The 67011-nt window shown below is 38.9% G+C and overlaps 2 protein-coding genes across 11 annotated transcripts; both read right to left on the reverse strand.

Moving 5' to 3' along the window:
• Positions 1–10952: 10952 nt before the first annotated feature.
• On the reverse strand, positions 10953–21040 carry LOC105060537 (uncharacterized). 9 transcript variants are annotated; one of them, XM_019845801.3, is made up of 6 exons: positions 20686–21040; positions 16683–20033; positions 16290–16428; positions 16134–16203; positions 14378–14458; positions 13614–14172 (listed from the first exon to the last, which is right to left on the reverse strand). In XM_019845801.3, the coding sequence occupies exons 1-2, from the start codon at positions 20840–20842 to the stop codon at positions 16783–16785; spliced, it is 3408 nt and encodes a 1135-aa protein (XP_019701360.1). In that variant the 5' UTR covers positions 20843–21040; the 3' UTR covers positions 13614–14172; positions 14378–14458; positions 16134–16203; positions 16290–16428; positions 16683–16782. The 9 variants fall into 9 exon arrangements, with proteins under 9 accessions (XP_073103268.1, XP_019701360.1, XP_019701359.1 ...); XM_019845800.3 differs by having other exon boundaries at positions 13614–14264; XM_073247167.1 differs by lacking the exons at positions 13614–14172; positions 14378–14458 and adding an exon at positions 10953–12628.
• A 2146-nt stretch (positions 21041–23186) lies between these two features.
• LOC105060538 (E3 ubiquitin-protein ligase UPL1) lies at positions 23187–48854 on the reverse strand. 2 transcript variants are annotated; one of them, XM_010944299.4, is made up of 16 exons: positions 48600–48854; positions 43210–43305; positions 42905–43111; positions 34648–42663; positions 34270–34572; positions 31197–31395; positions 30798–31087; positions 30441–30712; positions 27189–28293; positions 26942–27088; positions 26788–26868; positions 26361–26586; positions 26137–26276; positions 24380–24486; positions 24105–24268; positions 23187–23560 (listed from the first exon to the last, which is right to left on the reverse strand). In XM_010944299.4, the coding sequence occupies exons 1-15, from the start codon at positions 48630–48632 to the stop codon at positions 24166–24168; spliced, it is 11325 nt and encodes a 3774-aa protein (XP_010942601.1). In that variant the 5' UTR covers positions 48633–48854; the 3' UTR covers positions 23187–23560; positions 24105–24165. The 2 variants fall into 2 exon arrangements, with proteins under 2 accessions (XP_010942601.1, XP_010942602.1); XM_010944300.4 differs by having other exon boundaries at positions 23335–23560; positions 34648–42660; positions 48600–48768.
• Between the last annotated feature and the right edge of the window lie 18157 nt (positions 48855–67011).

Raw genomic sequence — 67011 nt, forward strand, 5'->3', positions numbered from 1 at the left:
CCTGTTTATCCTGTTCTTATTGATATGACCTAGCCTACAGTGCCAAAGGTAGACTTCTGACACATTATCTATTCTAGAGCGTTTACCAAATTTTTGAACCACATTAACAGGCTGTGATAGTAAGTAAATTCCATTATTTAATTGTCCAACAAATATTGTAACACCATTCAAAATGATATTGCAAATATTTTCTTTTATTAAAAAATCATAACCGTACATGGCCAAAAGGCCTACAGAAATAATATTTAATAAAAAACTTGGACAATAGTGACATTCACTCAGAATTACATTACGAGAATTGATTACAAGACTCATGATTCCTAAAGCTAGAACTGGAACTTTGCTTCCATCTCCAACATTCAGGAACCTCTCGCCTTCATCAAATCTTCTACTGACCTGCAGACCCTGCATCGAATTACAAATATGATAAGGGCTTCCGGTATCCAATACCCAGGCAGTAGTATCACAAATCGAAAAGTTGCAAGGAGTTATCATATAATTACCTTGCTTCTTCTTTGGCCTGTTCGGGTCCAGGGAGGCAATGTATTGAGGACAGTTCCTCTTCCAATGCCCGTGCTTCTTGCAAAAGAAGCACTCCGCCTGGCTCTGGTCATGCTTGCGCTTCTTGGTCTGACCCCGTGCTACTATCCCAGCATGAGATTGCACCTTCTTATTTTTTTTCTTCTTGTTCTTCTTCCCCTTCCCAAAGGGTTGACGACGAGAAGAAGACCCTCCCACTACATTCACCGACTCCTTAAGGAGTTGGTGATCCTTCTCAAAGTTCTGCAGCAACCCCAACAATCCGTGGTAGTTTACTGCAGGCTTTGTCATTCGAAAATGAGTAAGGAATGGGAGAAAGGACTTGGACAAGGAATTAAGGATTGCATCCTTACCGAGCTGCTCGTGCAGAGGAAAGCCCAATTTGCTTAGGCGCTCAATCATCTCGATCATATACAGTACATGATCAGTGACTGAGGCCCCATCCCTCATCCGAGCATTGAAAATAGCACAACTAGTTTTGTGCCTTTCAACGTCGTCAGGCGTGCCAAAGGAGTCGTTCAACATTTGAAGCATCTCCTGTGGCTGGGCGTTCTCAAACCTTCGGCTGAACTCGTCATTCATTGCTGCCAGCATAATACATCGAACGGTGGTGCGGTCATTGAGCCACTTCAAGTAAGTGTCTCGGATCGCTTTACTAGCGTTCGGAGCTGGCTCCTCAGGTGCTGGATCCGTTACTACATAAAGGATCCGTTCATGCTCAAGGACGATTTTCAATTTTCGATACCAGCTATCGAAATTGGGCCCCATGAGCTTGTCATTATCTAATAATGACCGGAGCGACAGGGTAGTGGCCATAGCTGCTTAAAGGAAAACGAGACCTCTATTAGTACATAAATTAATACTAAAGACTTGGACTTTAGTCTAAAGTTTTTTCCAATATTTTTACGAACTGGTAGCCTCATCCTCCAATTCGAGAAATTACTTTAATTCCTTAATGGGTACTAGAATCCACACAGACTACACACGAGCCCAACTTTGGTTGGTCAACCCATGTGCATCTATGGGTAGGTTCTTAACCAGTTGTTTCTCTAAACAACTTCTAGTAATTTATTTTGCCCCAGAACCTAATCAGTAGGCTTTGGCCTCCACTGAAAAGATCTGGTTAGGTCCAACCATTAACATGACTTAATTTAGTGAATCGGACCAATAAATGATCAGGCCCGACTTTGGCCGGCCAACCTAACCACCATCAGAAAGACTCAATTAAATTATCATATTATGAATAATAATTCCATTAGCCAATGAGCACCAGGCCTTTGGGCCTCCAATGATCATTGAACTAATTGACTCATTATCATTCACTTAATGGGAGGCTATGACTTAGTTATCATTATAACTTAATCATTTTAGGGACCTAATAATTTTTGAGGATTTTATTAAAGAATAGTAGAGAAGAAATCATCCAGCCAATTTCAATCCTCCCACTGACTTCACCAAGTCAGATTAAAAAGGATTTAATTAAAGCTGGCATTAGGAGCACCTAAATCAGTCATACTGATTTACCTAATGACATGGGTGAGCTCTAATCACCAAGTGATCTAATCAAAATCTAACTTACCAGATTGGCCAGGTAAGTGAGATCAGTGGTGGGGATTTGCCATTAACTCGTCAATGATCGAATCAATGCGAGTAGCTCCCGCTTAAGAACCACTGGTCAAAACTGCCGAACTTACCTTAGACACCAACCGGTTCATTAGTTTTAATTTTGATCAACTTAGTAAATAGAGCTCCACCGCGTAGCCATGAATTAAGTCCATCTTGGTCTAGTTAAAGACATGGACCCATTCAACTACAACTATTGAAGTTGAGTCTAGAGTATCCTTGACCTAATCTAATTCAACTTTTGATTAGATTTGACCAATTACTCCAATTAGTCCATTTTTTTAAACTAACCTTAGGTCTAACCCAAGTATGGACCTAATTCATCTAACCCATTGACCCAAAAGTTTATGCAATTGTCTTAGGTCTTAATTCACAATTCTAGACCTACTAGACAACACTTAATTCTTTTAATTAAGTACTTGGGCTGATGGGTCAGGGTTTGGCATTTCGAAAACAATTTTCAAATTTGAAAGATTTTATTTTTCTGTTCACCAAATGTGTTAACTCATTTCACAAACGGGTCAGCACATTTTATAAACAGCAATTCTATTGCTCATTTCATAACAGAAAATAACTCAAAATAAATCATAAATTTTCTTTTAGATCCAATCTAACATATTCATGATAAATTTCTTAATTAAGTCCTTTCACTGCTTCATCGGCATGGGATATAATTGCATCGGCATCCCTACCGCCATAGGAGACCCCATCGAATGGGAAGAGAGGGCCTTTAAACCCTACTTTTCTCCTATGACCGGACGGCCATGGCAACCAATCCAATTAGATTACTTGCTACTTGGATCAAGTATATCTAAATATATAAATTTTAAAATTCAAATTTTGAATTTCAAATTTCAAATTTCAAATTTTAAATTTCAAATTTGAGATTTCAATCAAATTTCAAAATTTGAATTTTCAATCTTTGAATTTTAAATTTTGAATTTTGAATTTCAAATTTTGAATTTCGAATTTCAAATTTCAAATTTCAAATTTGAGATTTCAACCAAATTTCAAATTTCAAATTTTGAATTTTGAATTTCAAATTTCAAATTTCGAATTTCAAATTTCAAATTTCAAATTTGAGATTTCAACCAAATTTCAAATTTCAAATTTTGAATTTCAAATTTGAAACTTCTAACAAATTTCAAATTTCAAATTTTAAATCTTTTTGAATTTCGAATTTTGAATTTCAAATTTAAACTTATAGATTACACCTGAATCTACACATGCATATGTATATCATATTCTAGAACCTGCTCTGATACCAATTGAAGCAAAAATTTAGTGCAGGGGCAAAATGGTAATTTTAAAATTTTTTCAAAATTACTATTTTACAGCAGAATTATTAATTAATCTCATTAATTAATACTAATTAACCCTACACTAAGATCTAAATATGATACAACAGCATGCATTTAAATTTGAAATTCAAATTTGAATCAGTAAACGTTTTACAGTACTGTGTTCAGAACACATCACCTTTTGCGGGTAGTCGATCACCGCAATCTGATCACCGTCGGAGGGCTCTGATCATCACATCGCAGCCACCCAACTGTCTGGCCTCTGCGGATCGTCCACACGAAGCTCCCGTCTGATCAGCTCCTCACGAATGCTAGTTCGTGATTTCACCCTTTTGATGGCAGATGTTGATCGAACTCCTTCGATCGATGTGTGCCGACTTCTCAGATGCTCCGGATCATCTGCACAGTTACTTGAGAGGCTGATGGATCTCTCTCTGAAATTTGGTGGACTCACGACACTCGTGGCACACCAATCTCACTTCCCGAACCCTAGGTAGAAACCCTAGGGTACACACCAAAAACCCTGCGCCCAATTTTCTCTCTTTTCTCTCTTTTTCTCTCGGAAGGTTTTGGACCTTCACCTTGCGCAGAAGCCTTCCTCACGCCCCAAAGTTTCTCTCCTAATTTTTTTACGCACGTCCCACCTTTCTCCTCTTTTTAAAACAACGTCGAACGTGTCTTATCCGCGTGAGAGGATAAAGACAAGAGGTTACACATTTGAATTCAAATCAAATTTGAATTCAAACGAAAACCAACTTATCCCTATCCTTTTGGGCGTGAGAAGAGAAGGGGCGTGGCTCTTTGTGCGTGGAAAAGTTTCACGAGAAACCTTTTCTCGTGTAAGTAATGTGGCGCACAAAATGGATAAGGATGAAAGGGCAAGTGATAAGTTATCCATTCAAATTCAAACATGCTTTGAATTTGAATGGCTAACTAATTAATTTATCCATCCATATGGCGCACAAATGAGGACGTGGGGAAGGGTTTTACGTGAGAAAAATTTCACGAGAAGTTTCTTCTCGTGAATTCAAATGGGTGCAAGGAAGTTGGGTGACGCAGGGAATTTAAAACAAGGTGGTTTGATTCAAATTGAGCCAACCTAGTTTAAAATAGGTTGAGCACAATTAGACCAAATTAAACCCAACATAATTAGGCTTAATTAAGCTTAATAAAATCTTAATCAAATCAAAAATTAACTAAACCTAACCCCTGATCAAATCAGGGACTAAACCACCTTAGCGATTAGGTCAACATTTAACCTAATCGGGTCAATCCAAACTGAATCCAATTCAATTGGACTTGATCCAAAAATAATTACTCAATCAAATTGAGTTAATTAGTGATTAAATCACTAATTAAACCTCTTATAAATATTGAGTCCAAATCCGATGGGCAATCAGGCATCAGAGACCATCGATATGAAACCCTGATCAAAGAGTTCAAATTTCAAATTCAAAATTCGAAATTCAAAATTTTGACCCCGGTACCCAAAATGTGTGGAACTCATGATTAGAGAATCCTAATTCTTAATCATAGAGTTTCAGATAGATAAGACTCATAATCAGCTATCAGATCAGAAAGGAACCTCTAATGTGTGTGACCCCGCAGGTTCGAACCTAAGCCGGTAGCACAGGAACCAATTTCTGTACTAATCGAAGTGACCATCTAGCAATGGTACCCGACGATCGGATAGGTCGAATAATCGCAATCGTAACATTCAGAACCTACGTGAATATGGTTACCGTATAATTCATCCCTTTTGACCCCTGTGTTTAGGATGACTCAGGGTTAAACTGTCAACCCTGATGATATCATCCGAATCGTGCTCAACTCAATTAGTCCTGTGACTCCTCACTAGGACTACCCTGGCCAAGGTTTTGCTAAATTGAAACACGACTGTACACAGCTCCTAAACTGGAGTGGTCAATCCCATCTTGACACACACACCGACAAGTCAAGTACTTGACTACACCCAGCAACCTTCCGTCACTGAATTAGAAATTCAGGTAGTCCAGTGCCTAAGTGCAGTGAGTTGCTTGCAAGTCACCGTGACGGTCTCAGGTCGGAGGGACATTTATACCCATATCCCATCGGAGCAAATCTTGACAGCAGAAATAGCTCCAGAGTTGATCACGTTCAGTGCAGATGTACCATTACATCTCACCTGTATGCCATACCAGTGTCTCCATACTCTTTGGTTATGAGGACAACCAACCCATATGGCACACAACGACCTATGCTCGATAAATATTGTCGTCCTTGGTAACAACGTATCATTTGGTCGCGAACATGTTTTAAGGACTAAACGACAAATCCTCCTTTGTCGAGTCTAAATAGTCCTAAGGACTTCACCACAACACAGGAGTTCATTAGAAGATGAAACATTTGTGATGAAAAAATACCAAAATAATTTTTATTTATTTATAATTCATGTACTAATACAAAAGGAGCACAACCGTCAACAGGCTGACGATTGGCTTTGGGACACTATTCCCAACAATCACATACAAGCTTCTCTTTATTATATGATTCAAAAATAGTTGGAAACATACGAGCTAAGAGAGTAAATGGAAGATGACCAAGCCTGCGGTGCTGGAGTAACAGGTCTTCCTTTTGTGAGGATGAAACTGTCAAACTGATTTCTGAGTAGCCTCCGGACACTCCTCCCTCCAAATAGTAGAGTCCATTACACATTATACCAGTCCCAAGTTTTCTTCCTGTCCTTGGCTCCTGAAAGACACAATGTATTTTGAAAAAAGTTACGGCACAATCAAGATCATTCGTAATAGCACTAATGGATAAAAGATTGATAGAAAATCTAGGGACATGTAGAACAGATGATAAGGGTAATTCGGAAGTGCATTTGATAGATCCTTTCTCAGAAATAGAGATAAAGGAGCCATCAGCAAGACAAACTTTATCACGACCAGAATAAGGAATATAAGACACAAAATCTCTAAAGGATCCAGTCATATGATTGGATGCTCCAGAGTCAACTACCCATGGAAAAAAATTACTACAGTTAAGAGCATGAATTTGATCATCGATACCTATTTGGGCAAAATTACCCTGATAGAGAGAACTGGTTGGTTGGTTTGAAGAATCTTCTGTGGAAGTGCTGCTTTCAAAAATATTTACATCAGATCTGAATTCTTCCAAAAGTTGCATTTCTTCGACTGATAAATCTTCCATAGAAGAAAAATGAGCCTGATTATACTGACCTCGGCCTCTACCAGAACGACCACCTCCACTACCACGGCCTCTAGTTGGACGACCATGCAGCTCATAGCAGTAAGCTTTGATGTGGCCCGGCTTATGACAGTGGTCACAAATCTTAACCCCGCGAGGTCGAGGCTGAGTTTCTTGAGTAGAATTGATAGGAGAAGAGCTTCCAAGAGTAGTTGGCTGTACCACAAGTGCAGATCGTATAGCTGTGTTCGTAGAAGAAGATATAGCGGCTAATCGAATTTCTTCACTAAGAACCAAGGAAATAGCTTCATCAAGAGTTGGCCATTCCTGTGTACTAAGAATAGAAGAGCGTCGATACTCAAACTTTGGGTTTAGTCCATCCAAAAAATCCACAAGGCGCTGACGCTCTATCCATTTGCAGAACACATCAACATCATCAGGATGAGTAGGGGTAAAGGGACTATAAAAATCAAAATCGTTCCACAACCTTTTTAATTCTCCAACATACTCTGTTACAGATCGGGAACCCTGAGTAAGTCCCTGAAGCTCTCGTTGGATCTTATGGGCATGCATATTATTACCTTTATAGGAATAAGTTGTGGCTACAGCCTGCCATAACTCATAAGCATTCATCAGTGCCTCAACCGTATGAGCAACACTTGGTACCATAGAGGCAAGGAGCCATGCTACCACTCGAGAATTATTAGAATTTCACTGTCTAACAGCTATCACATCTTCTTCTGGCTTTTTTGCAGTACCACTTATAAACCCCTCAAGATTGTGAGACTCTAAAATTAGATGAACATGTGGCGTCCAACTTAAGTAGGTACCCGGCCCATCCAATTTGACCGGGTTAGTTTCTAGGGTGATCTTTGAAAACTCACTACTCGCGATACGAGATTCCATCATCCTAACCATTAACTTTTTTAAATCCTCCATGGTTAAAGGATTTTTATCACCCATTGTCAAAACAAAACACTTAAATGATCAAGTAAATAGGAACAATCTTGAGGAAGAAAAAGGTATTTGAATGTTTCTCACCAACGATCTGAGATAAACTCAGATGACGAATAAAAAATATCGAATATCTGCTTGCATGAAAGGCACCTCGATAATATTCAGAAACTCCAAAAAAGATGCTCTATTGTTGCTCCAGAACAAGACCCAACACCTAATAAGAAATGAGAAGGGCGTCAGCGGCTTCCGTTCTCAATCCCGTGGTTCACGGATGGATACGGTAGTGGCGTCGACGGTAGTAGCAACATCGGTGGCATCGACGGCAACGGCGATAGCAGCGACGGCAGCGGCAGCGACGAAAACAGCGATAGCGATGGAAGGGTGTGGGAGATGCCGGATCCGGGGAAGATTTGAAAAGATCTGAAGAGGTGAGGACGATCGGCAGTTGAAGAAGTTTAGGGATTGAGATGAGGTAGAATAGAGCGTATTCATGAAACAGAGTGCTCTGATACCATATTGAAAAACAGAACAAATAGAAGAGAAGGTGAAGACGAGGATTCAGAGGAAGAAGGAATACTTCTCTAGGACCAAAAGGGCCCTTTTTATTAATTTTCATGGGCTCAATTTAGGAATTATACAAATATATTTTCCTCTAATTAGACGATTGCATTCCTAATCAGAGGGATTCAATTTAGGAATTATACAAATATATTTTCCTCTAATTAGACGATTGCATTCCTAATCAGAGGGATTCAATTTAGGAATTATACAAACATATTTCTCTTTAATTAGACGATTGCATTCCTAATCAGAGGGATCTACAGCTCATTTCAATAAAAAAAATAATAAAAATAAATGAAATAGCTTATCTATAGAATAGTTTCCACGCAAGCCGAGAGGTTGTTCAAATGCTAGAAGATGCCTGTATTAGCCATAAAAAATCCCTTCGCATGGCAAGAGGAAATCCTGTGAATGGTAGGGTACATGAAATGAGGTAGAATTTTGAGTTGCCCCAGCAGCTGCAGAAGGGTCCAAGGAACTTTATATCTGACCAATTGGCATCCCAAAGAAAATTTCAACGGAGACTCAACAATAAGGAAACTGGTGGTGGGGGATTGGACTAAAAATACTATGAGATTTGTATGTTGGAGAAATATAACCAGCAAAGTTGAGGTTTTTTTTTCTCTTTATGAGATTCAAACGGACTTACTCCAAAACCACTCCAAGGCATGAATATAATCCTATCTCAGTCTATAATTTTATAACTTTGCTAGTTATATATGCCCAACTCATAAATTTCATAAATTTTTCAACACGGTCATCCAAACAAGTCCTAAATTGACAAAATAAAACAATAAATTGAATTAAAAAAAGAAACAACTCTATTGTATTGCTTGAAAATAAAATACATAATACATGGGATATTTATAGATTGCACAGCTAGGTATACATGAAAAGACCCAAAAAAAGAAAAGATACAAAAAATACAATGAATATATAGGAGAACAAATGAGAGAATATTTTTAAAATCATGAGATATTCTAAAATATTCTTTACTAATATATGAGAATATTTTTAAAATCATAAGATAATGTAGAATATTCTTAATATCTTTGCTCAAACTTAAGATGATAGCATAAAAATCAACTTGAATTTGGATATTAAGTCGAGAAATTGATCGATAGAATGAGACTTATTAAAGATATCCATAGGATGATCCACATAAGAAATACACTATAATAGTACAACCCCATCTCAAATATGCTAATGAACAAAATGACAATTGTTCTCACTGTGTTTGATACGCTCATCAAAGATATTATTATAAATAATTTATATAGTACTTTAATTATCATAATATAAAGTAATAGCACTTGAATATACAACTCTCATATCCCGAAGAAACTAATAAAGTCAAAGAAGCTCAACAGTAATATCAACCAAAGTTCATAGCACTCTACTCATGTACTAGAGCAAGCTGCCACTATTTGCTTTTTGGTGCATTCAAAAACGAAAGTTACATATTCAAATATTATTATTTTACATTGTCACATTCAGAGTACCATTAAAATTGCTCACAATAATATCTTTCATAAGTGCACCAAACATATCGAGAATGTTTATCATTTTGTTTGTCAGCATATTCAATATGGGATTGTACAACTACAATCTCTTTTTTCTATTGATTAACTTACCGATATTTCTACCAAGTCTCATTCTATTGATTGATTTCTTGACTTGATATCCAAACTCAAGTTAGTTTTTACACCATTATCATGAGATTGAGAAGGATATTAAAAACGATCTAGAATATTTCATGATTCTAAAAATATTCACTCATATATTAGTTAAAAATATTTTAAAATATCTCATGATTCTATAAATTCTCTCATATATTCTCCCATATATTCATTGTATATTCTCTATATCTTCTATATCTTTTCCTTCACCAGTGATAATTGTCATAATTTACAACCCTTTAGAAAATTGTGCATAGCTTGAGCTCAATGATTATAATTTGTGCCATATAATATAGTCTGAATGGATCGAGCAACATCATTTTGGGGTTGAGATTAAACCGAGACAAAAGTGAATATTTTTGAGATATTATGAATGAATAAAAATAGCAAAACTCAAGTATAGAAGCAAAATTGAAAAAAATCGAGGCCAGAAACGGAAAGAGCACACTTGAAAACCATAGCAACCAATTAAAAACCGATCTAGAAAATAATAAACCGATTGATCAAATGAAACGGACCTATTCAATCAACACAACGAACCAGCAATAGTGCTGAACTAAACTAGATGACGTGACAATGATGAAGCAGGATGGGATGATGTGGCCAACATGTGGCAGATAATGTGGCAAGTGATGTGGCAAGATAGGCAATGTGGCTGATATGTGCCTAATGATGCATCTGACATGTGGCAAATGATTGGCAAAATGGGTCAAAACTGGTCCGACGTGTGAGGGCGCGTGCAGTGGAGTTGGGTAGTCCAATTGGAGCAACTAGATGGATGATCAAGAAAATGACCGATGGTAGTTACAACAGTGAAAGCTTGCCAAAAAGTTGCCACTGGAGCACTTCAGAAGGAGGAGGTTTCCGACGAGGCACGTGAAGGATAATGCGGCAACGGACAATGACCGGAATACTTGCACAATGCTCATTAGCGAACGTAGAGGCTAAACTATAGTTAGATTGTGTCAGCATATTGGCGACAAAAAATCACTATATAGCGTATCGACGACGGTAAAGCAGTAACTCTGATACCATGACAAAATGAAGCAATAAACTACATTGCAGAAAGAAAAACTTTATTATATTACTTGAAAACAAAGTGCATATATATAGGGTATGTATACATTACACAACTAAGTATATATGAAAAGACTAATAAAGAAAAGATATCAAAGATACAAAGAATATACATAGAATATATTGGGTATAAAATGACCCCAGCCGAAGTTCGTAAGAGGCCGACTCTCTCAGGACTCTTCCGGCTTCCGATCTCGTACGGCGTCTTTCTGAACTTCTCCGGATGCCCGAGCTTCTACGGTACTCTCCGGACTTCTCCAATAATGAGCTTCTTCATTCGTCTGTCGGACTGCTCCAAATGCTCTTTGGGCTTCACTATCAGCCGATTTTCTACAGTGATCGACTATTCTCTGAATCTCTTCCAGACTTCCTCCTGTCACGATCGACTTTACTCTGAGCTTTTTCCGGACTTCGTCAAATGTCCGGACTTCTCCAGCAGCAGGACTTCTATAGTAACTAGACTCCATCCTAGTTCCTACAATGGTTGACCGCCTGCCGGATTTCTACTCCAAGCTCCTACAGCAAGCGGATTTCATCCGAGCTTCTACAGCAAGCGGATTTCATCCGAGTTTCTACGGTAAGTGGACTCCATCTGAACTTCTACAGTAAGTGGACTTCGTCCGAGCTTCCACGGCAATCGGTCTCCATCCGAGCTTCTAAAGTAAGCAGTCTTCTTCTGGACTCCTACAAGAATCGGACTCCGTCCGAACTTCTACAACAGACGGGCTCCAGCAGCCGGATTTCTACAGTGACCGACTATCTTCCGTGTCTTCCATGCCTCTCCAGCCATCAACCTTCAACAGCGCTAACCGAACTTCAATAGTGCTAACCGGACTTCAACAGTGCCAACCGGACTCCCCCAGCAGACGAACTTCCACAATGCTTTTCGGACTCTTCTATCGGTCAACCTTCTATAGTGCCTTCTGAATTCCGCTATCGGTCGACCTTCTGTCGGATTCCTCATGCGACCAGACCTCTCCAGCGGACAGTCTTCAGACAAGCTTCTACATCAAACGAATTTCAGACGGACTTCTCTAGCAATCAGACTCCAGATGAATTTCTCCAACAAAAAGTTTCCATCCAGACTTCTACAGCAGATGACTTCCGTCTGCAGCATCAACGCCTGAGGCATCCAATGATAGTTAACCCGTCAGCAACCTCGAAACATCCGAGCTTCTCTTAGATTGCTGAGACAGAGAACTATTCCGCTCTACCAGACGTCCCAGCCAAGCTTCATCCATCCGACCCGAACTCCCCTGTAAGTCGCGACAACGGACACCACTCCACTCTCTGTAACAAACTCCACGTGATCCCGAACGGCCCACTATCAGATAGTTACGGACGTCGCTGTCAATCGGTTATGCTCTCCCGCCTATAAAAAAGACCTCCCAGATACGTTCTCCTCTAAGCTCTAAATACTATCTCAAAATTCTGCTAAAATCTCATTCGAGTACTCCATTTCTGTTGAGGCAGAGTACTGACTTGAGCATCGGAGAATCTTGCCGGCGCACTCCCAACTCCGGTTTAGACTTTCTTTATAGGTTCCGACGGCAGCCATGATCCTCTCGACTCCAGCTTCTCCAGCATTGGCGAAATTCTGCACCAACAGATTTATCCCCAACTTCGGTTTAGACTTTCTTTGCAGGTTCCGACGGTGACCGTGATCCTCTCGACTCCAGCTTCTCCGGTATCGGTAGAATTCTGCACCAACAAAATATATGAAAAAATATTTTTAAAATTATAACATATTTTAGAATATTCTTAACAGATGCAATTTTGATACTACAAAAACCTTAGAACTACCAAAGCAACACAGCCTCTCGTATCTTCCCTTATAACAATATAAATGTCTCACAAGAGTTAGCAAAAAGCCAAACAAGTCTTCAAAGACCGGCAAATTGGTAAGTAGTGGGGAATGATGTCAAATAGCACAATGCAATAAAGAGAAGTAGGATAAAATATGAGTCAGCAAGAAGGAAAAAAACATAATTCAAAGTTTGACATGGAAATAGACAAGAATATTAAGTTTATCCGAGTAGCCATATGGTGGTCCTCCTACTTTTACGTTCCTACTAGTAATGAAGTCATCTTACCTACCATAAAAGATAAGAATATTAAGTTGTCCTTATGGGAAAAAAATAATGATTTCTACAATGTGAAAAAAGGCCATTTCTTATGTGGTGAATTATAAAAGATCAAATCATAGATCAATCATATTTACATGGACCTATGTTCCACAAAATGTGCACCCAGGAAGTGTTCGAGTTGTGACGTCATTATTTTAAGCCTTTTTACAGAGTATGTTTTGAGCTATATTCCACTCATTTGATTGGTCACAAGGAGCAGAACCTGTCCCATTATCCCATATCATCTTTTTGTAGCCCTATCTCCCCTTTGATGCATCTTTTAGGGAAAATAAGAGATCCCATCAATCAAAAATGTATAAAGAAGCATTTTATCAGCTTGAAAGCTCTATCCCACTGATCCCCGATAGCGCCTCACTTTTATTACCATTTCAAAAATCAAATTTACAAATATCTAAAGCTGATTACCCCCCTGAACTCTCTTCTGCAGTAGATACATCCCTCCTGATTCTACCTAACAAAAAATATTAATATATTTATCAATCTGCAGTTTTTTTTAAAAAAAATTCTAATTCTAAATAAATCATCAGTCAATGAATTGGTAGCAATGCATAAGTATCCATTTTCATGTGAATTAGGTACTTGAAATTTCAATACAACATGATCTCAGGGAAACAGCAAACAAACCACCACCAATCTCAACAACTTTATGAACGCCAAATCTCAAACTTATATCATACATTAGTAGTACTGATGAGACCTAATTTCAGAAGAAACTTTAAGGTTGTATGATCTTGCCTTTTCAATTATTCAAGAAATGGAACTTCGGCAAGAAAGCATATTGACAACAGGTCCCTGACTAGCTCCATGTCCAGATTCCCTAACAAAAAAAATATCCTTAGAGGTTGCCAGTGCATGGAAGACTTCAGGGTCCCTTCAACAAACCACTGTGGCTTCTCCACCACCAAATCGATGTCCCAAACTCGTTTAGCACTCTTCATCTAATGAGATACAAGGAAGTCCCACTGAAGTCAGACTCCATGATTATGCATGCTCTATGGTCTTATCTTAAATTATCGATACAATGACCCTCTTGCAGCAGCCCTCAAGATTCACTAGCGGATGTCTGATGTGAAATGCATGGCACCAGCAAACCACCACCTGGTATGACGATGCATGAAATCAAAGAACTTGAAAGAAATATAGCAGATCTCAATGTCAAATAATCTGTTCATACAATTGTTATATGCAACCTGCTTTAACAGAAAAGTCAGACATGAAGCTGATATCACTGATACATCCAAATCAAACTCATAAAGCAAACTTCGTATATGGTCTGTGAGAATCGGGTGACATGTGTTCATACCACAAATTTCACAAGCTACCAATATCTGCAGGAAGCAGGCACTAGAGGAACAATTGCAATTGATAACCACCTGCTTGCCACCTGTTTAACAATCAGAATAATGGAGCATGTATTGCTTTAGAAAATTGATAGAGGATTCCTACATTTCAAAAATATGTGTTCTTGGTCAATCCACATAAGGTAGCACACAGAGAAAACATGATCTCACCATTTATAAGATGGTTTGGAGAATGGTTCTTTTGGAAACATTACTGAAATTATTGTAGCTCAAGTTTGGAAATGTATCAGTGCAGTTCTGAGAATACAAAAGGCAATGCTGGCTAGACAGGATGGCCATTGTGGTGGACACTTCTCAGATTGATATTACTCCTGCTGATTTTGTGCTTCGATTCATTTTTATTTTTCAGTATGATGATTATTTGATAAAAGGAATAGTAACAATGTAAAGAAGAAAACTAAGACAGCATATGTCCTAAGAAGATGCAACCGCATTTAATAATCTGGCAGAGTTTGAGTATATTGGAAAAGACTTAACCCACTTGCTCAAAAATAAACTACTATATTAGAGTCTAACATGCATTGACTGCCTTCAACTAGCGCAGGAAATGAAACTCAAGGTCATGGAATTTAATTCCAGCGTGCCGGTTTTCATTCCGAGATTAAAAAAAAAAAAACTCAGGAACGTAGAGTTTCTTATTCTCCATTGGTGATCAATTTTGAGATTAACTTACTTATCTCATAAATATTTCATTAAGATAATTTCTGGAAGCATTCTGAGCAACAACATATTTTGCCACAGATTTCTGCAACTTCTGCACAAAGAGCCAAAACTTGTGGAAGTGAATAAAAAGCCCAGAGGTGGCTTTACCGTATCAATATCATCCACCATCTTATCCTCTTTGCAGCCTTGCCTACCTTTTCACTTACTCCAGTCTCGAGTGAATGGTTGGACATCCCTTATAAGGGCTAAGAATCAACTTCATTTCCTAAAATTACAATTTTCCCACATGAACTACCAAGTACATCAGGCTGCTTATTCCTGAAAGGGTTATTGCTCATTTTGCTTTGTAGTGACATAATTGCCATGAGAGAAACCAGATAGCCATGAAAGGCCAGAAGAAAAATACTTCAGTCATCTACGACAGCACGAAAGTACTCACATGTTTAGTTTTTCTAACTTCTTGTGGTTATGTTCGCTCTAATTACTCCAGAGATGTGTATACAGTTTTATATCCTCTCATCAAATGCAGTTTTCCACTAAGTAAAAACTTCAGATATAAGTAGGCTTCGTAACTGAATTTACAAGTTAAAAAGAAAAAAGTTTGAAAAGAGTACAAACACAAGGAAAGAATACTTAAACTTGTATAAAGGAACAGTAAACCTTGTAAAGAATGGAACAGAAAACAAGCATCACTAAATATACCAAGAATAGAGTCTTGTAATACTGCTATAAGTATGTTAGATCATTATTATTACCCCTATGAGAATAAGAGATGTGGTGACATATTCCAACAGCTGCTAGATCAGCTGGAGGACACCTTTCTCTCCTTAGGAGACGTTCCAGATCCAATCCTGCAGGGTGGCAAATCACCACCACTATTTCTCAAAAATGCGAGTTGTGGGGGCATATCTCATGTCATCAATAAGTCAAGAGTCAAAAGCATCATGTAGCGGGTCCTCATTGGTGAAGGAACAAAAAATAATCAATTCACAATTTTGCACTAACCATAGCAATATCGAGAAATGGAGGACTTACCAACTTACAGGGCATGCATGATGCACAGGCAATCGTTATGCTCAGACGAAAATTATGTCTTCTCTGTGAGCTGTGATCGGCAAACCTAAATAAGCTTAGCAAAATTATACTAGCAAATAAAAGAAAAGGTAGAAAGGCTAAAGATAAATGAATTACCAATAAAAAAGGTATATGCAAGAAGGACCAGCTTATTCTGCATTTTGTAGATGTTGCTTCTTAAGCACCCAGCTAATCATCAGCAGTGACAACAAGCATTAGTTCAGATCAGATCTTTGTGTCTTCTCTTTACTTTAGGCTGGAAGAGAAAAAGAGCTTTGGTTCACATGCTTCAACATAAAAGAGAAAATAAAGCACTAAATGCATCTAATACTGGAAATAGTGTTTGCTAAAGTTTCTTCAATTTTCCTATCAATAAAGATGAAAAAAGATGCATTCCATATAAAAGATAGAAAAAAACAGGAAGTAGGCTGACTAAAAGAAGAAGAATAAGAATGATATAATGATATGGGAAAAACAAAAACCAAGCCATCAGGATTAAAGATCACAAACCTTGAGTTTAACATCCTGACTATCCCTGGCCTTTATAGAATTGCAACATGTAAGAACCAGACAACCTCAACGATGCAATAAATGTCACACACACCTCACCTTATTTCTTGGTATTAATTCTTTTCCTGCAATGCCTTAAATTATTTAATCTTCTCATTGCATTTGCCAACCCCTGATGCAAATTACTGATATTGTTTTGTGAAGATATTAAGCCTCGGTCTAGCATATCCTTCAAAAGTGTTTCTCCCTCAGTAAGTTTATTTTCCTTATAAACAGAATCGATGAGCACAGTGTAAGTTGTGATATTAGGCCAAAGGCCCTTATCCTTCATCTCCATGTACAATTTCCAGGCATCAGCAAGACGATCATTGGCACATAATCCCGTAATAAGAACATTGTAGGTAACAACGTCTAGCTTCAAACCATATTGTTCCATCACATCCTTTAAAAACAAAGCATCAGCAAGCATAGATTCTTTGCAAAGCCCATGCATAAGAGTAGTGAAAGTAGCAATTGTTGGCATCACTCCTGTCCGAAGCATGCCATCAAATACCAGCATTGCTTCTTCAAGCTTTCCACATTTACAAAGGCCTCTAACAATTGTGCTCTCAGCAACTTCATGGGGCACTAACCCCAGCTCTTCCATCTCATCTTTCAGTCTGAACGCCCCCCATATATCACCAACCCTGCATTTCCCATTAATCAATGTAATATAATGTGTACGTTTTGGAGAAATCCCTTTTTCCATCATTTCATGCAACACAACATATGATTGTTGCAGACAACCTTTTCTATTTAATCCATTTATAATGGCATCATAGGTGTCCCTGCTGGGTGACATTTGCAAACATTTCATAGAATTAACAAGTTTGAAAGCATTGGTCATCTGACTTTTCTCGCTGTATTTGGTAACAAGCATATTAAAGGTCAAGTCATCAGGAATAACACCACCTAACATCATCTTCTCCAAAAATTTTACCCCAATATCCATCATATCAGACTTGCAAAGTCCAAGAATTAGCGAATGGTACGTGCGATTATCAGGCGAAAAACCCATACTTAACATTGTCTTGTACAGATTAAATGATCTTAGTAGATGGCAATTTTTGACATATCCATGCATTAGAATGTTATAAGTAGCCAGATTTTGATTCAGACCTTTGTCCTGCATCATTGTAACCAACTCATCCACTTGTTGTATCATTCCTGCTCTTGAGTACCCATCAATCATAGCATTAAAAGCAGCAGTGTCAGGGTATAGTCTTTCTTTATTCATCATCTCTTCAAACAGGTATGAAGAAGCATTTAGTTGGCCTTCTCTTGCTAAACCACGGATCAAAGAAGTATAAGCAACATGATTAGGAAACAATGCTTTCTCCCACATCTTTTGAGACAGAAGAACTGCTGGAATAATCTTCCCTTTCCTGCAAAAGCCACTGAGAAGAATTGTGTAAGTGTAATTATCAGGTATCATGTTGCTTTCAATCATTTTATCGCATAAACTCAGAGCATCCCCTAAGTTTCCAGACTTGCAAATCTCTACAAGAAGTGTGTTATAGGTAAGATTATCAACAGCAAAAGGAATATCATGAAGTTGAATCAAAAACTTCTTTGCCTCTCTCAAGTTTCCTCCCCTACATAACCCTTTAAGTAAACTTCCATATGTAATACTATTTGGAAGATGACCCCGTCTAATCATTTCATCATAAATGAAAAATGCTCCTAGTGCATCACCCCGACTGCCATAACCATTTATTATACAATTGAAGCTAATGGAATCAGGAGAAACCTTCATCCTGGTCATATGTTCCATGAACTGCTCTGCTTCTCTCAACTGTCCCCTCCTGCAAAGAGCAGAAATTAATTGGTTACAGATGATCCGATCAGCGTATTGATCCATGCGACACATGTCAGCATACAAGCTCATTGCTTCCATTACATCTCCATCCTTGCAACAATGACAAATTAATGTTGCATATAATATATGATTAGGCAGAACTCCAGTTTTGTGCATCTTTGCTAGAATCTTCTTTATTTGGCTAAACTTACCCATTTTGCTCAAACCATTTATAAGTGCAGAATATGTGACAACATCAGGGTTAACCCCAGCCTCAAGCATACCATAAAAAAATTGTAAAGCCCTATTAAGCTGTCCCTCCTTGCAAAACCCATGTATAAAGATTGTGTACATAATACAGTTGATGTTGAGACCCTCCGACCTCACCTTTTCAAGAAGATCTACTGCAGCATCCAGCTCTGAAGCCTTGCGATAACCATTCAACAAAGCACCATAAGTAATCTCATTGGGCATTACCCCTGCAGCAACCATTTCAGATATAATCCTCAAGGCTTCATCAGTATTTCCATTTTGACAGTGCCCATTGATCAATATATTGTAAGTAATACAACTTGGAGACATACTAAGATTTAACATGTCATCGAAAATACGAGTAGCAACATTAATCTTCCCTTCTTTACAGAAGCCACTAATGAGAGTATTGTACGTGCTTTCAGTGGGAGAAACTTTATTCTCTCTCATCCTTTTTAACAATAAATAAGCTCTGGCACTCTTATTTATTTTACATAAGTTGTCGATAAGTATGTTATATGTGTACACATCTGCCTTGATGCCTTTTCTCTCCATGCAGTCCAACACCTTAAGAGCAGCCTTAAACCTTCCTTTCTTACAATGCCAATCAAGCAGTGTATTGTACGTTACGATATTTGGTGAATAGCCAGCCTTTTCCATTTTTTTTAAAAGACAAATAGCTTTCTCAAGCTTTCCGCCAACACAAAGAGAATTCAGTATGATATTGAAAGTGCTGACATCGGGATGGATCTTCCTGGTTAGCATCTCCTTGTAGAACAACCAAACTGAAGGTGTTCCCTCCTCCCTTGCAAGAGTTGCAAGAATGGCATTGCAAGAATAAACTGAAGCCGCAAATCCTTGGGACCCCATCAACCGAAATGTCTTCATAGCATCCTTGAGCAACCCTTCTTTAATGTAAACCTTAATCAAAAGATCAAAAACTGAAGGATTTGAATTGCAACGGCAGTAAGTATGCATAAGCAAATGAAAAAGGGAACAACATGGAATACCCATCTTCAAAAGATGTTTCAATATGGATTTTGCAGGCTCATACATCCGAGCCCGAACAAGTATATGGACTGTGATACCGTACATGTGAGTGATCTGATCAAAGTCCTGCTGCCGGATGATCCAATTTAGAAATTTCAAAGCTAGTTTTCCATGAACCTTTCTAAGTTTGGCCAATTTATAGTCCATGTGATTCAGTGACTCCCATCGATGAATGGTAAGCATCATGTAAATGCTATTCTCAATCTCTTGAGCTGTTGCAACAAAATGGAGAAATTTAAGGAAAAGCATGGCATCAAAAACTTAACAGAAAAAGGAAACAAAACCATGAAGAAACATTACAAACACTTGGAGTGCATACAGTTATAAGGTTAGCAGAACGGAATGCACCAACAAATGTCATCTATTTGAAGAAATAATATCAGTAGACTTCGTTAAAAACGTAGAAGAAAGCATCAAAGAATATAGAAAAATTCATACAAATCCATAACCCCTTGATGTAGGAAAACAAAATCATAAGACAAACTGATTAAAATTGAGCGAAATTTCCGTAATGAATCATGTTATTGTAATAACAAATAAAAGGAACCAAATACGAATTCCTATATCATATAAAGGTCCAGAAAAAAAAGGAAATTGAAACAAAAAAATTGAACATTGGCGACAATATAAAAGATGAAAGCAAAGACACAAGCATAGAAGGAATTTTTTTTTTTTTTAAAAAAAAAGATGTAGATAGATAGTTGGACGAAAAAAAAAGGAATAGAGCAATCTTACGATCACCACAACGAAGAAATTAAATACACAACTGACACCAATTCAAAGAAATAAACGAAAGAAAATCCTTTTTAAGGAAAACATTATTTTGTCGAAGCGAGGCGGAAAAGGAGGGAAATTAGAGCGTACAAGTGCGGGGTTCGCTACCCCTTTCGGGGTTCCTGCCATCTTCTCGCCTTGCTCTCGGAATGCCCGCGAAACCTCGGCGGGGAATCGAGCCAGGATTGGAGATTTTGCGGCCAAACGAGGGGAATCGAGTTGGGGTTCGGTAGCTCGGTCGTTGCATCTTGTGAAACGTCTCGATTGAGTGAAAAGATCCCGTTAGGGGTACCGCTACCGCAGGCAACCCTCGTTAAACGGCCATGGAGAGCGCCCAGATGGCAACCCCATAAGCATTCCTTTTTTGAATCACGACCATCCGTGTCCAAAGCGGGTGGCCCTGTGACCAAAGAGTGGAAGGCTGGAGGAGGATAGGTTATTAAAGCAGCTTTGGGGTGGATTTTTCAATATGGTTGAGCTTTTCTACCAAAAAAAATATGGTTAAGCTGAAAATTTTATAAGATTTATAGATTTGAATCACCCATTTAAGTATGGCCTTGCATCAATCAAATACCATCTAATGCGAATTTTGTGGAAAGAAAAAAAAAATTTCTTATAGACCAAAAACTGAAATTTGGACAAGCTCTTAGAAAATACAAACTAAATGGATCAATAAATCTGATTCATGCAGATGTTCAGCCCCATCTCGTAAATAAATCCAAACAAGCCTTTATGCCACTAACCTAGTATCAACTCAGAACTTGGAATTTGCATTTGTGAGATAAGTTCGCTTAAACATTGGGTTTGGGTAGCAACGTAAAATGGGATTCAAAATCTTATTAGATTGAGCTTTGATATAGACTATTATGACACCGGCATATACATGTATGTGCGGGTCTATATAATAATATTTATAATATATTCTTTTTTGCAGGGAATTCTTAATATGTTCTTTATTAATAACGTACCTCAATTGAGAAACTACTCTTTATCTCCCTTTTCCTCGCCTATCAGAACTTTTGTCAGGCTCCTTCTCTTATGATGGTAGCGGCGACGGGATATCAGTGAGCAGCTGGTGCAATGGTAAAAATGGAGGCAGCTGAAGGTAACCTTCCCCTTGCCATGATAAATTCTCCAACTTGGCTCTGCTCCTTATGTCATAGTCAAAACACAACAAATGCCTGATAACAATCCAAAACACGGCCAAACTTCAAACCTTATGATGTATACCGTCGTAAACTCTGGATTCAAGTTTGGATTTGGTGCATGTGATCTACGTTTGCACATAGGTTGGATATACGCTATCCAAATTCAATCCTTTTCCTGACACTAGTCTAACCAGAACCTAGCTATCAATGAGCCTGGTGGGGTCCCACGTAGTTCGGTTAGTAAAATTACTGGTAGTATATTATTAATTAGGATTATCCATAATTTAGTTTTAGATCAAAAATCAGTCTGAATCAAATCAAAAAATTGAATCGAAAATGAACCGAATACAGTTCGGTTCGGTTTCCAATTTTCATTTTCAAGAATGTCCATTTTCGATTCGGTTAAAAAATAAAAAATTCAAAAATCGAATCGAAAATCTAAATCATAATTTAAATTTATGATGTTTACTATTTTAAGAACTTATTGATTATATGGATGGATGACTGAATATTAAATTTTATTTATTGTTATAATTTGCTGTGATGCTTGATTGGTTGTTTGTATTGTAGATAATATGATCTTTGATATGTTATATTTTATTTATTATCGATTTATCATTTATTAATTATTAATATATCATTATTTATTAATTTTTAATTTTTAATATAAAAAATTATCAAATAATAAATTTAATATATTTAAATTTTAATTAAATGTGATGTAATTAATTAATAATAAAATAATAATAATTATTTAAATATATTCTATCAAAATAAATAATTAAAAATAAAAAAAATTATAAAAAAAATAAATAATCGAATCGAACCAAAATTCTCAATTCGAATCCGATTCAGTTCCTTTGTTATTTGAGTTAATTTTTATTTTTTTATTATTTAATTTTTGAATCAAATTGATTCAAACCGATTAAAATCGAACGAAGAACCCATTGCTAATAACTCAAGCCAAAAACTACATGCGTGGGTAGATTATCTGAGCGTCAAAATTCCCTTATTAATCGGCTTGACTCGGCCTACCAAGTAGTGAATGTCATGATGGCATGGTCAAGATGCATGTAGACAGCACAATCAATCTAATAGTCAAACATACATGACCCAGATCCAATATATCATGCTCGCTTGCCATTTATACCCTTCAAAGACATGGATCCTACCCATTGTTCCTTCTTTTCCTCCATTTACGGCGGTCGAGCTCGAACAAACTTCATTTTTCATTGCATCGCGTATTGCACACGGTAGTCATTTGAGTACAAGTCTTAAGTAGAGACTGCCAAACAAAAAATTTACTCAGGAAGCCATTTTCATCACCTCTCACCTTTCGAGGAAGGCACACGGTGCTTCTTTCAAGAATTGTAAGGGTAAATTAACAGGAAGTTCTAACATATAGTTCCAGCCATTTAAGCTAAAAAGGTAGGGGAAAAAATATAACGCCAACGAAATTATTCATTTGAATAGCCGCTACCCTTCACACTCGGAGGGGCAGAGTAAAGGATGTCAAATACAAAAAAGAAAACAAAAAATATACATTAGAGGCAGGATACTGCTTTTCAAGCATTCGAGCATATACACTTCTCCAAAGTAACCATGGAGCCTATAATCAGAAACAAAAAGGACTCCAAGCCCTTGCTATTGCTGTCAGAATGCAAAATATCTACCCTGACTATCCTGGTGGCCTGGTGTCCGAGGTTAGGACCAACACCTTTTCAAATTTGATTAGTTTTTGCTCCTTCAAAAATTTCCATGCCGGCCATTTCAGAGAGAAGCTTTGCACGGCACCTTCATCTGATTGCTTCTGAAATCTGCAAAACCATCACTGATGATTATATAAACAGTGAATTGCAAAATCTGCTCGAAATAAGACAATGAATATTATTATTTTTTCCTAATCAATTAGCACGAGAATGACCTCCAGTGTATGATGAAGAAAAAAAATGTTTTTGTTTTTGGTAACAAAATAAATTGACTCTTAGTAACCAATTAAATCCTTTGATTTTATCAGTACTTTCAAGCCCCCTCCCAAGAACTGAGGATCGAGCATTGATTGCACATGCATTTTCTAGTAGAACTACATGGATAGTATAAGCATAATTGCAAGAACAATATGTAGGTATACTTGAGCCGATTTATACATTACTTCAACAGCAAACTGTGAACTCATCAACACCTATTAGAAGCACGAGCAATTTAAGCAGCAAGTAGAAATATGCCCTATTCCTTTTTCTAAAACAAAATCATTACCTAAATTGAAGCCATATTTTTTAAAATTCAAAACCAAATAAAAAATGGTTGAAAGATTGAGACAAGCAAAAACTATAAGCTGGTTGAAACAGAATAAAAACAAACCTGTATGTGGCAATCAAAAAGAACATTGGCTCCAAGAGGAGAGACTGAGGAGTACAATATATCAACCAAAGCCAAAACCTTCACTAGCTTCATGGATGGCAAGCAGCAAGCGTTCTTCTAACTGCTCCTTGGACGAATACTCTGGGAGGTCCAGCTGGTTGAAACTACAATTGCATATATGGACTTTCAGTAATGCCAATCTTTTAAAAATGTAATGTCCTACTTGTTACATAAGATTGCAATAGTGAAATGCATTCTTAGTTAGCAAGTCTAACCATGTATGGGCAGACGGTAGCCTCTCAGGAGCACCATATGCCTTATGGATCTGCAACCGTTGAGGGCCAGAAATACCCTGCAATGCTTTAAAGCCCTCTAAGGGAACCTGATATAGCCAAAAACAGTTCATTGAGAGAGAGAGAGAGAGAGAGAGAGAGAGAGAGAGAGAGAGAGAGAATAGCAGTAGAGGGTATCAACCAGGACTGCAGATCTAAATTAAAAATTGGATCAAATATTTTGTTTTTTCTTTTCATCAGAAATATGTTAATTTTCACACATGCATCGAAATAAAATATATAAATTCGACCACAACCATTCAGTGGAAGGACAATCACCAAAAAAGAAAAAAGATCAAGAAACATATCAAATCCAAAGAGAGTCAAAATGAAGTTACTAGAATATCAAACTCCAGTACACCATCCTCATCCAGAATTTACCTTACCCAATTCAGCCTAGATGGTAACAGTGCGTGCAAAAAAGATAATAATGAAATTGATGAAAAATCATGAGAAAGGATTTGAAGAGGAATAAGAGAGTAAAATAACTCATAAAAAGCATGATTAGCTCTAAATAACATTTAGCTTTAGAAGTTAACCTGAATTGACCCCCCACGCTTTCTTTAACTTTCTGAGCCACAAGTTCCGGGAGTGGTAAATCACTTCATATTTACAAGATATACCATGTAAAGTTACTAGTGAAAGACACCAAATAGGTGTATGCATTCTTAAGTTAAGCTTTAATTTCCTTAACATTTTTATATCGTTCTTTTTTAGTTATTTTATAAATTTTACTTATTTTTATACTTTTAATAATAATTCACTTAGGTGTCTGCATGTAAGCACTAACCTTCAACTTCGTAACTTTAAAACATGACATATAGCTTACTTTTTATTGTTTGCCAAATACAAATGGTAGTTTTCTGCATTGAAAGTCATCCATGGTAGCGACAAGCATGTTTGAAATAATTTATGGATCCAGAACAATGTCTAAGAATTCAAATTGTGAGCATGATTAATTTCTTACAGGAAGTAAATAAAAGTATCCTACAAAGGAAAATTGCTTTACATGATAATATTTTTCATGTTGCATGCTAGCATCCAAACAGTAGCACGGATGGATACAGAACATAATATTCATCTGCATTCAACTATGAGCCCCATCTCTGTTTTAAGAGTCTACCTGATCCAGTCAACATATTCACGAAAACAGGGGATAAGCTGGCTCCTCTTTGATGAGTGATGGATCCAACCTTACTCCTAACTAACAAATGTACGTGCCTTTCTCAGATAGGAAAACAATTAAAAATGCCCTAGCCAATTTTAAGTTCAAAGAAAAGCAATCCTATAGTGGACATATTATCAACTGACATATTAATGATGACTTTTCATGTTTTATTAGGTCAAACTCATGTTTCTATAGTTCCATGTTAAGAATTCATTTCAAATTTGACCTTCTTCCCTATAGAACCTAATTAGCAATCATAAAATTTCATGCATGAAAACTTCAACAAAAAAAGAAGAAAAAAGATCATACATCACATGAAAGCTACTCAACAGCTTAATCTTATTAAGCAGAGTTCTCTCTCTCTCTCTCTCTTTCTTTCTTTTTTTCTTTTTTTTTTCTTTTTTTTTTTTTTGGTTTGGGTGGGTGGGGTTGGGGTGGGGGGACTAGTATGACTATGAAAAAAGTGACTGCAAAATCTATCACATAATAACCTTCCTTATAAATCTAATATTATTGTCACACTCATAATTACCTTCGATGTTCCGGTTACAAATTGCAGCAGTCTTGCCATGTCCTCCTTGTTGAATGATTTAACGACCTCCCAGAACCATTGAATAACAGAAGATGCAGCTGTATAGCCAGTATACTCTGTGTTGGCTTTCAAATCATCGACTGCAGACACCAGAACGAATCATAAACATTGAAAAAGTAAATGGATAACATTGTTAATAACAGCAAAAAGCCAAAAGCACTCACGATCAATTTCTGGAAGTCCACTAATTAGAAGCTCAAGCTCCTTGTCGTTGAATATTGAGATAAGTTCCCGTGGAACTAATTCATTGAAACCTTCTAAAAAGGAATTAATCTGGGGACGAATAGCTGTAGTCAATATGTGTTCAGCCACAAGGTCCACATACTCATGCTTTGTTTCTTCTGTAACTCTAATATTCCTTCCTCCGGGTATAAGCTCATAGTCAGTAACCTAATCACACAAAGGGAAAGAACAAATGAGTTGGAATAAGCATGCATAAAATCAAAATCCAATTAAGACAAACGGATGGAACTTGAAACCATTATAATCCACTTTTGCTTTCTCTTCAAATAATCTTTAACAATGAAGAGAACTAGCCAAATTTTATGTCTGACAGCATAAGACATATTCAGATACTGAATCTTGTCTTACCTCATTTTTCTCATAAAGGATGTGCTTTTCCTCATCAGCATCCATGCTAAATGTCAGATCAGGGATATCACTTACATCATTCTGTTTAAAGTTCAGTACATATCAGTTTCATTGTTAGACTAACCTAACACAAGGCCAAAACATTTGACACTACCTCAAGCATCCACTTCAAGTTCTTGTAATAATCAGGATCAACAGCTTCTATGTCATGATAAGTCACTTTCACCCCAAGCATGTGCTTGTAAAATGAGCGAGTGAAGTAAACATCCAAAAGTTGCCCATCAAACAGTGCTTTTGCAACCTGTATAATTCATTGAAATATAAAATGAAGAATCTCAAATGAATGACCACAATTAGAATGATTCCGGTCAATAAAGAAATCATGAACAATATTATATTACCACACGGCCCACAAACTTGAAATAGGAAAGATGCTCCGTTTGGTAGACAGAATTAGGATTAGGCTGGAATGTTGCATTATTCCCGACTGTAGTGAAAAGCAAGGCTCCTTTATCAAAAATGACCCTTGAGAGCAGTTGGTACCATTCCCTTGTCAGCCCACCGGCATCAATCCCTTCTTCACCTTGAAATTGTACAGTCAACCGACCCTTCAAGTCTTGACTGGGACGCAATCGCAACTGATTGTATGAATCCTCCAAGACATATGCCCGGCGGACACTTATCCGCAGAGGAGCAGAAGGGTGCTGGTCATGTTGTTGTCTAATCCGTGACCGGAAATATGCTCTCTTGTTGTCAAAATCAATCAGCCTTGGTACTTTTAACATCATAGACAGTGACTTTTCCAGCAAACTTGGATTCTGCCTTATAAAAACATTAAGAAGGCGCCGATGCTTCTCTGCAACCCTTGCAAATGTCATGGTGCCAGTACCACTGCACTTAAGAGAAGGCGACGATGAGGTACCAGTAAATTCTTTGACCTCTCGTGCAGTCACATCGTTATCTGGCAGCACAATTGTTTGGTTTCTCTGCAGCTTCTCGCACAGAACAAAAAAGGCTTCTATAAATGGCAATAGTCGCTGTGTGCCAGGAGGAAGAGGTGGAGAAAGGGAGGACGAAGCACCAATATCGCCACCATCTGGTGATGGCACAGGAGAAGAGAAAGTTGAACTCTGCCCTAGCTTTGCCTCAGTAGTGCTAATGCAGTCACTCAGTTCTTGCCATAGTGGCTCAAGAGCTACATTTAGATTCCACAATATAGATTGTTCCTCATGTTCCTCATTAGCATCTTCACCCTTGTTCTCATCAACTGAAGTAAGTGCACTGAGTGCTTGTAGCACACGCAGGATTGCAGCTCCAGCCATTGAACCAGCACTAAGTCCCAGCATCTGTGTATTCCTCAAACTTACGAGCTCAGACACAGCAGCAGAACTCAAATTATGAGCCAAACCTGCTAGCTCAGTTGCAAAGAATTTTCGATGGGAAGGAGCAACAGAAGCCATTTTTTTTACTATTTCAGCAGCAAGTGAATACACTTTATCTGAAAGTCTGCTTAATACATAAATCAAATTAGTCACATGTGCTAATACAGAAGGCATTGGGTGACTCAAAACTAGAGACATTACATGAAATAGACATGTTTCAATATGCAAATACACCTTTCTAAGATCGGGACTAATATGAGGACTCCAAACTAGTCATCAAATGAAACAGGAAAATTTCAATATGCAATTACGGCATTCTGAGAGCTGAACAGATATGAATAAAACTGAATAAATATCAAAAGCATTAGTAAGAAAAACACAGACATTAAAAGGAGCAGTGCAGATCAATCCAGTGAACTGAGCCAACTCATATAACTCAAAATGACTTGAGTTAATTTCAACTTTTTAGGTATCTGAAATAGAAAGAATAATGCTTGAATAGAACAAAGAATAAGCAATATATGATTTCACAACTTTGATTACAAAAATATTACTGACTTTCTACAAGAAGACAGATTTAGATCAGTTTCTTGGATTTTGATAACCATTTAATTTTAGGGATCATAATCCAAAACTCACAACATTGCTGATAGAGCTCCCTTCACTTGGCGAGTAATTGATATGAAATAGACATACTTCAAGATCAGCCAAAGTTCTGAGAGGAAGAATAGTAATCTAGTAATATGTTTAAGTGTTTTGCCTCTTCTGAGCTCAGAACTAGCCCTCTTTATCATTTCAATATCCATGCAAAGATGGATAACCATGGAGAGAAATCCATCAAGCATAGCCCTTTGTCAGCTAGCCAGTTGATACCTTCTAATTACTCATAAGAATCAATATTTATTTCACTCTAGTTTAAATTAGGCTTAAAATGTTTAATAAGTATTGTAGATGTAAAAAAATACTGATTACAGAGTGTTCTATTAAAAATGTATCAAAAGAAAACTAGCTAATGGATATGCGATTATGGGGTTGCATTATTAGAGATAATAGTTCAAAAGTAATGAGTATGATAATGTTGTCTTGACCAAAAGGCTAGGGAAAATACATGGACAAAGAGGATCGACGCTTAAATTTGCATTCAAGGTTCAATAAATGAAGCATGAACTGCAGAGCTGTCCCAAAGGGGATGTTCTGAGGCACATTGAACTGGTCGGATGGTAAATACGACAGTTCATCTAGTTGATCTGGCTCGACCAAGGTTCTTATAAAAACCTCTCCCTCTTCTCTCCTCCATCCTCTCCCCTATCTTGCCCTCTGCTGATGCTCTGCAACTTCTCACCTGTGACAACATTGATGATGATAACTCTGACTCCAACGGTTAGTGTTCCATGAAGACGACTCCATAGCTAGAGTTAGGGTTCCATCGCTGCCAGCACCGCCGCCGCCACCAATGTAGAAGGGAGGTTCACCCATCCTCCCTCTCTCTGTCTCCCCCTCTCTCTCTCCCCCTCCTCTGTCCTCCCCCGCTTCCACCACACCCCTCCCCCCAATCTACACCTAGTCCTAGTACACCTCAGGTCAATATAGTATGTACTACTAGTGCACCAAACTGGTAACCAGGTGGTGCGACCCCCAGTACCAGTTCATGAGTTACAAAAGGGAAAATCTTACAACAAACCAAATGACAGCAGTGAAAGTTATACAAGTTTGCATCGATGGAAACCAGTATCAAAGATGAATAGCTAAGAGGATCCATAAAAACATCTCCAAGCAGTTTGGATAACGCTATAGCTTGTGGTTATGTATGTTTACCGAATTGGAATGTGTAAATGCATGCGATATTCTGTTCAGGCATGTGAATAATAAAAGGATAGATACATGAACACCATGGTGTTTCTCTTTCAATATTGACATACTAGAAGGCTGTCAAAATGTAATCCCATTTCTATTTAATGGGCAGCACCTGTGCCTAACTGGTTGCAGTGTTTAAGAATGAGATAAATCAAAAGAAATGCATTTCACAGCTTGGAAGATCATTATCTAAGTTTGTTCAACTGCTAGGGCAACACATATGCCATCAGTGCATTAGCCCAAGAAGCAGTATATATGGTAGATCTGGCAATTCATTAATCCAAATTTGACTGGAACAGGAAGTCCACTACTTTATTGACATTACATCTCAAAGATCCAAGCATAATCAGAAAGAACATCAGCAAATTGCTTTTAAAAAAATATATTTCTAGATAAATGTTGGTTCAAAATATTTACCCTTCATAAGCGAGAATACTGCAGAGGTTGTGCAGATCAGAGTTGGGAAGCTGTAAAAGAAGTTCGTATTGGCTCACAGAGTTTTTCCCACCTGATGACAGCACCTCAGTGCAAGGACCTTGATTCATCTCCGGACCAGAGTTCTGTTCTGAAGTGGAAGAATATTTTTGAGTGTCTTGATTCTCAGAACCATCTGCAGCTTCTCCAGAGGGAGGTAGGCAGTCAATCTTTGAGACAGCATTCTTAATGACTACTTGAAGCAAAGACATAACCTGCACAACAAAACAAATCCAGTTGCAAATGCAAGTAAAATGCAAGTAGAAATACATCAGTAATCCATCATAAGTTTGTGAATACCTGTTCAAGATGTGCATTGCTTCGCAAAAATAATGGCCTGTTCAAAAGCTTCAAAAATATAACTAGAGGCATAGAACCTTTAGGTGATGTTTCCATGACACTTGATGATGTCATTGCCCCAGAGATTTTCTCTTTACCTTTCTCCCTCTTGTTTTCTGACTGGGTAACATTTGAGGATTCTGAGGCCAAAGGATTATCAATGTAGAAAAGAATGTTTGCAACTGATGAATGATTTGTTGCCAGGTATGTCAAAATTTCAAGAACTCGACGAGACACGAGAGGTGGAAGACCTACATAGTAACACAACAGGAAAGTCAGAAAAACTAAGGTAGCGAAAACAGGGGGATCACCCAAAGAAAAAAGAAAATAAAATGGGAGAAGAGGAACAAGAGGAAGTACCATCTGAAGGTTTAGGTCGGCCATAGACGACATTCCACTGACATCCATAAAGCCGCTGTGAAATCATGCTTGCTGACCCACTAGGCCCATCAGCCTCAGGTCTAATCATATCAACTAAAAGGCCAACCAAAATACGACGTGTAACACTATGTGCGCATAGGTTCAATAGAAGTCTTTGAAGAAGACCTTTGCCCAGGGGCTGCCAACAACACAAATACACAAACAAAAATAAAGGGTAATGCCGCATTAGTCTCACATTGGAATTACCATAGTACGTAGTTCCTTGTTGACTTGCTTATAACATGTCAAACAAAAGCACATTTATCACAATGCATGAAATAGTATTAATCCAAAAGATACTCTCTGCAGCTAGAGATTGATTTGTGCGGTCAATACAATTCTTCCAGGTAATACACCTTTGTCATACTAGACAAATCTGATTTCCCACAAGGTGTAATGCTACCTTTAGATCCTCATTCTTCCCCAACCCCTCATATTGTTTACACTAGGAAGAAAATTATTTGGTGTTTTCATTTCAATCATGTTGGGAGATTAATTTACTCCCATACAAAATGCATATTAAACCTGAGGCAATACATAATACTTTTGGTTGTAAACTGGCGGAAAATGTTGGCATGCCACCATAATGTTGGCAATCATAGCCACATCAGAAAGACACTTGGGGGCTGTTTGGTGTGTTGCAGGTCAACTCACACTGTAGGTCCAGCTGCCAGGTGGGCCAACCCGCATGTTTGGAGGCCCACAGCTACAAGTAAAGCTGCTAAGCCCCTAAAGCTCAAGCTCAAGTGCAACCTGTGGTAGGTGGACATGCAGCCAAATTGGCAGCAGGTCAACCTGCAGGGCAAGCACTTGATATCTCAACCCCCCTCCATGCCCCCATCTCCAAGCATCCCTCCAAGTGTGCAACCCTTCCTCATGGCACTCCCACATTGGGCTCCCACCCCATGCACCCCCCTTGCTGGCACTGAGGATCTTCTCTCGCCCCCCTTTGCCACCACTCACGTCACTATTGCCCCCCTGCTGGCCTCTGACTCTCTTCATTGCCCTCTGCTGCACCCCCCAACCCACATGATCGTCACCTTTTGCTCCCTTCTTCGCCTCCCACATCACTGCCGCCCTATTCTCCCACACCTCCAGCCTTCATCCCTCTCCCCCCACCACCAACTTCTCCCAACCGGCCTTCAACTTTTGCCCCCATCCATCTCTGCCTGATCACCAACAACTGGGTCCCCACCTTTGGTCTCAGCGCCCCATGCTTCCCTCCCTCATGCCCAGCATCGCCACTACCCTCCACTGCCCTCAGCCAACCTCGTTGTTGCCACCACCCCCTTCTCCCCCACATCCCACCTCAGGCCCCCTCCCCCGCCACCAACATCTGATGCCCTGGCCCTCCCTTTGCCCTATCACACCTTCACCAGACCCCCCATCTCAACCTCCTCCCTCCTCATGGCCACATCCCCTCCCTCTTCATCTTTCCCGTTTCACCTCTCTTTTTCTTCCAAACTCTCCTCTAAATCCAAAAGTTGAGCTTTTCTGTAAGTAAATACAACAACTTACATTGCAATGCAACTTGAGTTGCAGTGCAACGTCAATTACAGGTCTAAAAACAAATCCTTGGTGGCTGCATGTGAAGTTTGTGGAGCAGGATATTTCAAGCAAGGAAGGATGCTTCTAAGCCAGCAATTACTTACTCGAATTACTAATGGCAGTAGTAATCCCAAACAGTACACGCTGCTGTACACCTGCCAACCTTATAGACAATATACTTACAGCCATTCATAGCTTTACTCATGCCAAGGCCACAATAATCACTTTCTGAACAACTATTTTAACTAAAGGAAATTGTGTTTCCTCCTATTTCAATAGACAGGGCACTGTCCTCCAAAAAATGCATGCACAAAATTCTTTCAAAAATTTACTGATATAGACCACATAATCATCCACCTAAAAGAGCAATAGAAGCATTTTAAGGGACAAAGAATCATCATTTTGAGCTCACTAAAGATTACATATTAACATTGCAAACTATAAAGAACATGGTCTGGTATGATGATTTTGTCAGGATCCAGCATTTCCTCATAACATATTGTCACTCCTCTAAATCCAATTGTTTATGACACAAAGTGCATGATACCTTATGATAAATTAAAAAATTGCCACAAAGAACCATATTCATGCATGGACAAATGCTTGAGTAACATAGAAAACAAGAAAAGGTTACTAAGCTAAGATGTAACTCTCCTATTGGAGAGTGACAGCCTACAAGATTACCAATAAAAGAGTTATACCTGCACCGTGCAGCTTTTTGGTTTAAGATATTTTGTTTTATGCTAGCAGTGCTCTCGTGAATGTGCAGTTTGATCAAAATGCAAGGGCTATGAAAGTCTATGTTTCCAAGAATGGCCTGGAATCTGGATTTCTAGCTCCATGGAAGTAAGGAGCCGCACAATGCTAAGGCTGAGCTTATTGTTTCATAACCACTTGGGTACATGGCACATCAATATTAACGTAACAACATCATACCAGTACAGGTTATTTATAAATACTGCTAAATAGTATAGTATAAAGTATTAACAACTTATAGATGTTCCTAAAAACATCCTCTCTTTTTTTTTTTTTTTTTTTGTGTGTGTGTTGGTTTGGGGGGGGGGGGGTTGTTCAAGTTTTAATGTTCTTAAAACTATGTAATTCAGTGAATCATTCAAAAGCAGTTGTGTAGAAGTAGAACTTCAGAGGTAGCTAAATGCAAATTGTCAGTGCCCTATTTTGTTTTCAACTGATGTATAATTAATCTAAATATGATTTATAAGTATGATCATAAGCTATGCATATAACTATTTTATAAACTAAGTGAAGAGGGTTTAGAATTTGAGGCAATCAACTAGATGTTTTGACAAGGCAGCTGAACAGTCACCAATTACGTGTACCTTGGGCAAACTAGACTACGATGACATAGATCACTCTCAAATCAAAGTCTTAACCAAGCACAATAAGATCTCAGTTTAAAAGATAATCACAAAGAAAATCTAAGTAGAATATAGAAATAAAATACCTGAGCTAATCGTAGGAGGTGAATCAGAGCTTTCAAAGCATTTGCATCCAAAAGAGGCATTCCCTCAATTTCTTTGACCTTCAAGCTGTTTGCAGTGGCAGACACACTCCTTCGACCTATCGTAACTCCCACACCTCTATCCATTGCTGTGTGCCTGTCAATTGCCAGCCTCCTGCCACCAAGCCTGTGGCTCCCTCCAAAGAGGCTGCTTCGAGGATGGTATCTGTCTCTAAGCATCTGGGCCTCAGCAAGTAAAGCTGAAGGTAGTGCTGACAAAACTGCTTCAGATGAGGTAAGGAGTACCTGCAGCAGGGAATACTAGAATCAGGTTATGACACTGATAAGAAAAAATAAATTATTAATAATCAAGACTTGTACCTCTTCACGTAGATCGGGAGGGAAAGTAGCTATAATGGATGCATTATCCATGTCAACTGGTTGTCCCTCCGCTTGCTGAGAATGTATACTTCTTTGTGCTCGTTGTTGAGCCAAAACTTCAGCCTGGATGTCTGGTGGAAGAGCAGCCAAAAACTCAGGATCTATTTCTTCTGCAGGTGGTGGAACATATGTTGCAGGTTGGGCAGATTGAGGCTGGGAAACTTGCTGGGAAGCCAGCACTTCAGCACGGAGATCCTCAGGAAGTGCCTCCAGAAATGTTGGATCAATTGCATTTGTGCTAGAAGCCTCATTGTTGGCATCGACTTGATCGGCCTGATTAGTATCTTGAGGAACTGTTGCATTTTGCCTGGCAGATAATTCATCGCCATTAGAAGAAGCAGGTATGGGGCTCTCAAATTGATCCTCCACAGTGTCTGCACCATTCATATCAACATCAGCACTTGCAAGAACTGAACCGGCATGAGCATCACTCAACTCTGGCATGCCAGAACCTGAAGAAATAAGGGCATGACTGCTAGAATGGCTATCCAGAACTGAGGGTCCCTCTCTAATTTCACTGTGAAATTCTAAATTGTGAGGATTGGTGGGTGCTTCGGAACCATCTTGCATTGGGTGATCAAGAGTCTGTAAGTCGGCAGATGATATATTTCTTTCAGGAATCGCATCTAAAGTTATGGTGGTTGGGCCAAATTCTTCCACATGTCCTTCCCCATCATGCATGGTCTCACTATAATTATGTGCAACATTCAGATCATCAGGAAATCTTTGCCTTATTTCTGGTGTCCCTTGACTCTCCTCTGCCCCAACAACTGACCGTGCATCAATTATTCCATGAGACAGGTTTGGAAGACCTGTGCCAACTTCAACAAGTAAGTTCCCCGGCTGATGCCTTGAACTAGTCTCTAGATCTTGATGCGGACCTTCACTTGGTTGAGTGGGAAGATCACCAGCAACTGGTGCATCATTATTGGCATTTAATAGAGGTGATTGTTGGTTAGCCTGTAAAAAAGAATGCTCAGACTGTCTCTGAGCTGGAGGGTCATTGACAGAGATTAACCCACGCAGCTGAGACACAAATTGTTCCTCAACTGCCTGGGCAATAGCAGCAGCATGGCTACCTGCCTGAGGTAGACCATCATCAGTCCACCGACTATCACCAGCTCCCCTTCTTCCACCAATATTCAGAGAATCGATGCCAAGTGAGAAGTCAATTAGAGGGGGTGCAGCGCTAACCAAACGGTCACCAAACATAGTTGCAGCAGCATGTCCAGATGGAAGTCCAGCATCTAACATGTAGAAATGGGCTACATCAAAACCTCCAAACGATAAAGCTTCTAAGTCCCTAGATGAGTTCCCACTAGCAGACCACATTGAAGAAACGGACTCCCCTGATTGTGAAGGTCTCACAAGTAATGGATGTTGGAAAGCACTCCCATCAAGCCTTGACCGATCAAGAAATGTCCTGCCACTACTTGGACGGCGGCGTTCTATACCCAATGGACGATGAAGGCGGTATATGTCATCAGCATCAACTCCCTGAAAGGTCTCTGCAGCAATATCAATGAAACCGCTTGCATCACCAGGTCCCCTTAAAACTCGCAAGTGATCTAACCCAGATAAACCGTCCCTCCACCTCACCTCTATAACACGATTCTCAGGGAAATCATCATCTTCATCATCAAACATGTCATCATTATATTCATCACCCATACCATTGTCATCATGGTCCTCCGCATCTGTATCAGCTAAAGACATTAATGCAGCTCCTTCTTCTGCTATATCCTCATCCTCATCCTCCTCATCTTCATCATCATCTTCACCATCCTCCCCTACGTCCTCCTCATCTTCATTGCCCATATCATCATCCATCTGATGTTCAACACGAAAAGCCATTCCAATTTCATTTGTGTTTCTTAAAGCACCACCATCATTGATCTCCTCACGCATATACTCCAACTCTTGTTCCACAGGTGCATCAGTGGCAATATTTTCCTCACCATCAACTCGCATGTCTTGCTCCATAGACTGCACTGCATTTGTGCCGCAATCCCTCTCATTTTGAGAAGATTCATGAATCTGCTGTTCTGCAGGTTGTGCTGCAACATTAGCTTCATGCTGATTGTTTGCATTTTGATCATGGTTTGCAGTTTCGACTTCAGCAGTAGTCTGGCCATCAGTTCTACCATGTGTTGCAGATGATCTTTTCTTTCCAAGCCCATCCAACTTAAGCACTTGATCACTAGTATTCGCAGCCCTTGTAAGACTTTCTAAAGCCTTGAGTATGAGATTCACAACCTTTGGAGCATCTGGGTGGTCCAAATCTATCACTTGAAGAATGCCAGAAAGTGCCTGCACCATTCCTCCATCTATCATGGCTTTAGCAATATCGGGTGAGCATCCAGGACCAGGCAAGTTACTGGATGAAGAATTTCTGGACAAAATGGAATTTACCAGGTCAGCAAAAGCTAAAACCTTTTTGTCAGGTAACAAACTGCTTTTCGAGGAGTTGCCTTCTGAATTTAAAAAGGAAGAAAATGTTTTCACAATTTCAGAAATAACTCGTCTGCGCCCCTCAGTAGATCTGCCGCATAACACTACCAAGAACCAAGATGCTTTCTCAGACAACTTATCCTTCCATTCATCTGAGGTTTCAGCAGCTTTATCAGAAGACAACGGAAGTAGCTGATGCAAAATATGATGCACTATGCCACCATTTCCAGGGCCACCTGCTAGCCCAGATCCCCGTAGATGGCATGTCTCCATATCCCGCCTCAAGATTACACTCACTGCATGCACATACATGAGAAGTATGTCACTCATCAACTTCAGGACAAACGTCAACTTCGCCAGCCATGCGGATCTTTCAGAGAGGTTCTCATCATCCATCTTTTTTGTCTCATCAACTTTTGATTTACCCTTTTCCTTTGTGGCAGGTTCATCAACTTCCATAGGAGTTGGGGAGCTAATACCACCTTCAATTTTCTTTGCTGATGGAAAGCTCATAACAATTTCCAAGAGTTGATCAATCACTTGGGAAAGATTAGCAGGAACTCTTTTATGGCTTCTAGAAAATTTGCCTGGGGTATCATTAGGCCTATTCTCAGGCAACCTAACAGGCTCGTTACAAGGAATCCCACTTTCAGTGCCAGTATTTTTTAGTTTGTCCTTATCCTTTTCTTTTTCCCTGATGTTTGTCCTCCCTCCCAATGACTCCAACTGGCAAACTGCAGCCGCAGCTCTCATAAAGATCTCAGGATCTCTGGAAATGACAGGTGCCATAGATGTCAAAAATATGCGAGGTGAAAGACGGCCAGCATGTCGGCTAAGAGTGCCAGCAAGGGTCTGTCTGATCTCCAATTCCATAGCAGTTTGGAGAGTTTGAGGATCTTCAATGAGGTGTCGAATAATAGCTGATGCTAAGCTGTCAAATCCAGGGAATATACAAGTTCTTGGAAGACTAAAAAGAGCAGCTAAACCTCCAGTTTCAAGGAACTGTGTTGCTATAGCATGTGTTTTTGTTAAGCGTGCACATAATTGTAGAACAGCCTGCATAGCTACTGCTGGAACATGCTGCTTTATAAGTTCACATGAGATGGCCAATGCCCTTTGACTTTCCTCAAGAGACAGATAACCGGTTGACTTCCCTAAAATCTTCTCAAACACATTGCCAGATTCCTTATCAAGGCCATGTGACACAGATTTTTCCTCAGTGGTAGATGAAGGATTTGCTATGGAAATGTCTGCTCCAGATGAATCTGATAAGGATCTAGAAGAACCTTCAGCAGATTCTGTATTAAATTTAGGTCTCAGTTGCGACATGTTATCAATTATAAGCAACAAAGCACTTACAGTTCTTGTCGCTGAAGGCTCATTCCTGGACTCATTCCTCACTCTGAAGTTAGTCAGTATATCTAGTACAACAGAAACAACACCATTGTCTGCAGCAATTTCCCTTGTGCCACTGTCTTCACTAAGAAGCAAGGCCAAAACATGTGAGATTGGACATAGTGCACCAATATTCTTTGAAAAATCCGATGGGCAAAGCTTAAGCTGCTGAATGAGATACAAGGTCACCCTCTGGCGGTCCTCCCCTTTGTTTCGGTTGCACAGTGTCACTAACAGATCTGTCAATGGAAATGCCATCGAATCACTACTTTGAAACAACTTCATTGATGCACTAAGAATATCATCAACTGGGGGTGTCTCCACCCCCCTCTCCTCAGCAAATGCATTTCTAGTCTTATCACTGCTGTCCCCTTTGGATGTTTCTGATGAATTTCCCAATGACAAAGCAAGTGCTTGGGCAAGCTGAACATCCTCCTGCACAAATTCCTCAGGATGGCTGAACAACCAATCCGTGGCCATCTCAACACTATTAGTCCCCACACTTCTGAGAGCTTCCTCAGCTCGAGCTCTGGTAAAACCCATCTCGACTATAGTGGCAACAGTAGATTCATCAAGTGGAGGACTATTGAGCCGCTGGCCAGTGCTTCCTGTGATTCCATTGCGACCACGCTTCAGATCTCCAACGCCAGAGTATATATGAGTAATAATGGAAATCACAGAGGTGACAAAAGCTGGATTACATTTAGGAAACATAGGGTGATTCCATACAGGAAGGATCACATCAAGAACTTGTGATTGCAACATACGAACAAATGCCTCAGGGTCCCTTGGAACAGAGAAAAGATTAATTGATAATCCAGCCGCAACAGGTTGAACAAGAAGCTGAGACTGAGATGGCAATGTTGGAGATAAAAGTAATGAAGAATTGGCATGATATTCCAGCAGACGACTATAGCTTTGCAATGTATCCAACAGCCACAAACTGTGAGATGCCTTCCTTTCATCAACAGATGGTCCTTGATCAGACCCAGTAGTTGGGATAGAGAAAGGCAGAGTCCACAGTAACTGACTTGTAGCCTCATATGTAGTTAAAAGCTCCTTAAATGTTCCATTGACGTAAAAACTATTCACCAATGCAGTATTGCATGTCTGGCGTCTGCTGTCAAAAATACTTGCAGCCATGTCTTCTACAACCTTTCCAAGATACCGGCATTTCACAGATAGTGACATTTCAAGGCCAGACATAGAATGACCAGAATAACTAAGGGCATCAAGGAAAAGTTTCGCAAGAGCAGTCACAAAGCTCTTTGATGCAGGATGCAGGGAATTGGAATCACCTCTGCTACGACGAGCAGACAATCCCTTCACAAGAGTAGCAAGGAAGGAACGCATAGCTAAACCAAGTTTAGTCAGAAGTTCTGAAACAAGGATATCTGGACTTCTCTTTTTAGTATCCCGAATCATGGAACTCTCCAATGTGCTAAGGGAACTTTCTGAATATGCATGTGAGACATCCATCTGCCGGCTAATCCTGCCACCACGTATCCGTGACAATGAATGTCGACCATGACGATGCATACTTCCAGCAGAACGTACTACAGACACAAAATCCTGTTCTACAGTCCAATGTGGTGAAGATGTATTCCTTATTGATATAGGGTTCATATATCGGACTACTGGAACAATATTTCCATCATCATCACTCTCCCTTCCTGCTACATTAGATGCAGAAGATTCCCCAGTTCCGGCTTCTTGATCAGCATCCCGCTTCTCATCTATCTTGGAATCACAACATAAAGAGATCTGCCACATAATTTCCTTGTAAGCCCTGCCCAGTTCCTTCAAAATATCAGCATCTGCAGATCCCAACTCTGAGACCATAGTAGTTGTTCCCTTCAAAAGAAAATTGCAAAGTGACAACAACCCCTCTAAACTAGACAGACATTTCAGAACTTCAGTTTGTTTTAAGCAGTCAATATCAGCAACCTTAGTTCCACAAACTGATGACAATAATTCATTTGTCAACTTAAGATGGTCCCGTATAAAGCAGCAAACAGCCTTACACAAAACCGAAGAATGCTGGGGTGAAAAGTTTTTAAATGCAATAGATATACTCTGACCAACTGACACAGAAATGGGCAATAACTGCAGAGTAAATAATCTAAGAACAGCTTCAATACCCTTTTTGTCAATGAATACACGGCATGTATCTGCATTCTGAAGAACAGTTTCAAGAAGACGAGCAGCATTGCTTATACACTCGGGAAGAAATGACTCTACGGTCATAGATGCATTATCTGAAGATACCTCATGCATTTGTTCAGAATTTCCCATGTTAGATGCTTCTCCTTCAGCAAGTGAAATAGGTTCAGTTTCCATAGGAACAGGAGCAGATGAGCTCATTAACTCTGTTGAAGAACAAGAATCTAACCCAGCTCCAATTTTTGATATTGTATTCAAAATCTCAATAAGCATATCAACTCCAGAAGCACGCAGGGAGGATGCATGACGCATTAGTTCATCCAATCCATTGGACAAGTTTCCTGGTGTTTCTCCACTGAGAGCCCTTAAATATGACCTCGAAGTGAAAATTTTTACAAAACACATTAGAGCATTGCAATCCTTCACCAGTTGAAGACCACTGTTGTTAAGACACAATGCATCCAAGCACTGTGGGATACACATTACTGCTTCAGCAGAGCACAGAACACCACTCGTGATGGCATCAAGAAAAGCCCGAGGCAAATCAGCTGCATCAAGGGCAGGAAAACATGTAGGATCTTTATGTATAAGATCACTCATAACATTTGCTGCAAGTGAAAACACTCCGCCACCAAAGTCTTTTGCCCTCCTGAAAACAATGCACAAGCATGGTGGCAATACACTCTCTTCTGCGCCATCAACACGAGCAGAACTACCAGGGACATAAGTTGCAAGTGATATGGTCCGGAGTAATGCTTTCATTAATAATCTTCGGTGATATGAAACCAAGGCTTCAGAATAAAGAGGTTGCATATCTAGCTCAGTTGAACTGCCCATGACTTGTTTGCCCTTGCCATTATACTGAGGCTCTTCTGCATTCTTTTTTGAGCACTTCTCAACATGCGATACTTCAATCTTCAGACGTGCAATAGTATCATCTAGACCACCTAAATCTCTGAATAGTGCTGAAGAGGGATTATGAAAGTCTAAGAAGCCCTCAATCACATGAACTGCAGTACTAACAAGGCGGAGGTGTTGAGGATTGGTATCTTTAATAAGTGGTAAAATAGTAGGTATAAATCCTGCTTCCTGAAGAGCTAAAGAACCAGGAGTAGATGAAACCAAAATGGAGACAAGAGAGAGAAGTGCTTCAGCAAAATCAATAGACCATTTTGTGGAACCACTAGTAATAGAATCGACTGCTTTCTGCATGAGACTGGCAAGGATTCCACGATGGCCACCAGCTGTCACAGAAGATAAAACTGTCGATTGTTGAGATCTGTCTTGACAAAGAGCAACCAATGACAGAATTCCGAGGATCCGAATTTTCTCCGGAATTTCATCTTCATAGCTCAGTAAAGATAACAGTTCATTGATAAATTCAGGTTCATTGTTAAAAAAAGCTGCCATATCATCAGCATCATTGCTTGCTTGAACAAGAACGATGAAAGCATATAACTGGATACAGATGTATTGATGTCGAGCAGCCAAAGAGTCAAAAGCCCTTGCAAATCGCAACCTCGTCAATAGTGAGAAACGCAAACTGGGTGGTATACTGTACTCCTTTACTAACTTATGAAGAAGTTCCAGATCAGTCTCATTGTAACAATTGATTTTTGGCATATGAATGACATGCAATCCCTGGTTCTCATGTTCTGCAATATTGGACTCTTTTGATGTATCAGGGACAGCATAGAACTCAAAATGAAGTGTGGAGCCAATCTCAGAAGCAACTGAATCACAACCATTTTGTACAGAGCAAGCAATAAGTCCAAGGCCTTCTTCCTTGCCCCCCCAACCTTGTGAAAATGCAAATAGCTTTGAAGTCAAAGAAGCATCTCTTATGGAGCACTTCCCAACTGTTTTCTTCAAAAATGCAGTCAATGTATGAAGGCTTGCCTCCACAACATCTGCATCGCTTGAAGCTAGAAGAGATGACAGATGCTGCTGCATTGACAAAAGACCAGCATTATGATAGTAAACCAAATACATCAGATTGTAATTATGAAGAAAAAGCATGGTTTTCGGTTAGAACCAACATTTATACTGAAATTTTAAAAAAATGCGACAGTATTATTGACCATGAACCATATAAAAATCATGAAAACAATAGGAAACCATGCATGGTTTAACTAAAGCAAATACGTTACAAGATAGAGAAGCAAATTTCCAGTAAGAAGATACGCACTTCAAATGAACTGTAGAAGTGCTTGTTTGTGCAATTTTCCAAAATAATCCTTGTGACTCGAAGAATTTGAAGGACTGCTTCCCTAGGGAATGGAGGATCCCCTTCCAGAAAATTATCTTCAAGTTGTAAATCCTTCCTTGGCTTTATGAATTTCTCAAAAAATGAGTCAAAATGATTAAAAAGATCGATCCAGTGATGGAAATCTCCCTGTATAGAGTGAAGTTGGGATAGTCAGATGTTTTTGCATGCTCACAGGTTGATAACAATAAAAAAGAGATTCTAAAAAGAGGGCAGGAAAAACAAACCTTATCAAACTCCCAGATAAAGTCCCTCAGTGGTATTTCTATATTCTCAAGAGCAGCAGTAGTGACACTGCTAATAAAGGATTTTATATTTGGAGGCTGGGGAAAAAAGATCAGTAAATTAGTTATGTCCACCAAGGATGGAAAACCAATAAACAGTAATGGATGCGACGAGCACTTAAAAATGGGAAATATACCTTTATGGTTGGCAAGCACAAAAGATGCAATACAGCAAAAACCAAAGATATATGATGAACAAAAGAGGAAACAAAATTTAAAAAAAAAAAAAGAAGAAGAACAAAAGAATGACAGACAAATGCAATTGCAAGGGCACATGGAAGATGAAGGAAGAAAATGAAGTGAAGATAAAAGTAGGGATGTGCATTATGCTGAGAAATTACAATGATATCTAGAAAACACCCATAAAAAATCAAACTCAGATAACAAACTAAAACTAATTATACCAGAAAGAAGCATGAACTTGTGAATGGTCACATGCTAAGGAATGTGCAAACAAGGAAAAAAAAAAAAAACAGGACCTTAACCCAATAAGGAATAATTTTAAGTATGCTGAGAAATTACAACAATATTTAGAAAACACCCAAAAAAATTAAATTCAGATAACAAACTAAAATTCATTATACCAGAAAGAAGCATGCATGATCACATGCTAATGAATAAGCAAACAAAAAAAAATGCAAGACCTTAACCCAATAAGGAACAACTTCACCCTCATCCTGTACTTTCAAAAAGTTGCATGGCCTTCCAACAATGTGCACAGAACAATCCTGACAGCATGGGAAAAAAAAAAAGAGGCAAGCTTGTCATAGACATAAGGAAAACATAACTCTTAGAAAAGATCGACTTATTTTATGATCTAACGGTGACGCATTGATAGCAACTATCTAGATTGGAGAATTCTAAAAACTGAGTTATGTGGGAAGTTTCCAGATCAATGGTGACACCTATTGCACCTTTATAATCTCGGAAGCTGAAATCCTTCCTCATTGATTTTTGTCCTGAGCTGATTTGTATCAAATTATATCATTTGCCATACCCATCTCTGCTCACTAATTTTATGACTCAATGGGTTGATAATTTGATTGTTTTCTAAAACATCACCAAATTATGCAGCAAACAAGAAAGCTTGGAGCGCTTCACCTCAGAAGCCTTTTGGTAGGAGATCTAGGAAGAGAGGAATGGAAGACTTCCTAATGAGGCTGCACTAGAATGTGGGTGAAAATCAATACAAGAAAGGCCAGTGTAATTTCTATTTGGGTTACTCAAAAAAAAAAATTTTCTAGCAGACACCATTTCCTCAATTTTGCTTAACTTTGCTTCCTTCTAGACACCGGCCAACAGAAAATAAGGTTCATAATTACCTAGTTACGTCAAACTAGTTATCCTGTTTGTTTTTTTCTTGATCCTTGATACTAACAATTTCAACTGTTTTAAACGTAAAATATCTACCTCACTTACCATTATAAGCCCAAGACTACAAATGTTCCATACAAGTTAAGAACTCCATATCAGTATTCAGTATTAATAAAATTATCATATCCATGAAGACGAGGAGACAATTAAATAAATGTCACCAGGTTATGACATGCCCATGTGACAACATGTGGGACTTTTATAATAGAAATCTATAGACAACAACTGCCAAGGAGAATAAAATCCATGAAGAGAAAGTGATTAAAGAAGCTCATTGTTTTTCTTACATTTAAAATCTTTACATTTTCTATAGTTATTCTTTGTGTTCTTCATATAAATCATTTTGCTTAAACAAGTTCATGTATTTACTTGCTTCTTGTGTTAGACTCTCCAATACATGTTAAGTGCAATTTTCTTGTTTTGAAATAACTGGGATGTGAGTATGTATTAATATATTTCCAGCCATTCCATCAAACGGAGAATATTTCATTAAGTAGGAAAATTCCAGAGAAATGTTAACCAATCCATCAAATATTTGCAAAGCAAACGAATCATTTGTAAGAGTCACCAAAAGTTAATAGAAGAATAATGTCTCGTTAAGTCAGTATAAACTTGGGAGAACAACTGACATGAAATTCTAGAATGATTGGAAAATTTGTCAATAAGTCAATAATGAATATTCACCAGGCAAGAAATTCTCTTAGTTCACTTTCGATTTTCTTGATATTTGAATTTAGAAATATTTAAAAAATTTAATTTTCATGTATTGAAAGAGTAATACTGTTATATGAGAGACCAAAACCACAGAAACCGCTAATGCTGGATCTAGTCAGGCTTGAGACTTGGATTTTAAACCTTGGTTCTATTATATTCCTTTAACAGAATTAGGTGCATCTTTGAAAATTAAATAAATAAATAAATAAGACAAAATGAGTGAAGACCCAAAGTTTTGCAAAGTCAAACATTAGTGTTCCTATATCAGACAGGATAACGAAGCACCAAGACAAAGGACCAAATAGGTAGGACATATGATGTGTGCTGTACAGTGAAATAGATGGAAATCCATATAATGCAGCATTAATAATACACCAAGGGACTTAGACATGATTTTACGATCAAATCCATGTATTTTAATTCAGACCTGAAACATCTCAGGTTTTACTATTGTTTCAAAACTTAGGCCTGTGGCAGCCTAGATGAGCAGCTTCTCAGCCTAGGCATCCCCCTTGGCCCCACAACTGCTCCCCCCCCCACCCCCACCCCCACCCCCCCGAAAAAAATAAAAAAAGGTAGTTCCCATGGCAAGAACAACTCAAGCTTAAAGACCTTAAGGCAAGAGAGAAGGGCGAAGGGAGAAAAGGTCCAATTCACAGCCTAAGACCAGACCAGATGAATTTTTCACTTTTTCTTTTTATTTTACATATTGTCCCCCTTTTGCTGTGCTTATTTATGATATTGTAGCCAAATATTATTCATAGTAAAATAGCAGTAAGCCAGTAACTATTTTGGGGGTTTGGTGCCTCTAGGGTTTGTTCTTTTACGTTTTAGGATTTAGTTTCATTCAAGTGTCAAGCTTTGATGTTATCAGGGCGTGGAGACTATTGGATGCATGCAATCATTTTTGTGGGAGCAATTTTTCAAGTTTATCCAATCACTTGATGAAAAGAAAGAAGTAACCTAAGGTTTTGCTATTTCCTACTCTATTTTCTTTTCCCCCTTATTTCTTCTTCTCTGATTGTTCTCTTTTCATTCTACATTTTCAACTTCTCTTCCAATTATCATATCCTCTGAACTACTAATTTTTCTGAGTTAACAACTGAGCATAAATCTGACAGATTATAAATCTTTCCAAATTTCTGGTGCAGGACACAAACAATAGAAAAATGTTTATTTAAACAAAGTGAATCCTTCAACATATGCAGCTGTAAACACTAGCTTCCAACGTCACCAAGCATCCCGACCTCAGACCTCAAGAAGTTGATCTATCCTTATATATTCAACTTTTGCACCAGCATGGGGTTCTCGAACCGTGGGTTAGGGCTTGGCAAAACCTTATGAAGAAAGAGCTTATAGCATCTCATGCTACACATGGTGTTGAAGGTATTCTGGAATTCTAGAATTGAAGATAAAAGCAAAAAAAAAAAGATTTGGCACATATTTAGCTAAACATAATCTTTAAAATATGTCCACCATCAGCAAAAGTAGCTTCATTGTATAAAGAGAATTCATATTCATATTAAGGGACAATTTCTGTTGTCTTTTCCTCGCTTTGCTCTGAATCAGTCCATTTCTCCTAGCATCTAATCAAAGTAAAGTCTATATCAACTGCACCCTTTTCTCTCTTTAAAAAAAAATTATGAAATTTTCATAACTCAAAACAGAAAATAAATAATGAAAATAGAATACTCCAGAATGAATCTTGGTTATTTTTTAACAGGCCTTATACACAGACTGGTTTTAATCTTGAAACTTTTGTCTTGCAGTTTCAATGCAGATTTTATTTCTTTTATATATTTGCTAGTTTTATGACCAGTTTTTGCATTCATTATTTGAGCACCAATTGAACCTTGTGTATCAAACGGAATAACCACAAGCATAGACATCTCAAAACTTCTAAAGTACCATTACAACAAAGCTAAATGCAGTTTCCGTAGCTTAACATACGCACATATCTTGCTCAAATGGGCATCATGAAATGCAGGAGGGAGTGATCATACTAAATATGTTCATAGCTTGCTTAGAATTAAGTACCCTGAAGTTTTGTACAACTTTCCTGATATTTTTTTAAATTTTCAAAGGCCATATATGTGATTTAGGATACAATCCAAGTACAAAGTAGGCTAGTATATCAGAATAAAGCATGAAATAACTTCTCTGAAAACCCTCATTTTTCCTTTCCTTTTGTTCCAGTAGATTCGCAGAAAGCTCAAAAAATCAAGATGGTTAGCCTAAGAATGCATATAATATTTCATAATATTCTGTGAACAACATATCTATGATCTATGCACCCATTTTTCTCATTGACCTCACACCTGAGCTAAAATATCCAAATTTTCTAGGACTGGAACAACACTTAATCACACCAGGTACAAAGAGAAGCCAACAACTAAAAACACTAAAGAAAATGCAGTAAGTGAGACGCTGATGAAGAGAACAGAGAGGATTATAATGAGACAATAAATAAAAACAGTACAGAAACCAGTAATTCGTGAACAAACGATAAGGAGAACAGAGAAACACGATAACAAACGCCAAAGCATCCTGCCAAGAAAGAGGGAGCTATTGAGAATCCTGGAATGCACAAACATTGTTCCCATACCTACTTAATAATCTCGAGCAACAAATAGTATGCTATTCAACATTGTGAATGATAGTATACAAAGGTATTTTTGCCAGTATCAGGGCTTCAATATTCCAGAAAACCTTTTTCCTCCATGGTCAAGTTAACAAAGAACAATCCTCCAAACAGAAAGTTTATATCGTCAAAGAAATTCTGCATGTTTTATGCCTTCAACAAATAAGATCGTATAAACCTCTCTGACACCAAAAATAGGGGTCGAATCATAATGCCAGATCATATGATAAAATTTCGCCCTTTCTTGATCAAGAACAACAAGTTTCAGTTTGATCGATTGAAATCTAACATATCTACAAAGGAAATGCTAAAAATCTGTTGTGATACTTACTGCTGGCTAGTTCAAAAATAAAAAGCTTCACGAGAAATTGGCCGAAAGTTAAAACGAAAAAGGCAAAAAGTACAACAATTTATAAAAACCAATGATCATATTATCGATCATCAAAAAACTATTTTTCCAACCATGGAAAAGAAACCCCCGGAACAAATATATATATAATCGAGTCTTTCATCAGAATTCGCAATCAAGAAGAAGACACGAACAGAAACATAGGGCAGAGAAAACAAGAAAAACGAATAAAGATGACCAGAGGCTGCCACGTACCACTTCCAAAACCCTTCTCCGCTTGAACTTCATCTCGAATTTCGCATCGCCAAAACCAAGAACGGGGCGGGGAGAGCAGCCGCGGAGATCCCAATGGTGGTCGAACCTCGCCGAAATCCAACGCGCGATCGCAGTAGAATCGACAGTGCAGTAGGGTTTCTGCTACGAAAATCGGATCAACAAGGACAGATATAAAGACAAGGAGATTGAGATTGGGCGACGAAGGGGGAGCGGCAGGCGACTAGGATCGTTTTGGGAGGGAAATTAGGTTTAGGGTTAGGGTTTCCGTCACCCCGATGAGATCGTGCAAGGGGTGGGGAAGAGGAGGGGGGGAGAGAGAGAGACAGAGAGGAGGAAATGGATTCCAAGTGAGGAAAGAAGCTGGGGGGTGATATATATAGGTTGGTTTTATAGAACAAAAAAAATAAGAAATTAGTGATAGAAAATTTAATCTTGGACTAAAATGCCCTCGGAATATGCTGTCATTTACGCTGTTGGATTATTACGTGAAAATGGTCCATGGTAGGTTTGCTTAGGCTTTAAGTAGTAGCTTTTGGCTTTCAGAGATCCTTTTTCTTTTTTTTTCCTTTTTTTCGGTTTTCTTTTCCGTCAATTAATTTTTTGGTCGGTTTAGGTCACTGATTGGGAACCTTCGGCACTAATTTTTAGTTTTCAATTAGTTTTCAAGAATTGACTATTGGAAAGTAGACCCATGTTTCAATATTAGAATGTTTTTCTTTTTAATAACTTGACATACAAGAACAACATGAAGAAGAAAAACTACAGAAGCAAAGAGAAAGGAAACAAACTAAAACGTTAAGAATAAAAACTATGCTAACCTAATATCTCGTTGATGGGCATTACCTATAATGTCGGAGCAGAGAATACAAGCAAAATCTGGATGCAAAAATAAAATGGTTCCTTCGAATATGTCAAATATGGACCCACTCGCTATTGGCAAACCAATCAGCTGCATAATTGATGATAGAAATTTTAGTAGAGCAATGTCTGAGGAAGTTGCAAGCCAACTTTACCCTTCTCGTTGGAAATCAATCTTCATAGTTGATAAAATTGATCCATGGTTTGGACAAGCAAGAGAAATTATATGATTGCAACCTTGTGATAGATGAGAGGAGGGCTATGAGCTCAAAGGAGTAATGAAATACAAGGGTTCCAAGGAGATAAGTTTGCAGGATGTCTAAATCAAACCATAGGCCTAGATGTGCTATGCAATTGAGTTCATTTTAGATACAGACTTTGGATTTCAGCATAGCATATGGAAATATCAAATTATTAAACATATGGAAATGCTTCAATTTGTTTCAAAATCCAAACATATAGTATTATTTTGCAAAGTAATTGATAAATCATCTCGATAAGTATTTCATATTTTTTGAAGATGGAATTGTGAGAACTTAAGCAAGCATGTATTTAATAACATATTATTTGTTAGCGGAAGGATCTCAGATACCTAAGCCAGGCCAAAGATCGGAGATGATAACTTCCTAGCCAACCATTTTGGACAAGATCTCGGGTGATTAAAGACATTTTGCAACCTTTGTGTGTACTATTTTTTATAACTCTTATGGTAGGTTTTTTTTTTATTCTTCTTAAGATTACACATCTCTTGGATTGACATGGCCATTTCACTAGGAGAGATCACCAATCCAAGCCGTGCCATGCTAGGATATAACTCATATGTAGAGCAGGTTATCATATAGTATTGCCCCTGGGAATACAAGAAAATCTTGGAGCTGGTATATTATAGGTGCCAGAATAATACAATTAACCTTGACTTCCAACACGAATACGAGAATAACACATGGTTGAAAGTAAGTTTAAGCTTACTTAACCATTTGCACAAAAATACTTATGAGAGTCTTGTTCATCTAAGAAAAATCTGTTACGGTGATTATCGTGAGCGTCTCAGATCAGCACTACATCATAAGATATTTCAAATTCTTAGATCATTAATACGATCACTGATCGTCGTATGAGCTAAAGAGTTCGTCTCCATACTGAGCTAAAGCATCCATGAGGTCTAACCTCTGTATGAGCTACTCATGTCACCTCAGTCGACTTATCTCTTCAACGTACCTGACAGTTGTCCATCCCGAATAGATAAGATCTGGCATAACCGTCTCTTCTGATCTCGCGGGAGCGATTAAGGACTAAATTATTTCATCCAATCTGACTTGTCCAACGGTCCAACAATCTCAGGATCGTACAATCTCACAACTAACAATCCAACTGTCCGACATCCTTCTAGATAAACAATTGGAGTCCTGAGGACCCAGATAAGTCCAATCAAATCCCTCTCAGAGAGTCAGTTGCTGCTCTTTTATTCTCTGCTTTTCTAACTTGAGTGTCGAAAAATCCTCACCGAAATCACAACCTCTGATTTGAGACTTGTCTTATAGGTCACTCCAGCGCTAGCATCCCTGCATGAGAACCAAGCATCCATCTTCTGATTTCGACCGATTTAAGCAGTAACAGATAGAGGAAGGGCCACATTCACGTTCATGGCTTAAAGACAGACATCTTTCCAACTTTTCAATGCCACTGCTTCCTGATAGACGGTCAATCAAGCTAACAATCAAGTTCAATCGCTGGTACCAAAAATCCCTCCACTGGCTCAACCGATCGTCCCTCCATCGGTTCAACCGACTCAACCGGTGCCAGCCACGGCTGATCAATTCGGTCAGCTCTTCTAGCAAGCTCAACATCTGGCGACCGCAGTCCAAGTGGTCTAAACCTTTCTCGCATCCTTTCAAGCAGCACCACAGTCTTCTCAGACTATTCCTGCACCCCTTACAACGGTGCATCATACAGTTCCCTCAATGGTGCCGTCTATATCTTCTATAGCGGTGCCCCCACAGAATCCTACTTTGACTGCGGCTTTATAGCCACCACCTCAACTAGAGCCTCAGGCATCTCCTCAAAGTCCAGAGAGGAGGTTGACTCATCAAAGTTATCCTCAGGCCTAGCAGTCGGTCAGACTGTGATCTCCAAGCCCACAAATGGATCATGACTCAACCCTCGGATGCCAATCTCCTCTACACTCTGAGACTGGTACCATCTGTGAAGTTGATTTTAAAAGACGGTTCCAAAAGCTCGATCAACAGTTGAGCTAGAAAATAGAAAAGTTTCTCAACAATAATAGCTCCTCGACGCTGCCTTACAAAGGATATAACAGCCAGCCATCCTTCGCCCCGATAATTGTGCAGGAACCACTCCCTCTGTGCTTCAAACTGCCTCAACTGGAGGTCTACAATGAGACCATCGACCCTGTTGATCATGTCAAAACTTTTAAGGCAACCATGCTCCTTCAGGGAGCATCAGATACAATCCTCTGTCAAGTGTTTCCTCCAATCGGATCGCTCGGTAATGGTACTCGAGTTTGAGGCCGGTGTCTATCCATTCTTTTGAAGACTTGTGCCGATCTTTCATCAATTATTTTGTCAGCAGTTGACGATAGTAGAAGCGATCCGACTACCTTCATATCATCAAGCAAAAAGAGGGCGAGTTGATCCGCTCTTTCATGAATAGATTCAACGTGGCGATCTTGAAGGTCCAAAATCTAGACCAATTGACCGCAATGGTCGCAATGATGAGTGGTCTGCTAAAAAATGATTTGAAAAAGTCATTAATTAAGACTTGTCTTCGAGATCTCCCAGATATACTTGTCTGTATGAAGAAGTATGCCCACATGGAAGGGGCCTTTGTCGAGGATACTCCTATCGATTCAGCCACAATGGGATCCAGTAAGGAGCACCATCCAAAATGAGAGGAGAAAAGTCATCAGCACTCTCGATCCCCACCCTAGAGGTGGAATAATGGGGGTCGAAATCATCGATCCTGGAGTCCTCCGAGAAGGGTTCGACGACCATCATCTCCTGGATAGTACAATAACTACATGTCCCTGACTGTTTCTCGGAGAAAGTGTTGTTACAAGTGGGATCTAAGTTACTTGAGCCTCGACTGATAAGAACAAGATCAAAATATCATTGAGATCCGAATAAATACTATTTTTACCATCATGATCACGATACTGAAGACTGCCACCAGCTTTACGACGAGATCGAGAGACTTGTCAGGCAGGGATGGCTGAATCATTTTATTTGGAGAGCAGCTCTTCAACGTCGAGCTTCGAGGGTTCAGTAGCCACCTTCTTTGTCTCAACCGCCTCTCCCTCTACCTTAGTCGTAGCAAGTGTCAATGCAGTAGGAGCAACAGCAAGTCGGAGGGCAAGTGACGGAAGAAGAGCGACCCATTTGAGGAGAAGCCCACATGATTATTGGAGGGGCGGAGGAGATCATCACCTTCACCGAGCATGATGCAAAGGGTGTGCTCGCCCCGCATAATGATGCGGTGGTTGTAATGACGAACATCGCTGATTTTAATGTATACCATGTCTTTATAGATAATGGAAGCTTAGTAGACATTTTGTATTTTTCTATCTTCACCCAAATAGGGTTTAGACCTAGCTGGTTAAGTAGGTTCAATACCCCAATTTAGGGTTTCTCCAGAAGTTTTGTGTTTTCGAAGGGAATGATTAAGTTACCTCTCACTGTGAGAACCCCACCAAAGTGAACGACAATTCAAGTTAACTTCCTAGTGGTCAAGCTATCCTCGACTTACGATGCCATCCTCGGCCATCCTAGCCTATGAACTTTGAAAGCTGTCGTCTCAAGCTACCATCTGATAGTGAAGTTTCTGACCAAGCATGGAGTGGGACAGATCCAAGGCAACCAAGCCATGGCTCGTGAATGTTTTGCCGCCAAGCTGAGAGTAGAGAATCAACCGGCCCCAATAGAGATCCAGCCCGAGCTCCCGATAGGCTTGGATGCTAGGGAGGACCTGATTGACGGACGCCCCCAACCAACCGAGGATCTTTTAGATGGCCTGCTGAGGAAGGAGAACTCGAGCCGGATGGTGAAAATCGACTCACATCTAGATGAGGTAACCAAATACTAGTTAATTAATCTTTTGCAGGAGAATGCAGATCTTTTCATCGATATATTGCAGACATGTCCGGCATCAATTCTGAGGGATATCCCATCACCTAAGGATAGACCCAACTTATTGGTCGGTAAAGCAGAAGAGCAGAGTTTTGCCCCAAAGCGTCAAAAGGTCATAGCTGAGGAAGTCGATAAGCTACTCAAAATCGATTTTATTAGGAGGTCATGTACCTGAACTGGCTAGCAAATATTGTGCTGATCAAGATGGCAAACAAAAAATGGCATATGTGTATCGATTTTATCAACCTCAACAAAGTCTGTCCTAAGGACTGCTATCCTTTGCCTCGGATCGATCAATTGATGGATGCCACCTCGGGGCATGAGCTCCTCAGCTTTATGGCTGCTTTCGTGGGCTATAATCAAATCCGCATGGCACTTGAATATGAGAAAAAAATAGCTTTTGTTACTGATCATGAGCTCTATTGTTACAGAACAATGCACTTTGGTCTAAAAAATATAGGGACCACCTATCAGCAGTTGGTGGACAAAATCTTCAGAGATCAGCTTGGCCGCAATATGGAGGCATATGTTGATAATATGCTTGTCAAGAGCCGAGCTGCCTCAGACCACTCAAAGGCTTCCAACTGATAAAACACCCTTCAACTTGGCTTCCAGGACTGAGGTAGTTATTCTCGTGGAGTTTGGACTTTCCTCCCTCAAGATCGAAGAATATAATGAGGACACCAGTTTGGTGTGGTTCTGTGTCAATTTTGATCTGATAGAGGAGAGTAGAAAACATACTACTATTAGAATGGCTGCCTACCGCCAACGGGTGGCCAGATATTACAACTCCTAGGTTAAGCCAAAAGAGTTTCAAGCTGGTGATCTGATGCTGCGACGAGTCGAAGTCTCACAGCCTACCAAGCAGGGGAAGCTATTGCCCAACTGGGAAGGTCCTTGCCGAGTGGATGAAGTGGTACGTCCAGACTTATAGGCTAAAACAGCTCGATGGGACTCTAATTTTCAAGTCATGAAACTCGACGAACCTCCATATATATTACCAATAATATAACAATATTTTTCATGAAAATAAATTTTATAGGACCATCAATTTGAGATGGGCATCCGAGTCCTCCGAGAGTTACCTCCTCCTACTTAAGATCCTGAACTATAATTACGGTCAACTAATGTGAGGGTTAACTTATCAGACCCTCGAGAAGATCTCGGTGACTCTGAGGTGGGGCTAACTTACCAGACTCCTGCAGAGCTCGAGTCACGCAAGAAGTGGAGGGAGACCCTTGAAAAAATTTTCAAAGAAATAACTAATCAGATCCTCAGAATGCCATCGATAGTGCAAGATGCCATAGGCACAAGCTCACCGTTGGCACGCACTATCTCTTGTGCGAAGATGAAAAGTGCTAAATGCCGTAAGCACAAGATCATCGCAGGCACACAACGTCACTTGTGAGGGATAACTAATCTCACGCTCGAAACATCGTCGAGAGTATAAAATGCCATAGGCACAAGCTCGCCGCTGGCACACACTGCCTCTCACACGAAGACGAGAAGTGTTAGATACCATAGGCATAAGATTGTCATAGGCACACAATATCACTCGTAAGGGATAACTAATCACATCTTCGAAATATCGTTGAGAGTACAAGATACCGTAGACACAAGCTCACCACTGGCACACACTCTCTCACACGAAGATGAGAAGTACTAGATGCCGTAAGCACAAGATCGCTGCAGGCATACAACATCACTCATGAGGGATAACTAATTAGACCCTCAAAATGCCGCTAAAGAGCCCTGGATGCTATTGGCACAAGATCGCCACCGGCACACACTGTTTCTTCAGAAGAAGAATAAAAAAATGGACAACATATGGTCAGAGGTATTATTTCAACAGTACTCCTTCCGTTTGAGGTATTGTCTCAGACTCAGAAATAGAGAGGTAGTGTTGAGGTGATTATTATGATGTCTCAAATCCACGGACGACCAGACTATATTCAAGTTGTTCCAAACTACTCTAAATATATTCACTTCAATCAAAGTCATCCTAAATATATTTATACTGAAGCTGAGCTACCTAGAATCTTACTCATACTGAGCTGAGCACTGAGTATTTCCTCATACTGATCTAAGCTATTCGGATCCTTACTTATGTTGAGCTGAGCAATAAGCATTTTCTTACGCTGATCTGAGCATCTACTTGTGCTATTCTCTATGAGCTGAGCAAAATTTATAGATACAAATTTAAAATTGGAATCAAAATAAAGACGTTCAAAATAAAGTATTCCTTTTTATTCATTGAAGTCTTTATAAAGAAAAAGTCAGTGCTCCAAGCACTTTATAAAGAAAAAGTCGGTGCTCCAAGTTCTTTACAAAATAAAAGCTGATATTTCGAACACTTTACAAAGAGAGGACGGTTGCTCTAGGCACTGTCTTGTGAATAAGAAAAAAAAATAAGAAAGATAAAAAGAAGATGAGGAGGGACATCCCGCTGTAATCAACGAAGTATTGGAACGATCAGGTAAGTTGGTTCGATCTTCATCCATCAAGGACTTCGCCTCCTCACCATCCAGATGAGCTGATTCAATCTTCATCTGTTGAGATCTCTACCTCTTCATCGGTACTGCCAACCTATATGTCGTAAAGTTCTAGATACGATATTATCTTCAACAGATGGCCTTACAATCATCGAAGCCCTGGATGAAGGTGGCAACGGTGACGTTGAGCATTTTCTTCCTGAATACCACAGAATTTTAAAACTCTGTAATGCAGTACTCCTGAATTGCAGATGGGATGTGCTCAAGCTGAGGGGGGAGCCTAGTCGTAGGAGGTAGATAAGGAAGGACCCCATAAGAAGAGGATGCGTCGGCCCGCCTAGCTCTCTCCCTTTCATAGGCTAAATACCTCCGACAGACATCCCTTACAAAGGCATTCTGCTCTCTCATCCATTGCTTAATTAACTCCAAGGATGGCAGATTCAAAGGCAATGATATGGCGGTAGGCGAAGAAGGGGATTTCTTGCCACAGAAGGAGAAGTAGAGATTCCTTTGCTCTCTGGTTTCTTATTTATAAGTGCTAGCAGTCACATTCAATTGCCAAGCGATACTTTTCAGGAGTGAATGGCCAAACAGTTAATGACGCGATTTCTCTAGAGTGAAAATAAATTTTTGCAATACTTCGCAAAATAAAGTGTGCCCATGTGGCGCATCTTCATAAGCTCCATACCGTCTCTCAGACGTGGTCTTATCGAATGAGTCATCGACTATCATTCTCTATAATCGTTTGTATTTAAAGAAGCAGAATGAGATTATCGTTCAATTAAATTACCTCAGATTGGCATGAGTAAATTCACGTAGCAGAAGTATGATAAAGGATTTTACTCATTTTATTTCTTTCAAAATTTTTTTACAATGATCCTAAAATACAAAAAAAAGAATTACAGAAATTACAGGACGATGCCTAGAGCTGAGGTGCCTGCCACTGAGATATCCATCATGGTAGGATCCTAGATTTCATCTAAAAAATTCAAATCCTGATTCAGATATTTGACAGCAACTTGAGCTTGGATAGACTGCCTTCCGATATCATAGGCATCGATGGAATAGTCAACTCTTTTTTTTTCATATTCTTTTGAGGTCTGAAAGTCCTCCATAGTCTTAGAAGTGACCTTGACTATTCGCTTCTCCTCAGGCCTCAATCGGACCTTCAGCTCTCTTATTTCCTTTTGTAGGCGAGAGTTCTCTTCGTTAGCGATCGTATTTCTCTTTACCTGAGCTTCGAACTCTATTGCTTTGCCCAGCAATCGAGAATTCTCCTCAATAGCCTTCCTCAACGCCGCCTCAGCATCTTCAACTCTCCTCTCGATGGTGTTGGCTTTCATGAAGACTTCTCCAACCTCCTTCTCGGCCTTCTCTTTTGCTCTTTTGAGCATCTCAACTTCGAGCCCAGACTTCTTCACCTGTTTGGCTAGCTCATGGAAGCTTTCAATATATCCATTCAAGTAATGGGTGAGCTGGTAAGTGAAGAAAAATTCATAAGTGATAAATGAGCACACAATAAGTGCTAAATCAGAAAGCCCCAACATATCCAAATGAGGCAATCCATGGCTCCTCTCTTCATCTCCCACCGAAGAACGTTCAGCAACTTATTCGTATCGATAGGGAGGAGCAGTTCGAAGAGTAGCTCGCTCATCAGCATGGGGTATTTCAGTGCTGAGACCTCAAACTTTAGCCTAGCTGGCATAGTTTCAGATGCACCGGCAACCTCAACTGGTGCCTCATCCGAGGAGGATCTGATAGTGGGTGAAGCTGGTCGGATCGCTGAGCTGAGAGGAGCAAGTAGACTCAGAATCACCTCCTTCGGGCCTCAGTCTGCACGACCCACCTAGTAACCTACGGTAGCTGATATGGTAGGCAATCCACTTTTTATCCACATAATCTCATGATTTTTTGGGTGAAAAGGTTCAGACTCTCTGGTCTCCAAAGTCGATTGTGCAGAATCTCCGACTCTGGCCCAGAGGCTCCATCCAGTGGCAAGCTTGACACCTCTTTTCTGTAGGATTTTCTTCTTCTTCTTTGGCGGGCTCAAGCTCTTTCAAGCATCCAGCTCTGCAATCATGATGATTAAATTGTAAGACGAACAAAATCAGAAGATTTAAGCTCAGAACAACTGACTCACATACCTAGAGGAGCGACATGACTGATACCGACATTAAACAGCACCTAAGCCGACAACAGCTCATTCAATTTTAGAACTCTGAAGCTCCGCAGAGCTGCCATCTCCTGCTCTAGGCTCTTGTTCATCGAAGGTTCCTTTAGCATAGTTTCTCAGACTTCGCCTCAGGTGGTAAAATTTTAATTTTCCCTTGATGTCTGCTAAACGAAGAGAAATCTTGGCTTCCATCCGTGCACGACGGAAGGCATACCCAGAAATGTCAGGTGGAAGTCGTCTTTCTTTTTTCATGGAGTCATGTACCACCACCCGCACGAGTCTGGATGCCACTTGAGGCTGAAGAGAAAATAAAAAAATATAATATTTGGCACAACCCCAGTTAGTACACATACCGTGGTAAAGTCGCAGATATGCCATCATGTATTCGGCACCACCGTACATGACGTTATTTCAAAGTATTAGAGGAGTGTCACAAAAAAGAGGTGGAGAGGAAGCTTCAGCCCAGCTTGGAAGCACTCCTCATAGAAGCTCATATATCCTGAAGGCGGATGGCAGACTCGATCACCTGCCCTGGGACTTCAAGTTGGAATGCGGAAGGTATTTGATATTGCTTATGCAGTATGATGCAATCACATCCATTCGTAGTCTTCACGTGTTGATTTTGAAAAGATGTGCGTCAATTACTCTCACATGGATGAAATTCGAATTTCAATCTTTTCAAAATCTGTACGACAGGTATGAAAATTTATTTCGGATCGAAATGAGAATTATAATCTCTACCATACTTGTAATTCTAACCACAGCTAGAACCAGCTTGAATTTTTGTCCTAACTTCAGCTCGACTCGTGCTTTGCTTGAAGTACAATACAGGCTAAGTATTCACCATGGCTATTACTCTAATCAAGTTTTATAGTTATAGCCAGGGATCGAGCATATGTTAAAGACTTTGATTCACATATTTAAAAGCATAATTCATATTCATCAAAAGAAGAATACATCTGTTCCTATGGAGATTCTATTACAAGACCAGGGGCATCGGATCACAAAAAATAAAAGAAGAAAAGGACATAAATCATTTCTTAGGAGGATTGCCGGGACAGCCATCTGTGGGATGGTATTCCTCAGTACTGACGACACCCTTAGTCTGGACGACTGCATCGATCTTATCCATCTCATTTAGAAAATAAGATGTCATTATAAACCTCAACTAGTTATTCGACGACACCGCCTTTAAATTCTCATCCAAACAATCAGTTTGAAGATGCTTGATGAAGTCAGAAAGAAGGTACATCTGGATAATGGACTTACACTTCTCGAAGTCTGTGAAGAACGCCATCTTGTAAGCTTGGGCTATGATCTTAGCCCCTTCCTTTTTTAGCTATTTTCTCCTGCTTTCAGTATGTTTGAGTAAAATCTCTTGATCTATAAATTTATCTCAAAAAAGTTTATGATTTATCTTTCCCTCCTCCAACCTCTTCTTCAAGACCTCCACCTTCGATTTGGTCTCCTAGACTCCCAAGAGCGGCTCTAGGGAGGCCTGAACTCCTTTAGAAGCAGAGCACCTGTCTCCTCGAAGAGCTCTCTCTCTATGGCTCGGCCCTTTAGAGGTTCTAGTCCTCTTGGACGGACCACCATTGGAGCTCTGAGAGTGAGTTTAAAGATGAGGAGAACCTCTTTTCGCTTCAAGTGTCCTCCTTAGATGCTCCAGCTCATCACAGATCCGGTGACAGTCTCTCTCAGCTTCATATCTCTATTTCTCGAGGGTTCTAATCCATCCTTCGAGATCTTCAATCTTTCTATCGGTCTTGGATTTCTGTCATTCAAGAGCCTCAATCTGTCTTTCGGTCTACTGCAGTTCTTCATCCCGATGGAGGATCGACTTTTGGACCTCCTGAAAAGTCTCCTCTATAAAGTTGAGTTCTTTGGCCAGCTCAGTATTATCTCTCTCTAGATGCTCTAACCAATACTTCAGCAAGTTGATCTCCTCTTTTTTTGTCATCAGAACATCAAGGTTGGAACGGATGAGGCTCGTCAAACATTGGCCCACATGTATAAGGGATCTTAAAATATCGACAGATCGCTTCTCTCCCCTTTGTTCATTGAGGAACAACCTCTCGACTGGTGGTATGAGGTTCCTCAAGTACTTCACTATGGATTGGAGGATCTCTTCTATGGATGGAGCACGAGGCATCGAATCTGAGGATTCCATATGAGAAGTGGATGCAAGAAAGCATCTAGCAGTAGTCACCATCTCCAGAGATCCCCCAATCTCCATCATCATCGTTAGATCCTTCTCTGGGTTGTCGACCACCTTCTCCATCCATGCTACCTCAGTCGAAACTTTTTCGAAGCATCCCTCGGTGCTCATTTTTTATGCTATCTCCATCGGTGCCCCATCGACCAAAACTTTCTCTGAAGAATCTTGCATCACAACTTCCAATGGTGGGGCCGTGGGCTCAACAGCAAGAGCGGCATGTTCTTCTTCCTAGATCGCGGGTTTCGTTTCAGCAACCAGAATCATGATCTACCTTCTACGAGTCAAAATTTGCTCAAATCTCTTCACACACTATGAATCCATTTTACTTCAAAAAATTATGATGAATAATCAGTACAAAAGAAGATCTATGGCTACCTGTGCCTTCAAAGCACAAATTTAAAGGAGAAAGAAAATGAAAAGCTACCGTAAAGTAATTAAAACCTTGAAGGGACCATCGTTTGGGTGATCCCATCAGTTATGCTTGTCCGCATCAGTCACATTAGACTGACGTCATGTGCTTTAAGTGTAGAAGGCAAGCGTGAAGGCAGAAGTGCGTGGCATTGGATCCAAAGTACTTTTAGAGTACTCTTTTAGTCTAATTCTCAGACTCAGGAGCAGGGAGATGGTGTCACGGTGGTTATCGTGAGCCCCTCAGATCAGCGCTATATCACAAGATATTTTAAATTATTGGATCATCAACACGATCGCTGATCGTTGTATGAGCTGAGGAGTCTGTCTCCATGTTGAGCTGAAGCATCCACGAGATCTAACCTCTATATGAGCTGCCCATGTCACCTCAGCTGACTTATCTCTTCAACGTGCATAACAGTTGTCCATCTCGAATAGATAAGATCTAGCGTAACCATCTCTCATGATCTCACAGGAACGATTAAGGACAGAATTATTTCGTCCAGTTTGACGGCAATCTCAGGATCGTGCAATCTCACAGCTAACAACCTAGCTATCCGACATCCTTCTATATAAACAATCGAAACTCCGAGGACTCAGATAAGTCCAATCAAATCTCTCTCAAAGAATTCATTACTGTTCTTTTGTTCTCTGCTTTTCTAACCTGAGTGTCGAGAGTCCTCATTGGAGCCACAACTTTTGATTTGAGATTTGTCTTGCAAGTCACTCCAGCACCAGTATTCCTATACGAGGATCAGACGTCCATCTTTCGACCTTGACTGATTTAAGCAGCAACAAGATCTTCAGTTGGAAGGTTGAAAATTGATCAAATATTACTGCAAAAAATCTAATATAGAAAGCATAGGAAAGCTGGGTGATTGTTTAAATACCAACTATATGGCTGGAATTTAAGAGAGAATTGGGCGGCCCATGCAAGCCACAGTTATTATTTCATGTGACCTTTTAATCTAAAACTCCGCGGTAATCATTACATTGGCTCGGATTAGACCAATTAGTCATTGAACAGGTATAGTCAAATCATTTGAAGCTCGGGCATACATGCAGGTGAGTGATTAGTTCATATAGTCTATTAATTTTAAACCTAGAAAAATCATCATGATTTGGTTAGAATAGCAAATCAATTGGATGCTGTAAGGGATCATCACAATTGGATTAAAAAGGTCAAAATACTAAAATACATGCATGCATCATTCGAATTGATTAGAAAAATCAATAAAAGTATTTGCTCTGGACTATAGACTATAAGAAATTTTAAATCGACCAATAATAAATCAACATACATGGTCCATAAAGAATAATCATGATTGAATGTGTGACAATTTTTTTTAATTAAAATTATAATTACCATCATGGTCGATGAATATTATGGACCATGCAAAATCTATAGTCACTACAATGGTTGATATGCATGATTTACTATTCAAAACTATAATCATTATGATGCTCAATAAGTATGATCGACATATGCAGCAATACGATTATTATTATGGTCAATATGGTCGACCAATTTAAAACTATGATCCTTGTTGGGGCAGATTGGCATGATCAATCGATTCAAAACTATGGACATTATCATGATCAATGCATATAATCTGCCTATTCAACATTATGGTCATTATCATAATTGATCAACATGATTAATCTATTCGAAATTATGGCCCATATCATGGTTAATTGCATGTCTAGTAGATTTTAAAATAGTGATTTATATGATAATTCATATGCATAGTCAATGGATTAATGTTATGGTGATATACTATAGTCTACATAATTGATTGAGATATTTGAAATTATACTTAATTGGATTGACAAAAATATCCATTTTTATTGAAGTGTGAGAACTGTTTTTATAACCAAAAATTAATCATCTATCAACTAACTGTAGTAAATGATTAAAAATATTAGATCAGTAATTTTTTAGTTAATTATTTCTACTATGATACTTGAGATGTTCATATTTGGCCGCTTGTTACTCACACAAAAGGCTACATATGGGTGATTTGCTGTGAAATAAATTTTGTAAAGGAAGTTATCGGAATATAGGATAGTTATTTGCAAGAACAACCATACGAAGGAGAATAATTCATATAAAAAACTAACGATAACCACTAGAGGAGTTAGCATAATCAAAAACTACTCCTTAAATGAAGTTATTTCCAAAAATAATTTCTAACCTACATGATAAAAGAAGTAAAAAAGATTCATTTGATGCCCTTCCATATACAACTCTATTATTAGGCATTGGTTTTCTACAATTCTATAGACCACTTAGTCTAACAATCCTCTACTAGGATTCTAGGATCCAAAGTATTACTTAGAGGTTGTCCAAATTGCAAGGATTCAATTCACTCTTACATGGATGTCGAGTGGCACGGGGCAAAGATTTGACCTATGTCTTCATGAATATTGAGGTTCCCATAGATTAGATATTCAACTTGCTCCGACATAAGGGATGAGAGACCCATAGAGTGGAGTCTTTCCATGACTAGACTCCAACTCACAAAGTTAATGGTAGACATCTATCTATGTCAAGAAAATAGCACAAGTCTCACATACAACCAAAGGAGTTGACTTACTCCTTGTCATTTGAAAACAGTAGAGACGACTTGTTCCTCCCCTTTTTATTATGATCATCCCTTTGCCTTGATACTCAAATATTCTTATGAAACCAATCTTATCAATTTATTTCACTCATCTATAAGTTATTAACTTTCTGTTTGCTTTAGTTTTTTATGTAAATCATATGTTGTTAGAAATTATGAAAGTCCTTTTATTGTGACACGACCATATCCTATCTCTGACCTTAATAGAACCCATTAATTAATATGCTTGATTTGGCATTTCAGTAACTTGATTAGTTAAAGATTAGTTTCTTGGAAAGCGCACTCACACGTGCACATATATATATATATATATATATATATATATAGAGAGAGAGAGAGAGAGAGAGAGAGAGATCTAATGATTCTAGCCATGGCTAAGATTCTATTTTGATCCTCTAGTGGTTATATCATCAAAAAAAATTTCTATCTAGAACTAATGACTATATAAAAATAATAGAAAAAAAATACTTCTACTTTTTTTCTTGTTTAGAAAGTGAGTTTCCCATGCTCCTTTGAGACTAACTAATTTAGAAATTATTTTAGACGGCCACTCACCTAACAACTTTATCTGCTCTTTAATCATGCTTAATAATTCTTTGCTTTTTTACTAAATGATTTATTAAGACTGTCATTGTCCTTCTAAAATCATATACATAAATATATATATATATATATATATATATATATATGTATGTATGTATGTATGTATGTATGTATGTATGTATGTATGTATGTATGTATGTATGTATGTATGTATGTTGTGGGGTCATACCATTTCATCTACTGCTGTCAGATCTCATCTTTGGAAGTATCTTTCAATTTGGCTGAGGCACCGAGATAGACTCCAAATGATGAATATTGTCCAAACATCTTGGTAACGGAGCGAGTGACTTCATAAGATCTCGAGCCTGAACATCCTCCTCGATCACATATTGAAGATATCAGCCCGCTATTGCTGACTTCATCATCGGCCCTATGCCGATAACCATGATCGATGACTGATCATCACCTTCATGAAGAGCCAGGAGGAAAGGATCCCATTTGCTCTCATTCAATCCCTCGATTCAGGCTCTTATCGACCACATGATCAGGACTTTACCACAAAAGATAACTTTCCACAGCCAACAACGATAAGGATACATCCAAGCCAACTCCTCAGCTATATGCCGATCCCAATCCATTGATCAGTTTAGCCATATAGATTACTGCCAAGAATCTCCTAAGGGATTGTCAGAATGTGACCACTACCTACGACTGACAACCTCTGACTACCAGATTTCCTATCCTAACAGCCTGATAGACCATGGTCCAATAGAACAACCAACCAGATTTAGGCATGATGATCAATAGCACCTTTTTTATAAAGAGGTATGAAAGGGACCCTCGAGGTAGGTTGTGCTAGGTTAAGCTATACCAAAACTCGCAAACTCTCTCTCTCTTCTATTGTGCTTAAAGCTCTAGCTGACTTAAGCATCGGAGGGTCCCCATTCGAACACCCCCAATAAATATGAACTTCTTATGCAAGTTCATCACGATGTCCCAACGCCCAGAGCCTAGATCTCCCTTTATCTTCACCCACATCAGTACTCCCTGAAACCTTCATGCAGCATAATATATATATATATATATATATATATATATATATATATATATATATATATATTGTTATGGTGGTTACTGTGAGCACCTCGAATCAGTGCTACATCACAAGATATTTCAAGTTCTCAGGTCATCAACACGACTGTTGTATAAGCTGAGGAGTCCATCTCCATACTGAGCTGAGGCATCCATGAGGTCTAATCTGTGTATGAGCTATCATTGTCATCTCAACTGACTTATCTCTTCAACGTGCGCTACACCTGTCCATCCCAAATAGATAGGATCTGGCATAGCCATCACCTTTGATCTCATAGAAGTGATTAAGGACTGAATTATCTCATCTAGTTTAGCATATCCAACGTGAAAAATATTTGCAGTAGGGCAGTACATACAATTAAAAAAATTTTATGTAGCAGAAATAATAGATTAAATAATTTAATCCTAATCACATATATAAGATCTAATCTTAGACTACTACATCAGGATCTTTGATATAAAAAATATATGCTTTAAATCTGAAAATAAAAATCACATCAATCTCATCGATGCTGAAATTCTAGATCTAACTATTAGATCTACTATAGGAACAAAATAAGTTAAAAATTGTTATCAAATAAATTTTGATCTTGATCTTCTCTGATCCAACGATTGGAGAGGATGTTTCTCAGGTCACTCACAGCCACACGAAGTCATCTGGCCTCAATAGAAAAATCTATGCAAAGACTGATGTAGATCAAGAGCTCGGAGAAGCTAGTCTGCAAACAACTTCGATAGCTGACCTCTTCTTTCTTCTACAAGCACCTTGGACACTCCAAAGTGATAGGAGATCTGGAGGAGGAGGAGAAGAGGCTCTGAAAATAAAAAATCTATAAGAAAATTGATCATGGGATGTCCAAGAGAGGGATCCCCTTTTTATAGACTAAAAATTAGAACTTTCCAAAAAAAGATACCATGAATCAACGCCAAAACCCCTTTTGGCATCCTCAAAAATTATAAAAAATTATTAAGATATGGAGAAAAAATCTAGAGTCTCACACACCAAAAGATTTCATAAAAAAAATTAAAAAAAAATATAGCTCCAACAGTATATCATATACGAAAAATCTCTTTTCTAGTCTGCATCTTATCTTCAATTCAGACCGCATTCGAATTAGGCAAGAGATAATATTATGACTCATCAACTATAGCTGATCCCCCTTATTAGATCCTCTCTCATAACATCAAAAATCACAACCTAAATCCAATTAGACATGAAAAAATTGGCATGGATCTAGATGTGGCGCAAAAAATAAGGATAGAGTCATAGTCTGACTTGAACTCTTCATTTCTAATTCAATTCTAATCCAAATCAAATTTGGATTGAAACTACTGATAGAAATGAACCTAATCTAATTAAAAATCTAAATATCTCATCAAATTCTTAATCCAATTAGAAATTAACCGAGTCCAAATCTTAATCGAATCATGATCAAATTTTTTTTGTAATCGGGTTTGATCATATCAATCTCAATCTGAGTCAAACTGGATCTAATTCAATTAGACTTGTTCTAAAGCTCTTTACTCAATCAAATTGAGTCAATTAGTAATCTAATTACTAATTAATTTTTTATAAATGATGGAGTCCCAATTTCAGTGGAACTCTCCCACTGAGTCCTAGTCTAAGTAGGACTCTTCACCAGAGTCACAATCCAATTGGACTCTTCAGCCATCAGATCTGATTAAATCTTCTAATACGTGTGATCCTATAGGTTCGAACCTAAGTCGATAGCATAGGAATAACTTTTTATACCAATCGATAAAATCATCTAGCAATGATGACCCAACGACCGGATGGATCGAAGTGTTGCAAAACAACCTTCTAGAACCTACTGGTGTAT

Source organism: Elaeis guineensis, chromosome 1 (genome assembly GCF_000442705.2).
Source record: "Elaeis guineensis isolate ETL-2024a chromosome 1, EG11, whole genome shotgun sequence".
NCBI classification, from domain to species: Eukaryota; Viridiplantae; Streptophyta; class Magnoliopsida; order Arecales; family Arecaceae; genus Elaeis; species Elaeis guineensis.

What these genes read in the sequence shown, in the direction of transcription:
- LOC105060538 (XM_010944299.4), bottom strand. Translation starts at nt 48,632, where the DNA reads ATGAAGTTCAAGCGGAGAAGGGTTTTGGAAGTG. An exon ending in GGAGAAGGGTTTTGGAAGTG is followed by an intron (nt 43,306 to 48,599) that starts GTACGTGGCAGC and finishes TTTTTTCCCCAG; the next exon opens with CCTCCAAATATAAAATCCTT. An exon ending in ACCTCCTACGATTAGCTCAG is followed by an intron (nt 31,396 to 34,269) that starts GTATTTTATTTC and finishes TGTTGTTGGCAG; the next exon opens with CCCCTGGGCAAAGGTCTTCT.
- LOC105060537 (XM_073247167.1), bottom strand. Translation starts at nt 20,842, where the DNA reads ATGCAACGACCGAGCTACCGAACCCCAACTCGATTCCCCTCGTTTGGC. An exon ending in GGGTAGCGAACCCCGCACTT is followed by an intron (nt 20,034 to 20,685) that starts GTACGCTCTAAT and finishes TTGTTGCAACAG; the next exon opens with CTCAAGAGATTGAGAATAGC.